The sequence below is a fragment of the Apteryx rowi genome, unplaced genomic scaffold, assembly GCF_003343035.1.
Source record: "Apteryx rowi isolate R43461 unplaced genomic scaffold, aptRow1 scaffold_466, whole genome shotgun sequence".
In the NCBI taxonomy this organism is placed as follows: Eukaryota; Metazoa; Chordata; class Aves; order Apterygiformes; family Apterygidae; genus Apteryx; species Apteryx rowi.
In genome coordinates, this window is record NW_020450723.1 from 288,966 (window position 1) to 360,571 (window position 71,606).

A 71,606-nucleotide genomic window follows, 5' to 3' on the forward strand; every position below is an offset into this window, starting at 1 on the left:
TCTATATAGTTTCCTTATGAGAACAGTTTGACTAGAGCTGCTTAATTAACTGCTATTTCTGTTCAGTGGCTAACTTGAAAAATGGCAATCAAATATCTTTGATTCACAGGTCAGGGTTCTATGATCATTAATACCAGATCTGTGAAATACCAGGTTGCCCAATATTACAAATTATGTCCAGATTGAAAGCAGACACACAATCACATTTCTAGTGAATAAGCTAGACATAGCAGACAATACAAAATTTATGTGGGTATTGGCTGGCTTTATACAGTTGCAAGAGAACAGACAATACCAATGCAGCATGAAGACTGTCTTTACGATGTTAACCCATTAAAAGTTTTTAAATAAATGGGAACTGGTGAAGTAAGCTTCTATCCTTTTATATCACATTGGCATTATGTGTTATGTGAATTAAACGTTCTTCATCTCCAGCACCAGAAAAAAACAGGTTAATTTTATGGTCAAATGCATCAAGAAAGGGGAAAGCTTCACCTGTCACTGAAGGTGGATGAATGCTCTGAAAAAAGCTAACACATTAAGATACTTCTTCTGTATAATGCAAAATGGGGTATAGCCTTAGAATTGTCCCATTTCATATGCTAACTTTGATTTATATTGCCTAAGGAACTCTGGCTGGTTTTCAGTCTTACTGCTTCTTTGCTTTATGTAGGAGCTTCTCTGCATTTATATATTCTGTCTAATCAACTCCATTGGTCAGCAGATTTTCTTCTCTCACCTCACTTTTCATGCGTCTCCTTTTCAGCAAGTTGAGGATCCAGTCATAGCAGATTTAAAATGCTGAAGCCATCACAGTCAACTGAATGTGATATTAAGAACAAAGATCTTCCTTATATCTTTTTAATATCTTAGTGCAGGAGAATGCCTACAACCATCAGTTTCAAAAACTAAACAATTTTTTCCTCCAGTATTTGACAATGTATGGTTCAGTCTTGTCCTGTTGACATTAGTGTGATTTTCAACCCTGAAATAGAGAGGGTCAATACCATCTTCCTCCATGAAGATCAGACCAGTACCACAACTCCTTAACTCCTTTGTCAGAGAATGGTTTATCTGCCAGGATGCTGTCATCTGTAACAAAAAGAAATTGTGGAAAGAAACTGAGTGATTGGCATAGTGAAAACGGTAGTGGCTAGTAAACACATTCCATGGCAAATAAATTTTCTATATTTTCTATTAGCAATAGTGAGAGGGTTTAAACTAGACCTATGGACTATGGATCTAAGAATGTATTGTCAGTTCATTTAATGCTTTGCCAGTGTAATAGTCCAAACTATTTGTCCACTCACAGTAATATCCACTCATAGTCCATCTATGAAAAACTTCAACTGTACAGTTGAAACTGTTATACTAAAAAATAAAAATAAAATAAAATAAAATACTTTCTGAGTATCTACCTCTTTTCTTATACAGAAAGTTAGAGTCTGGGACCTCTGTGTCATCCTGTGTCAGCACTATCCTGCACCATGTTTTATTTCAGTCATAGATAATTCTCTCTATTAAGCTATTTTTTCAGGAAGCTTGTTTAGAATAATTACACGAGAGACACAAAATACCGTTGCACCAAAGTGCAAGGCATACTTTACATAATAATAGGAACTATGATTTTCATTTTATTGATGCTTGTGGAGCTACTTTCTGTAACTGAATTTAGTCAGGACTTCAGTTCTTGCTCTCTTCTCTTTGTGGAACACTGTAAAAAGATGTCCATTTATGAGCTTATTTTGTCAATGCTAATAGATTCTCTATCAAGGATGGTTTTGTGACATTAAAAATTAGTGCTTTTTCACGGCTTATCATGAAGTTGTAAAAGTGACTCAGTTAAAAGAAAAATGATTATTAGAGGAAATCACAGGTAAAAGAAATAATAGATGCTTGGTTTTCATTTCCTTACTAAGATCATTAACCGTAAGCTCCAATCCCACCTGCAACAAGATGACTTCTTACATCTTCATGTTGCTACCTGCAAAAGGGCTTGCAGAGCCACTGAACAGTGCTTAAGCCCAGACTGCTCCAGGATGTCTCCCAGGGCCCTTCTCCTCAGTCTGCCCTGCTGTTGCCGGCCAGTTCTGTCCCTGCCCAGCACTGCTGGTCCAGCCCTGCCGGGACTTCAGCACGGTGGTGCATCAGGAGCTCTGCCTCCGCTGGCTGTCCGCCCCTTCCTGCCGAGCTGCTGTGAGCGCAGGCGTAGTTACTACCCTACCCAAACACGAGCATTAAGTCACTGCATCACTGCAAATTTCTTATAGGAAATTTCCCAAAGAAAGTTTCACTGGGAGTTATGAGCCGAGCCCTCCGCACAGTTCCATAGCCCAAGTCCAGACTGATTTAGGTGGAATGACTATCTAATGTTCTGCCTTGTATTTTCTCTCACGAATATAATCTCATCAGTTAAAGGCAAGTCAGTCTGGCAGTATAAACAGCTAGTTTCCCACACAGATGTTTAAATATATCTAGGTCACACATATGAGCACATATGTACGTTAGTCTCTGTCAAGATTTGGCACCCAGGTAGGTAACGCACTCCACATACAAGAATATCCACACTTTAAAGCCTCTTTGTTCCAGCATTGCCAAATGTTGTCAGGTCACATTACAAGGAAACTAATTTGTTCTGGGGATGTGGAGTAATAAGATCAGAAATGATATTGAATATAGATTTGAAATAGTTTCCTGATTTTTAGTGTTTCCTTTTAAAGCAATGAGATCTACTCCTTCATATTGCTTGCTCTCATCAAAAAGCAAATGATCGGTATACTAATGTTTCAGGTGAGAACAACTATTTAATGAGGCATTTCTATTAAAAGCAACATACTATCTGCCATTTTACAGTAGTCATCTTGGGGTTTTCTTAGTAACATGCCATAGTTTAAAAATATACAATATTGATGCTTGTGGCTGCGTTAAATATATATTAGACGACCTTTTCAAGTTCTGAGAGTTATTTGTAACTTTGATTTTACAATTAATTTTTGCATTTTCCTCTTCCTTTTTTGTTTTCTAGGAAGCTAAAATTATAAAGAAAGTGAAAAAAGGGAGTAAATAGTGAAATTAGAATTGTTTTAGAATTTTTTAGGGGCATATGCATAAACAAGTGAGAAGTCAGACTAATCTGGAGAGGAGAAGCTGAAATTATGCCAGTGGTCACTGTTTGAAATAGCCCCAGAAACAGCATACATTAAAATGATTACCTTTAACACCTTTAGGCTGGGGACTAGTTTTTACCTGACTTTAGTCATCTGAAGGTCAAATTATCTAGGCTTTCGCTATAGTCGAGGGAGAGAAATTTGTACCTCTAGAAGGTGATTCAGCCCATCCTAACATAGGTAAATAGACAATAAAATTATCTGAAACTAAGAAGTAAAATGAAGGATGATTAAGCTACTCATTTTCTCATGCATTTCCCAAAGTTTTCTAATCTATAAAAAATAAACCTCACTGTTCACTTTTTTTTCATATTTCACCTAGTAGTGGAGAGATGTTGTGGGAATCAGACCCCCATCAGGGGCTATATAATATGCTAATGATCACTTCTAACAAGCACCACCTGGCAGGATGCCTGTCAAGATACTGAATTCTCTCTTCAGTTCTGCTTCAGGCAAAAGATAATGAGCTGAGGATTCAGAAAGAACTGTGAGCAACAGGCTCAAAATATCAGCTAGAAAGGAGTGGTATGGATTACTATTTTATCTTTTATAACTCTGTAATTTGTAGTCTTTGCTTTATTCTTAAATTTCATATTAAGTATCCAGCTCTCTGGACACCAAGTGTGTTCTCTAAGTGGAGCTGACTTGTCCAGCAGAAGCTCTGTTCTTGCAAGAATGAAAAGGCAGACAGGCAGACATACTTTGCCAGTATCTTGTGCCTAATACAACATGCAGAAGACTTCTAGAGCTCAGATGTGTATTCGTATTTTGTGTTGTGCTGCACTTACTATGCTGGGGAATCTGGACACGGGCAGATAACCAAAAACCATCTTTGGCAAGCTGTCTGAGGGATATTTGAAGGATTATGATTGAGCAATCACATCAGTTTCCTGTCAGTCTTATACATAATTTGAATTTTGTAGCTTCACTCTATTTCTTTAACACAAGTTCTCAAGGCCATCCTGCATCATCGTATTGAGCGTGCCTCCTAACTTTGTGCTAGTTTTCTGTGCCCAAGTATTTAATTAAGTTGATGAAGAAAAATAGTCCCAAAACCCAGCTGCTCCCTGAAGCTCTTCAGTTCCTCCTTTAGTATATCCCGTAGCTATCTTCACTATAGTTAGCTCTTTGCTCATCACACAATTCTTCTTCTAATCATCTTCTCCATTTTAACTAACTTTCCTTAGGTATTGCCTTAAATGCTTTACTGAAGCCCAAGAAGATGTGATCTACAACATTTTCATTGTCTATTAAAACATTTGATTAATTAAAGAAAGATATTAAGTTCACTTATCATATTATTTTGGTAAGCTCATGACATATTTATCTTATACTTTGTTAACTTCCCTGTCTAATTATTCTTACCTTCAAATTCATTTAAAGCCTTACATACTAGTACGGTTAGATTAATGGGCTTTTTTTTGCCTGGACAATTGATCTACCATATGTAAATATGGATGTTTTGTATACTATATTCTAGTAATTCTATGCCACTCCAGTTTGGTAAACTTCTTCCAAACATTTCTTCCTGATTTATTCAGAATTTTCAGTTCATACATTTCGCTCAGAATTATGTTTCATCTTAAAGATGGTGCTTTCCACTCGATGCCCACATCCTCTTACTCATCTGGTATTTGGTCATACATTCGATGCCAGTGTTTCTTCTGAAAAGTGAGATGACAAATTTTGCTTTCAGGCCATACCTAGACTATCTTAAATCTCTACCACTCTTTACACATAACATATTCATTTATTCTTCCTCTCTTTTTTTTTCCCCTCTCTCAACCTGACTGACAAGTCTTTTGCTATTTAATTTTCTTTTCAAGATCTGATTTGGTTTGACAGCTTTCACTTTACCCCTACATATCCTAACCTCCAAATTAGAGCCTGCTTTGAATGCCTGCCTTTTTTCACTTAACTTTAGGTATCTAAATGAAAAGCTGAGATGTACGGTTATTCTGTGCTTCCCATATAGTCAGTGAAGAGTGACAGGCACTGCTGGAAGGTGATTCAGCCCACTAATATCTGAACTTCTGCCTGAAGATATCTGTATCTCTCCATTGACTACAATAAAGATGACTGTTCCCCTAAACTAGACAAATCTATGAAGTGTCTGCATTTATGAGATATATCTTAGATTTAGCCTCTTTCTATCCCTCATATGTATCCCTTCTGCTTTTTCCTAAATCAAATTATTAATATTCTGATATACTGAAGTCCTTTTCTGAGAGATTTTTATTTTTGTTTGGACATCCAGTTTGTTTTCACACTTGATCCACAGAAAGTTTAAATCTCCTGTCATTCTAGTAGCTGAACTTTTTACTCCAGCTGATTTTACTGATCTGTTCCCTGATTTTGCCTATTGCAAGTTAAGACCATTATTTACACCCCTAACTCTGGACACTCAGTCCAATTAAGTATTTTGTAGTCAGGTCTTCTTTAATGTCCTTGGTACTTACCAAAACCAGAGATAAAATACCAGTACTTCATATTGGGTCAAAGACTATTGGTAAACAGTGTTGACTATAATATCAAGGTTCATCTGGACCCTGCAGTTGTAAATATTGTTAGGAAGTTAGGATGAGATCCATGTCATGAAGTACAGATGTTTAAACCTCTGTTAATCACCTTTAGTCTTCTGTTACAGTTAAAACAAAGAAATAAACTCTCTGATTTAAAAACTCAATTCACCTGATCTATTTAAGTGTAGTTTAGGATAAGATGAATTATATTCTGGGTATGCATGAGTGTCAAAAGGAGCTCATCCAAAATTAAGAGAGATTAATTTCTTTCCTAAAGTCTCTTATAATGACAACTTGTATAGTTTTTATTTCTCTAAAATCATTACAAATGATATCTTCATAATCTACTTAGGGATCTCGATCAGTTTCTTAACTAAGCATATTTTGATCCAGATAGATTGCTTTTTCTTTGAAGTGACTTGTTTCTTTTTATTCTGTCACATCATAATGTTCAAGGCTAATTTACCTTCCTTTTCTTCCTTCTGCCCACAGAACACACACTTTAGTACTTATGTTCCAGTCATACTTGTAGTTCTGCCATGTTATTGCTGTCCCTCCCTTTGGACTCCTGTTCTCAGATACTATCTAATATATTTAAAAACTTTTTTTACAGTCAAAAATTAAAGATAAGCCTGAATTACAAAATTTAGTTCTTAAAATTCAGAAATATGCTGCAACAGAAAAAAAATGAATAAGGATTGGTGAGAAAGTATAAAATAAGTGACATAAAATAACAAAAAGGAAGAAGGTAAATACATTTGCTTGTAAGCAGTTGTTTTGAATAAGTGAATATCCAATGAACATATGTTTTCAAATTACATTTGGTCATAAAAAACTGATGATGCAGAAAGATTCAGGAAGCCTCTGTGGTCAATAATGCTCTCAGACAAATAATATGAAAGTGTGGGAAAAGACAGAGAGAATCCAAATCCTTGCTTGACGTTGAGAACAGGGAAGGAAGGAAAGAAAGGCAGATCTCCAGAGAGGGATTACTGTAGTCCAATTCTTTTAATTTTCTATCTCTTTCCCATATAGCTTTTGCTATTGCTATTGCTGTTGCAATGCAATGAGACAGCCCAGACAGATCAGTTTTGTACAGGCAATAACTCCAGATTTAAGGATAGGTAAATGGTAGCTTTTCCTGTCCCACCACCCTAAGCTGAAATGGGGTCTTGGTCCACAGCCAGGTGTGGGTGGAGGCCTGGGGCGAAGCTGATCAGGGCCACCAAAGCCTGTTGGTGCTCTCAGGACCCTGACAGAAGGGTGCAGGGCACAGGTCCAGCCAAAAGTTGCCCCCAGTTGGCAGCGTGAATGAAAAGGCTCTGTTGTGGGGCAGGGAGGGACAGAGAGCTTGGCCACATCAGGACATGAGGCCCACCATGCAGTTCAGGACCAGAGAACAGTTCTGGGTCCTCTTATTTACTAGAATAGATGTCACCAGGAGCTTGTAACCACTCTTTCATTATGGATGCATAGAATTTATTTACCTGGCAGTTAATACAGATTTCTGCCAGTAAGGTCTGGGCTGCAACAACTGCATTGTTTTCGGTACCAACCTCATCAGACGTCAGACTCTGGGGAGCTGTAATTGGATCTATTTGTTCAAGAAAATTCCTTGGAATAACTGCTGGCCTTGGATACTGCTCAAGAAGGATAAATGCTTAGCTCTTCATTAAAGCACATGTGATTTTTAGAATATTCCACCATTCTAATTGTGTTTCCTCATTCCCGTAGACCTGTGTCTTCTGGGCATTTGTTCAATCTGGTGCGGAAAGTAGGTACGTGACAGTTTCAGGGAAATGCAAATACTTGCCAGTAGTCTTTGCTCAAGAACTTAGCCTTAAGCAGATACTAATAATTGAATCACTGTGCTAAATAACCATAAACACCTTAGTCATGTGCCATTATAATGCTCTTAAGAAAGAAGTAGCTTCAAGAAATCTGGTATGGATTACTGAATCAAACTCATTTTCCAACAGTGCATTTTAGATTAAATAATTGTTTCCTGAAATGCCTGCTGGGAAGAATTCAGACAGTGGCGCACATTGGTTAATTCCACAGTTGTAATTTGGTAGCAGTTATTACACTGGAGATTTTTTTTTTTTTTTTCTGGTGACCTCTCTAGGGAAATTAACCAAGGATGTTTCTTTTTTTGCCAAAGTGACAAGATGCTATAGGATGATGAAAATCCTACTGCACTTTCTGCATTTTTCTTTGTTTAACAATACAGATGATATTTTTGCCTTTTCTTCTCACTGTCCATCTTGTACCAATAGCAGACCACTTCTATCTTTAATTGATTAGATTGAGTCCCCTAGAAACTGCTTGTGAGCAGAATCTATTCTTGTCTATATTTGCCATTCTCCATGCTAATGATTAAGTACTTAACCCGTCAGAGAGCTGTTCTTGGCACTATCTCTTTTATTAAAAGGAAAACACAGAATTATTTGTACAGCTGCACCAAAATGTTGTCTCTTGTGGAAGGATTCATCTCACTTCACTTTAGCTTTTAAAATTTGATATAAAACACTCTCTATAGCCAATGGAGAAACAGAGGAAACTCTCCAAGCATTGGCTCAGCCCAACCTAAGGGAGTTACCTAAGACAGCTTGGATGAACTGCCTTCCCAAGGTGCCTCTTACACTCCTGTGACAGCGATCAGAGTCTACACTATTAACAGACTGGATGCCTGACTTTATACAGGCAAAGGTAGTTTAAGTGAATCCCATCCTTAATGTGCTGGCTTTTTAGTGCTAACGAAGGGCATAGCTGCAACTTCTTTATCTGGTTCTTCAAAGCAGTTTGTCTGTGGGTACAAAGACCTCCCTTCATACCCTTCCCCATTTAGGTCTGCTTGTGCAGTGGAGGAATCTCCCCCTCTCATCCCTTCACCTATGCTTTATCTCTTCTCCAAGGTCAACTGTGCATCCAGCTACTTGAAATCTTATTAATATTTTTAAAGAAAGAATTAGGGATAGACAGGATCCAGGACAACATATATGAGCAGCTATTGTAGTTGTTCAGATCTTCCTATTCCTAGTCTGCCTTTGTGCGTACGGAGTGTGTTAAAGTTTTCCCCATTAGCTGTGAGACCTTTATAGGTTAAATCATTAGTATCATCTTAAACTTTTGTCTCCCCCTACTCTGATGGATGTGATTATTAAAGTCTAAAACATACAAGGTAGCTTTTTTAAAGCAAGCAGCTTCCATATTTTTGGTTTAGTTGTGTTCTAGTCATGTATTTTTTGTGATTATTCATCTGTGTTTATTTTCAGGTCTAATATTTTGATAGTCAGATGCTGCATCGGTAAAAGAATGCATTACATAATTCTCCAGTGACTTTCTTTGAATTAGTCTGAACTTCAGACGAATAGTCCAAAGAAAAGCATATTTAACCTTCTCACAAAATAAAGACCTGAAGGTAAGAAAAGTAGTGTGAAAAGGCAAAAGCATCAAGAGTTAATGAATAGAGAGGAAGAAAACCTCTTGGTAAGAATACAAAAACTGCCATACTGAATAAGAGCAAGAACTAGTCAGCCCGATGCTCCATCTCCAGACTGTGTGCAGTAGCTGACTCTGCTAGAGATTAGTATAAGAAGTAGTGTATATGTAATGTGAATCTTCTGGTACTACACACCCCCACCGCCTGCAAGTTCCGATTTAGGCACAATGTGGGAGAGAAGCTGCATCTGGGCCATCATGTTTAATAGCAGACAAGGAATTTTTCTCTGTGGATCTGTCTAACCCTTTTTACCCTACTTGTGGCACATTTTTTTAAGTTATGTTTATTTATTATACATTGTGTTACACTTGCATGCTTTTCCCCTGTTTTCGTCCAAAAGCTTACGAATTTTTTGATTATTTGTTCCAGAATTTCTCCAGCAATGGAAATTAGCGCCAGTTTTGAGGAAAGGAAACTTTATTTGCAGGCAGCATGTGAGCACATTATGACATTTATTCAGTGACATGATGCTAATTTCCTCTTTGTATTTTATGCTTTCTTAATAATTAACAATCTGTACGCCTGTGTTTACATTTACTGCATAGCTCTGTGTATGAAGTCCATTCGTGGGTAAACATCATGGATGGGTGTGTATACCCATATATGTGTGTCACCACTTTCTTCTTCTAAAGGCTGGGGCTGTCCGTTTCTGTGCACTTAGCTGAATGTTACCTATTCTTTTATGTACTGTGTTTTAAGAAAAAATGTTAATAAGATTTTTCCAGTTAAAATGTGTTTTACAAGCCATACTTACTTAAAAGGACTTAATGCCTTATTTCTAATACTGTTAGAAAAGAAAAAGAAAAAATGCATGTAAAACCAGATATCAAGACTTGCCAAATTCAGGAGAAAAAAATAACCTCAACTGTTTTCAATGCTCTTGGCTCTCAATAACCTCTGATCTTCAAATGGTCTCAAAATCTGCTATAAATATGTTTTTCCCCCCCTTTTTTGTCAGCTTTGGGCAGGAAATTGTTTTCTAAATCCATGAAGTAATAGATGGTGTAAAAGACTGGAATGACCAAAATACAATGTGGGGAAATCTGAACATATTTGACTAGTATTTTTTCTAAAGGAAAAAGAAACTTTGTTGTGGAGGAAAGAAAAATAAGGAGATGCCTGGCATAATACATTTGCTCTGAATAGGCATTAAAAAAAAAAGAAAGTTTGGCAAAGAATGAAAAATTCTCTAATAACAGTTTAGCAGTGTTGTATGATTACTCTTTACACATATTCAGTGACTAATACATATTACATGATATTTCTCAAATGGCTAGCAACTTCCTTCATTATCTATCCAGCTGTGATTGCTATTAAAATTGAATCATGGTTGAGCCCTTATTGCATCAATAAAACTTCAGGGAATTTTTTCCCTCTTCCACTGGTGAGATTCCTATAAAAGTCAAAGGGAATTCAGACCTGATTCTCGCTCATTTTGTATTAAATGATCAGTCTATGATTTCCATTAAACTATTCTAAATTTTACCCCACAATAACATGTAAATATGTTCTCAGATATTCATCAAATGAGAAGAGAAATCCTTTCACTGCAAGACTCAGTAATTAACAATACAAAATACCTGTTTTGAAATAAACTCTGAACAAACAATGAAAATAATTGCTAGATGTTGTATTAGAAATTGTTCTCAGATGTCTTGGGATGAATGTGTCTTAGAATGTATCTCTGATTTTTTTCCTCATCTCTACATTTGTTTTTTCTGGTATAAAAAGGAAGACAGATCTGTTTCTTACAGGATTTTGGTATGTGATATGAATGAGATTTTTCAGATGGAAAATAAAAAGAAATCAAGCTTTTTAACGATCTTGTTCTTATTTTACTGCATGTCTCTGATTAACAGTAATACTTGGAAAACTAATAAATAATTTACCTTATTTTATTCTTCTTCCATACAGTGTGAATATAATAATACTGCTCTCTTCTATGTTGTATTTTTATTGCTTCACAGATATTATATGTATTCTCAAGTAAAATGAAAAGAGAATGTAAGGCATAGATGTTAGAGAAATGAACCAATGATCCATTTGACACAGCATCCTGGCTCTAATCTGGATACTACAAAGATATAAATTCCCCATACTGTAACTAATTTGAGAATATCAGTGTCTGAAAGGATGTTCCAGTCTCACCTGAGGCAATTGTACTTCTGTACTTTGCAGTGCAAATCCAAAGATCAATGACTAGTTCAAGAAACACCAACGATCTGAACAAATGATACAAAATACATAAAAAACAGATTGCAACCTGTTCCCTTTGGACTTATATATTCTTTAATACAAATCAAACTGAGTCTGATGATTACTATTTTTTACTGTTTTAAGTATCCATTTGTTAAATGCCATAAAAAGTGAGGTTCACTATTAAATCAATTAAAATTAGAAAAAACTTTTAGGCTTACTAAGTTTTATTCAGGTATGAAATAGAGGCAAATGTCTTCAGAATCAAATATAAGATGAGATCCTTTAATTAGAGTTTATTTACAAGTGTATCAATTAAACATCTCTGTAAGAAAAGATAGGTTGTATTTGCGGAGCTGAGAAGCTATTATTAAGAGACAGGGAAGGCCAACAAAAATTTCCCCAAGGAAATAAAAATTTCCCTAGTTATGTCTAGGGGAAAGGGAAAAACAATTTAGACCTATGGATAGCAGAGAAATTAGTGATGGCGAGGGAGATTATATGCCATAAAGCCAATACTGCTGTTGACACTGTGTTTTTTGGTATTCAGCACTGACATATGATTTAGTTTCCATCTTATCTTTAAACGTGTTTTGTAAGTCTTCCTCGGTGATTGATTGAGACTCTGAGAGAAAGAGCTGGGGAGCGGCTATTTAGTTTGCCCTACAAGAGAGCACATGGTGCACTGGACAAAGTGTCTTCCAGTGCGAGAAGTGCATGTATGATCTGGAGATTATAACAGTTTTGTTATGAGGTGTTTACTGTAGGGAGAGTGGAGACGTGTCAACAAGCTTTGTGTGTCTTGTAAATGCACAGTCTAGGGAAAAATCAGTCATTATGAGTTCATTATGCTGCCTAAAACTTCATTAACACAACTACCTACAACTTCATTTCTAGAGCTCCGTGACTATCCATAGCACTTCCTCCTGTCTGCTGTCACCTGAGCTACTTCTCATAACTCTGGGAACAGTTTACTGGGTCTTTAAGAAGTGAGGCATCATCCTAACGGATTTTGGAGAGAAAAGACTGTGATCAGATCTTACAAAACTATAGTGGAGCAAAATCCTGATGAGCCCTGCTTGTACATTTTTAATTAGCTGGAGACCACTGTATGTCAGTGAAGCAGTGGATGAGCCCTTCCAGCTAAGTTATGTGTGTCAGATTACTTGAGAACACTGTCAGCATGAAAATGTAATTTCATTTAACATCTGAAAACTAATTCCTGCCCTTGTTTATGATTGCACCCACAATGTTGTCTCAAGCTCAATTATCAGTAGTCCTATCTGAAGAAACTTACTCCAAACTGCTCACTCTGCCATACAACAGAGCTGATGCCTCCCCAACCTGCTTCAGTCAAATTACCTGAATTTGATTAAACAATTAAAATTATAGGGGTTTAATAGCCCAACTTATTTTGACCGAAATAATGTGAATTCATATGAATATGTCAGCTCTGAGAAGGCAGTAACCTCTGTGCAGACAGCTAGTGGTGAGCTGGAAGAAGCTACTGTCAGAAAGCACTCTATTAACAAGACTTTTACATTTCTTTGCTTAGGCCTGAATATGATTCTTGAGAAAATTGGGGGTGGGGTCTACATTAACTACAAGAATCATATTTTTAAAGTAATTTTTATGTAAAGTATGGAGATTGCAAATTTAATAACTTTAGTATTTATTAAAAGTCAGCCTTTGGTTTAGTCAGGAAGCATTCCTGGAACTGTGTTTCACAGCAGTGTAATAAGTGTTAACCTTGATGCTTGATTATTTAAGCTGGTATTCAAAATAAACATTTTCCTTGGTATCCAGGTTTAATAAAAATGTGAAAAGTTGATCATTTTCTTTTAGCTTAGCATTGCCACAGTTGCACAAAGACAGAACCTTCACTGTAGTGAGCATCTACAAAAAAGGGGTTTTGGAAAATGGAACAGCTTTATCTTTTTTTTTTAGGGGAATTTAAACTAAATTACATTTTAGTACTTTTAGACATACAATGAATATTTAAAAATTCTGGCTATCTTGCTTACCTGTGGCAAATATCCTGTGGGCTGTGGCTTACTGTTTAAGTACATCCCTAGAACAGCTTAATTGCCAATGTTACTATAAAGCTGATGAGCTAGACCCTTGGCTGCTCCAGAGCAGTGAAATGAGCTTATGCACTTCCTGTAGTAGCATCTAGAGGTTTCCCTCTTCATCACTTTGTGCAAAGACGTCCTTCTACTGTGTGAGCTCTTTGTGGGTGCAGGTTTGCTTGGAGCAGACAGGACTCTATGGCAGCCATTAGCATTTCTGTCCAGGTGAGTGACTTCAAAGATATTACCTGCTTGTGATTCTAGTACTATATGAAAGAAAAGAAGCCTTTTGATTCAGAAGTATGGGCCATTTAAAAAATAAATATTTGTCAGTGATGGACACACCAGAAATTTTGAACCAAATCATAGTATCTTCCACTGTCTTGTTTGTTTTCCTACCACCTCCAACTTCCTCTTTGGCCAGGGACTGGCTCAGAAGTCAGAGCCAACACAGGAGGCAGGTTTGGTAAAGACAAGATGTAGGCAGGAGCAGCTGTCACACACATACCAATAATTCCCAAGCCTAAAATGTCTTCAATGCATCTAGTGGCCTCACATAAGTTATTACATATGTTATTACGGAGGGAGAGTTAGAGTACTATACATTCTATAACAGAAATCCTTCAAAGTAAAAAAATCATTGTTTGCACAAATGATGCTGGCCTCCAGCTAAGGAGATGAGAAAGGCAGGTTAAACTCATATTTAGTGGCCATGATCTATTGACAGCTACTTAAGGGTCACTGTAGATTACTATATGAAGTAGTGATGGCAATCAGACAAAAAGGGGGTTGAGGAAACATGAAGATTTCAAATAATTCTAACTTTATCTATATGCAATACTCTCCTCAAAAAAAAAAAAAAAAGGAGCCCTACCACCACAGCCACATAGAACTGTGCTAATCACTGTCAAGTTCATTATTCAATATCTGAAATGACTGTTCTAATCTCTGCACCTAAGTAAATAAATATGGTGTATCCATTACAAGTCATCTGTATACAGGAAGGCTTTCTGCTTAAGAAACATTGATTCAGAGACCATATGGATGATTCATACCTTAAAAAATAGTGGATATTGTACAGGATACCAATATTACAATATGCAACATGAATTGAAGACCAAGATGGCCAGTAGCCGCTTGCCTAAATTTTCAAATGATTGCTGTTATATATAATAGTAGAATGACAGACAGTTTTCTAGAGAACTTCCCTGCTTTCCCTACTCATGACCAAAAGAATCGGAGAGCTCAGGATTCCAAAGGAGGCATCTGGATCTTCATGTAGGGTGTATACCATCTTGGCTGGTTGAACGTCTAAGTCAGGGCTTCTTTGGCAAATTATCAGTGGTAGGCTTTTCCTATTCCACACCAAAAGGAATTCCAGAAAAGTTTGGAGCGCCTTTAAATTATTAAATTCCTCATCTCTTCTTAATACTCTGTCAATGGCATTGCAATCAAATTCATATAACATTAACTGTATAATACTATGGTTTATAGAACTGTCTAGCTAAACGACCCTGATGTTTAAGCAGCCATTAAGAGATGAGATGATCAGTTGCACAGGGAAAAGCATTTTCCGTGGACATATTTTCTGTTCTACAGAACCAAGAAATTACAGTACATGTTCTTGAGACTAAACTACTATCACCTGAGCAATCAGACCAGAGATCTGAAAACTTCTTGATGCCTTTTGTAATGGAATAGGAATCACACAGTTTTAGGTCTCTGCCCATAAATGTAGCAGGGAGCAGCTCAGCATTTTACTGACCCTTCTCCTTCAGTAAGAAAGGTGGGCTTATGCCCATGTTTCACATTTTCATATTTTGGGACAGTGACATAGACTGAAGCTAGCAGGGGCCAGGAAGGTAAAGAGGAAATAGTGAATTAATTGTGTCTCACAACCGTAATGCTTCCTGCCTCACCCATTGCCCAGGGCTATGACTAACTTCACAGTGTAGCCCCAAAATATTGCTACTGATGAAATAAGAAGTCTTCTGCAAGGGGCAAAAATTTCAAAGTCTGTATTTGAGTTTAATTCCTGCAGACCTTGAAATTCTGGGGCACTGGATTCTGACCTACCTTTTGTTCAGTGATGGATGATATAACATCAATGAACCGCAGAGCTCTTTGAGACCATGCCTTTGCAAAAAAACCCCTATGAAGTCAGACACTGTTGCCAGGAAATGACATGCAGCTTAAGAAACTTGTTTATATGCATCAGCTAAATATGAGTACGGAAATGATTTCAGCTTTGTTATTGTTGATAATACTCAAGGAGAGGACATCAAAAAATATTTTGAATTCCTGTTTAATTAAAATCAGCCCCTGATGCTTTCTTTACGTGCCATCTTCCAGTTTACAACAGAACCTGGACTAAATGCCCAGATGAAGTAGAAAATTTACTCATGTAAGAACAGCATCTGTATATTACAGGACTAGGATGATGAGATTCCATTGATTAATGAAACTATATGGATATACAGGCAAAATATACAGGCATGTGGAATTCAGGTCAATACCTACCTGAGACTCCATTTCAATACTCTCAAAATACTATCATCTTGCAGTGACGGATGGAAAGTGTTTCATTTTCAGTAAATATTCTTTGGTTTACTTGAGTCTCTGAATAGCAGATATATTTAATGGACCTGCTTTTCTTTCCTTGTGGATAAAGAGAGGTAAAAATACTGTTTTTTTCCTAAACCTATTTTTCCCAAAACTATTTAAAAAAATAAAAGGACACATATCCAATAGATAAGTTAGAAAATCCAGAAAGTGCAGCGCAGTGCTCCAATATTATTCAGAATATGTTCAGTTTCTGTAAAGCTAGTTCACTGAATCTCATTCATAACACAAGCAATTATCACTTGGGAATATTCAGATGAGCATGTGAGGCTCTCCTGAATTTTCTGCTTGCCTGACCACCTCTTTGCATGCACAGTTAACTAACATAGACTCTGGCCTGTATGGTGATACAAAGGGCTTGTGTCTTTTGCTGTGCAGTTATTGTTCCTCTCGCACCGGAACCTGCTCTCTTGAACTTATCATACCATCACATTTAAATGGAAAAACATAGCAGCTTCTTTCATGTCTGGTATGTCCAAGACCTTGCTGCTCCATCTGGCTTCTTTGGCACGGCAAGTCAGACAGTAGAGAATTTAGAAACATTATGGGGGTGGAGGAGGTGGGAGAGAAGACATTCACAGATCCTTCTATAAATTATGGAGGTGAAATCATAGTGTGTATGTGTTTAGTCAGTTCAAGTTTCCTTTGACTTAATTTGCAGTTGTTAGTACAGTTAATTACAGTTGTTTATATATCTATATTGAGTATTCTTCTCTTTCTTCTTTCCACAAGTCAAAACTGATAAACAAAACTGGCTTGACATTTCCAGATGGAATTTCAACCATATAAAAATAAGAAATGGCAAAATTCCCAGCTAGAATTTTGACAAATCTGCTAAAAAGCTTGAAGCTTGGGCCGGACCTCATAGCATAATATGAATTATACTGCCAGAGGACAAACAGTTCTGTGGTGAGGGAGTATTAGCCTGGATGTTAGGAGAGTTTCAGAAAAATGCTCTGTTCTACCATAGGGGTCTTCCTGGGAAAGTACCTCCTGTTGTCCCTCAGTACGGTGATTAAGGCACTCGCCCATGATACGGGACATACGAGTCTGAATGCCTACAAGCTGAAAGAAGTGAGCAGTATTCCTAAATCTGTTCTAGCCTCTTTGCTACTGTATAAGCTGGTAAGAGTCACCACTGCGGTTTGTGAGGACTCAGTCCAATGGGAGGGAAGCAGGCATTTCAGAGAACTGTCTAGGGGATCGGCCTCTCAGGGAAGATGCGAAGCTCAGTGTCTAGGTCGGGGTTGCCTGTGGGGCCGAGGCACAAAACAGGCACCGACTTGCTCAGCTTTACCACAAATGAAGTGCCTCTGGTCATCTCTGAAGCAGAACTCATGAACCCCTAGACTTATAGATAAAGCACAGTGTAGGTATATGCAGAAGTGCTGTGTCAGATCACTTCTTCTGTTCAACTCAAGCCGTTTAAATCAGGGCTGTGTCTGTTGCTGACAAATCTCCACTGTGTCCATGGAGGACACAGTTTGCAAGCACATTAAACCTTACTTTCAAGTGATAAACCAGTTCCTGTTCACATCCTATAATCTCCAAGACCAGGACTGAGAACCCATTAGTTTGGGCCCTAAAAGTTGCTAATGTCCTCTGGGTCAGCACAAGGAGGCAAGTCCTCTCTTGGATGTACATGCAATGAGAAAGCAAGGACTCGCATATCTCAGAGTCATGCAGGCTCCCTCAGCTGTGAATTTTCCCCACTTGTGCTGCCAAACACATTGGCAAGACAGCATCCAGCGCTCACCCGCCCCAGTACTCACCTACCACTCCATAAATGTCATCTGCTGCTTGAGCACAGAGGTGACACAGCCTCTGGGAGGGGAAGCCAACAGCTACAAATGAGCTGTGGCATCCTATCAGCAGCTGTGCTAAAGGCAGTGAGAAATATTTCCTAAATATTAAAAAGGGCTTATTCAAAAGTTTGCCATTTGTTTTACCTACACTTCTCCCCTCTGACTGCATAGCCCCAGATACTCAGGATGCAGGAAGCAGTCTGTTGACAACATATTTAGTTGAAAGCAAAGAGGATAGCTGCCATATGATAACAGCTGCTATTGTGTGCAGAGTTATACAACCATAGTATTTTAAATGTCTTTGCCTCATGTCTGCATTTCTTTGTGTAAATGCAGACACCATTATAAGCAATGAGTTCAATTTGGAATGCAATGACCAGCTGGGACAATCTTTTACCTTGCTGCTGCCAAAAGGAGAGATCCCAGCCTCACATTTGGCTGCCTCCCTGCATCCTTCTTACCCTCTGTACTGTCCCACCACTCCTTTGTGCTGGCTTCAGTGTTCCTCTGACCCTTGGGGAGCCAGTGCAGCTTGCTAACCTAGCAAAAAACTATTTGGGGGTGGGGGAGGTTGGGTTATTTTTCTGTGCTAGTTTCCTATAGCTTCAGCTATCTGAATAAGTTGCCAGAGGGGGCACTTGATATTGGAACAGCACAGGGAAACAGCAGTGTATGCCAGTGCTGGCCAGGATGGGAGAGAGGGACCAGGAGGAGCAGGAGCACCCCTTCAAAGCAGCGAATTGTTGGCAAAGTCACTCATCCCACCTCAGCCTTAAACACCAAATGTCTGTGCCACATAACACCACGGTTCAGGGCCCTGGGCTTTGACCTAGGTCATGCATGCAATGTGACCCATTCCGGTCTGGCAGCTCAGCTCCCGTTTCCGCTGGAAGGAGGCCATGCCCTTTTCCCCAGGCCACCTCTCAGACTGCAGAGCTCAGCTACTGTGGTGCTAAGGTTGTTTTTTAAAGTCTCCAATAAATTTGCTCTCACTGGAGAAGTGGTTTCTTTTTCTTCTTTTTTTCTCATGTTCAAAAGCAAGTGAATTATTTTTAGCTCATATTTCTCCTTTCAAATTTTCATTTGGGCACTAAGTCAACACAGGATGATTCTGCTTCAAAAGGCAGAAGTCTCAGGAATTATGGACAAGAAAAAGGGAACTGAATGACAGCGGTTCTGCAACCTCTGCATTCAGTGCAATACACTAAGTTCAGAAAAGGACTTAGGAACTGAAAGTAGGACTTGTGGCAAGTTTGGGAACTTGGAATCTGAAACCTAAAGCTCCTGTCATCTTTTGTCTAAGTTTGGAGATGTGTATTTCTAGCCAAGGGGAATAAAAATTTCTGAAACACCCCCACCTCAGGGTGCCCCTTGTTCTCTAAGACAGTTTCTGCCTTTTCTTCTTTAGTTGCAGAAATATTCTTGGCTGACAGGCTAGGTTGACCATGACATATGATCTGGGGTGCTCTACTGAGACCTTAACATTTTGGTGTGTGGGTTGCCTGGGTTGAGTACAGGAGGACAACAGGATGCAGCCTTGAATCCATGATTGCCTGGGCCACCCAGCAGCACAGATGATGGTTGTGTAGTCATGGGTTTAACATGGTAACTGGAGACCAATCCTTCATATCTATCTGCACAGCAGTCCCTCTAGTCATATGGCAAGCTAGCGCTCGCATACGCTATGCACCGCACTTTTTCAGGACAGCCTGACCCCAGGCATCCCCCTGCCCAAGGGACCTTCATCAGACGCGAAGCCAGGCACTTTGAGGAGTGATCCACAGCTGATTTGCCCGCCCCGCTTTGGCCCTACATTGCCAGTGCAAGGCGTTGCCATCACCAGACCTGCCCCATTCAGTCCTCGGTACCTGGCCCTGTGTTAATGTGTAACAGCCTCAATGGCCCCAACCCTCTGTGCTGCGGAGCAGCACTGAAATAGCACTGTATAGCACTGGAAGAAGTTTTCTCTCCCTCCAGCTCTTTGCACATGTCCATGGAATTGTATCAGGATATTAGGACTTTTCAAGAAGAGAAACAAATGGGTCATTTGTATAACCATCTATATCACTAAAATTAACAGGGGGAAGATGGGCTAAAGAAAAGGATTCGTTCCAGATGTGCTAAGGTGCTGCTGAGGTGCCTCACTGAGAAAGATGAGGGAAGGTTTCCTGAGGTCTCTTATCATGTGGTACAAGGAATTACAGATTGATATACCTCACAGAGAACCAGGCCCCTTTAGCACCTCTCAAAAATCAGGTGATTTTTATCCAGGTGATCTATACAGATTTGGGTAAGTTTAAAGTACTGGTCCAGTTTAGGAATGAAGAAAAAAAAAAGGTACACTGTCCAGTAATATGGTTGCAAAATCAGGGGGTTTTCGGAAAAGGTAAGCTGTCACGTTACTCTGCTTCTAAAACAAAATCTGTTTTCTATGCTTCTGTGGGAAATCAGAGGATGTTATAATCTGAGTCATGCAACTGTTGATTTTGCCAAGCACAGGACTGGTATAAATAGAGAAACACTGGTGAGCCTTGGACAGAGGGAGAAGAGATTGAGAGGTCTTCTAGTAAGGACTGGCAGGACAGAGAGGCAAAGATGAAAATCAAGTCCCTTTCTTTCCTTGGGTTACTCTACGTAGCATGTTCTTGTGCTTTACCAGTGGTTCCAGAGAAGAAAAAAGAAGATATACAGTTTGCCCAGGTAAGGACTGTAAGCAGAACTTATGAATTAATTTATTGATAAAATGAATATAGTCATGCATTGGGAATAACTATAGAATATTTTATTAGTAAGTCTACATTTGAAAAGAAACATTTATGTACTAAACTGTTTCTTTTTCTTCCCCATCAGAAATACCTGGAAAACTTCTATGATTTTAAAGAAGAGAAAAGCGCTCTCTTTAAATCCAAGAACCTCAATCTCATGTCTGAAAAAATCCGAGAAATGCAGTCATTCTTTGGACTGGAGGTGACTGGGGAACTGAATTCTCAGACACTGGACATGATGAAGCAGCCCAGATGTGGAATACCAGACGTCCGTTCATACAGCACCTTCCCTCTGAACCCTAAGTGGAAGAAAGAAGATGTGACATATCGGTAATATGTTCTAAAATATGCTTCACTGTACACTGCTGGGAAGCTTTGTGATTGTCAGGCAGAAGTAATGCCAACAAGTTCTTTATTATTTATTCCTGTATATATCCTTGTAAGAGTCATATTCAGGGTCACAGGACCATAAAGGTGGGGAATATTCAAATCCTTTGCTTTAGGCTTCCAAATAATGATAAAAGGGACCAAAATAGGAGTCTACATTGCTTAGTTAAGAGTCTACTCAGTTACATAGTCAGTAGGGAGAAGGGATGCAATTGAGGTTGTCTAAGTTAGGGTGCTTGAAAGAAAACTATGAAAACTTCCTGTGTTATATCCCAGTAAGCGGATAATTAGAAATTGAACAACTCAAGACATATGAACAATAATAACCTGTGAGCAAAATATTTGACCTCAATACTGTGTGCCTTAGTCACATGTGATCTGGTTGCTTTCAATTCCTTTCTCCTTATTTCACAGGATTTTGAACTACACTCCAGACATGCTACAAGATGATGTTGAGGAAGCAATTGCAAAAGCCTTTCAACTCTGGAGCAGCGTGACCCCTTTGAGATTCACCAGACTCTACAGTGGTGAAGCAGATATAATGATCTCCTTTGCATCTGGATGTAAGGGGGTCCCCTTGCCTAGGAATGATAAATATTTATCGCTTTTACAGAATTGATGAAAAACATCACGTTTCTTTTCTTTTCTTAGTTCACAGTGACTTCTATTCCTTTGATGGTCCAGGAGGAACTCTGGCTCATGCCTATGCCCCCGGCAAAGGCATAGGAGGAGATGCCCACTTTGACGAAGATGAAAACTGGACCAAATTTACTACCTATAATGGTAGGTAGCCTTAAGCATTGCATTGCATGTCGTTTGTTAAACGGCATTTGTCTTGAAGACCTTTAACTACACTGGAAAGCTTCAGATGCTCTGGCAGTAATTCCAGGATTTACTGAGATGTAAAATGTCAGTGTAATTTAGCAAAATGATTCTGCCTATTCTTACCTGGGATGCAATCATGGCAGTTCCCAAACTTAATACATAGACTGAAATTGCAGGTCCAGTGAAGCAAACGAGATGAGCACAAAACAGTAATAGCGTGAGCAGGGCACTTTAAGGCAGGGAATTTTAGCCACCAGGTAATATCCTTAAAAGTTGTAATATTGAGATCACTTTTTTTTAATAAAATGATTTACAGTTGTGAAAATCTTTAACTTCTGCCAAGGGAAAAGTCTTGAATTTGCTGGCAAGTAATAAAAGTGAGTCTTTCTGGTGTCCAGCTATGTCCGGGGTTGATATCAGAGCCCACATGTTACTGGGCTCTGTAAAGTAGTTAACAGATGAAATTCATGTCATTTACGTTTCCCAGGATCTGACCAGATGATTAAAATGTTCCCATCCAACCTTCCATCTTCATGAACATTAAGGAAAGTTTGATACTTTGTGGACAGGAAAACTTCTGGAGCATGAGAAAACACTGTCTTCAGATTGGTCTCCCTGTGAGAGATAAACATTTATAACCAGAAACTTACTTCTTTTCCAGGACGCAAGCAGATGACCTCTTACCTTGGACATAGTTAAATTCTGCTGTTTTATTAACACCCTGAATGTTGTATCATGCCCAAGAGGATGGCATCTGCATCCTATTGTTATGCAAGAAAATTTATTTACTGTTTGTTCTCTGTGTTGGATTTTTTTTTAGGATACAACTTGTTTCTTGTTGCTGCTCATGAGTTAGGCCACTCATTGGGTCTTGGTCATTCTAATGTCTTTGGTGCCTTGATGTATCCTGTATATATGGCCAGGGATACAAGAAACTACAGACTTCCTCAAGATGACATTGATGGCATTCAGTCCCTCTATGGTAAGCAAGAAGCATCGTTTGGGGGAATGGATAAGCATTTTGTAGTCAGCTTTACTCTACAGCTAGAAAGTGATAACCTTTCTATTGTAGCTAGGGTATCTGCTTTAATTTCCTGATGTTATTTTGGGCAAATTTCATTTTCTCTGTGGCTAAGAATCTGCACCTGCAAAGTGGAATCTGGGGGCTGTATCTATGCCAGTAAATCGGAAGGTCCAAGGACCACTCTCTAGTCCTACCGGAAGAACAGCCCATGCCCATAGTATTAACCTCTCTTACCTTCCAAAAAAGGATGGTCCCACGCAAAACTGCCTTTTGGGAATGTTGTTTGGTCTGTATTAACTTCTGAGCACATACAAACTGAAAGAGCAATAAGTTGTAAAGGCAAAACCACGCCAGAGACTTTTTTAACAGTTAACAACACAGACAATTGAGTCAAATTGCCCAGGAACTTTCCCTGTTTAATTTACTGGTTGAGTTGCAACCTTGAAGAACCTATACACTTGACTTGGTATGGTTTATCTCCAAGCTCTGCAACATGAAATTCTAATTCACCTTCCAGTTCCACATTTATCTGTTTCCCAAAGGACCCCCTAGGAAATCTCCAGCCAAAGCATTTCCCTCACAAGAACCAACTGAAATGACACCTACAGAAGCACCAACAGAAACGTCACCCCACAAAGAACCAACAGAAATGACACCCTCCAAACCCCCTACAAGAGCAGACGACTGTGACCCTCATTTGACTTTTGATGCTATCACCACTCTCCGTGGGGAAATACTGTTCTTTAAAGACAGGTAAGTAATTTCATGTCTTGTAACAGCTCTTTGTAAGACTCAAAATGGCAAAGCATAAAGTTCAGTTCAAGGAATTTATTTTCCCTTTGATACAACTGAAGATATTTCTTTCTGAAAATGTTAAGGCAACTTTGCAAAATTTTACTAGCCCGTTGGGGCTGGGTGAGTAATGTGGTTTACTAACAGGTGAGTAAAATGTTTAAGCCATCATCCATCAGCACCCTGGTCTGTCAGAATTGTGCAAGGCTGAATAATCACAGAGTCATTCTTCAACCTGCTTCACATGAAGCACTATCCTGGTCAGACTGGGTCTACACAAGGGTCAGGGGGCTGCAGAAAGTGCCACTACTGGCAGCGTCATCCTTACCCAGGAGTCAGCTCTGGACCTATGGCCCAGCACTGTCTTTGGAGAACCCCTGCTATTAGGGATGTCTGCTTCTTGGACATGTTCTGATATTGAACTCTCTAACAGGTTGTTAGTTATGCATTTCCACCCTGAAGAAATAGATTAAGATGTCAGACCCAGTATTTGGCTTCTTGGGTTAGTAATCGTGTTCTGATTGAACAAACTTCCTTTCATGAAGAAGTGATTCTAATTCCCCTTCTATAACACGTCAGAAAACTATTGCTGTTCACAGTATTGTTAGGAAAGGGGAGGAGGGAGCACTTCCTCCTTACATGATTCTCACGAATGTTTAATGCACATTTGTAACCAAACTGAAATTAAGAATGAAGCTGTGCCTACCTGCATGGGACGTGGTGAAGACCTGGCTTCAATTGTCAGCACCACTGCAGGCATCAGGTGTCACCTTGGCAGCTCGTGCTGCCTCCTGTACAGAGCCGTGCGGGTGGAGAGAGACCTGACGACCCCTGCACAACCAGCACTAAAGGGCAAACGTCTAAGAGGGAGGAGGACAAAAGGGTGCACTGCATCCCAAAAGCTCTGCCTTGGGGGGAGGACTAGCTCCAGTGCCTGGGCAGCAGGAGTTAAAGTACATTTCTGCGTCACTGACCCAGTGAAATATCAACAATGAAATACTGCTGTTTTCATTTCGATCAGCTATGTCTGGCGCAAAAGTCCTTACTTCACAGGCATCGAGCATGACACCATCTCCTCATTCTGGCCGTCGCTGGCAGCTGGCTTTGATGCTGCTTATGAGATTGACAAGAAGGATCAAGTAATCTTTTTTAAAGGTATTTCTCTTACATTTCCATCAGTCCTTTTTATGCATGGATAAACTTACAGTAGTACTGATAACTTACATACACTTGTGTATGTTATGTAATGATAATAGATGTAATATAATAAAAATGGTAATAATATAAGGGATTCTTAATATTTAAATCCATTTTCATTTTCAAAATGCTGCTTTAATGTCTTTAACTAACGTTGTTTCAAAACAGCCCTATACGACAGCCCTGTATTACTCTTGGTTTTGTCACTGAGAGGGAAGATCATAGCTGAGACAAAAGTGACTGCCTACATTAAATAATTTAAAAGTGTTCTTAAAGGTGCCAAACCCACCTCGAAAATAGGTAATGAGTTTATAAAATGGAAAATCCAACAGCTCTGAAATATTCAAAATTGTATGTGTCCTAGAGGAAAATGTTTTCAGCAGGAAACCTGTGCTATTTGGTGACATTTGCTACATAGAAAACTCTGAGGCTTTATTTGAGAGGAGCTCAGCCTCTTTGGAAATCCCTACTAAGATTTTCTGTTTTTCTTGATAGACGACCAGTACTGGGCTGTCAACGGCTACAATATACAGCCAGGTTTTCCCAAGCCTATCCAGAACCTGGGCTTCTCCAAAAGTGTCAGGAAAATTGATGCAGCTGTTCATGATCAAACTACCAAGAAAACCTACTTCTTTGTAGGCCACAGATACTGGAGGTAAGACTAATTCCTCTTTTGTATGGCAGAAAATCAAGATAGCTTTTTAAAAGCTAATTAATGCTAGAATTTATGCAATATGCTTGTGGTCTCTTATTGACAGCTTTCTTAGACAATATGATGCTGAAAGTTGGAGACAATTACTCCTATCTTTTCACAGAACAAAGTTTGTAAAACTTGAGATAAAGACAACATCCATTTACTGTTAGAAACCTGTGACTAAGAGATACAAGCAAATAAGCCTTGTTTATCCACTAGAAAGCAGTATTACATAAAATTAGTACAGTAAAATAATGTAATATGAGTAGGCATTGCTTTCTTGTTACTCATTCATTCAGTGGCTACTAACAGGCCAGAAGTGCTCTTTGAAATATATAAATGACAAATCTATCAAGAAAACTGTGGAAGCAGATTGGAATATTTATTTTTTAAGAAACAGTTCAACCAAACAGTAACATTATCCTAATAATTAACCAGTAATAATTTTTCTGTAACAGTGTTATTATACTAGAAGTTCACATTCCACTCATGGAATCACTTCATAGATTGAATACTGTCAAATTAAAATAATCAGTTTGAATAATTATTTAATTTTATTGCTCACTATGAGCAACACCTATTCTTGTTATCGGTGTTGGGGAATAGAAGTCAACTATTTAGTCAGATGTTCTGAAAACAACCTTGTGTAGCCCAATAAAGATGTGAGTATTCACACAGTCAGGATTTACACAGTTCAGCAAGTTCACAGATGCTCATGGTTAGTGGATTTTCAGCCAAAAGTAGGCCTGTTCAGTAGAAACTCCACCTGGTCTCTGTATTGAACATCACAGTTTGTTTCATGTTTTCATTCAATTTCTTCATTTAGTTTCAATGAAAACACTCAATCAATGGAAAGGGGATATCCAAGAAAAATAGCAGCTGACTTCCATGGAATTGACCACACAGTAGATGCTGCCCTTCAGAAAAATGGTAAACAAATTAAAATGCAATTACAAATAAAACAAAGGACCACCAATAAAAGCAAAACAAATAGCATACATTTCAATATATATACATACTTATATATGTAAAAAATGTTTATTCTGATTTTTTTTAATTACCAAATAAAATAGCAAGTGTATGTCAACATTTCTACAAAAGAAGCAAATATTCATTTGATGTTATTTTTATCTTTCCCGTTTCTAGGACATTTCTATTTTTTCCATGGATCAAAGCAGTATGAGGTTGATGTCAAGACCAAGAAGCTTATCCGTACAATGCAGAGCAACAGTTGGTTTGACTGCTAGAAATATTAAGTGACAGTGTAGGGTTGAATTTATATTAGAAATGTTTTTTCATGTTCCTTGGTTATAAACAATATCATTCATCTTTGACTGTGTGTCTCAATCTGAAATGAGTTGTGGCCTTTGATAAATCTAATTTAAAATCATAAACATGTAAAACAATGTACAGTTTTAATTTATTTTCCAACTATTTATTAAGCAAATTATGTTTGAGTAATAAAAGTATTTTGCTTGAGTATGACAGTGTTTGTGTCTTCTGGGTCAGTTCGTTGGGGACAAGGAATTTGATATGGCTGCACTCAAGTCTCAGTGGTGTTAGGACTCCACCTCAGGTTTTCACAGGGCTCAGTGTCTGAAAGGGAGGAGTTAAAGATAAGCAGAAGCAGTTGGACAGTTTCAAGAGGCCAGAAGAAATGATCGGGGAGTCAGGAAGGGGCAGGAGCTCCCTTGAATAGGGCAGGGAGGAGGAGGAAGGCAGACAAGTCTCAGGGAGGACATTCCCAGGCGATGGCATGTGAAGTCATCACACCCTGCGATGCTTCCTACAGGGCAGGTATGGGGCAGGTGCGGGCTGCCCTGGGGTGGACCCTGCATGGGCAAGGGCAGTATAGCAAAGGGCTGCAGGGGCAGGTTTGGTGAGCAGGTGCAGCGGGAAGAGTCAGGGCCCTGGCAGGAGAACGAGCAACCAAGGAGAAGTGGTTGGTGCCCCGGCTGGGAAGGGGCTTTGCAGAGGGAGGGTGGGAAGCAGAGGAGGTGTGGGCACAGGGTCCCAGGAGTCAAGTGATTACCGCAGCTGAGCTGTTACCGGGTGGTGTGCTTTGGTGGACTGCAGGAATGAGGTCAGAGCTGATGGTCCAGTTCGTAATGCAGTTATTTCCTTCACAAGGACAACTTCCAATAGCAAACAAGCCAAAAGCTAAAGAATAAAAAGGGATTTTCATGTAATCCCTCAAGATGACTCTTCCAGAGAAAGAGTGGGCCGCAGTGGTAAGACAAATACATGCGCTTCTGCCATCCACATTTATGTTGCAATGAGAACTGTTATCAGAGTCTCTGGGGTTACTTAGTGTGTCTGAGCTTGTGGATACCCTTCACAAATGCTATGCAACTAATGTTCATAAACACATATTGTATTCCCTTCACAGTATATATACATTCAAAACAATAAAAAGCCAGACTGTAGCTTTACTCACTTTTCCTCAGAGTCAGCAGAGAGAGTCATAATCCTTCACTAGTCTAAACTAGCGAGTTGCTGGACTTTTAAATCAGTCAGCCAATGAAATCAAAACACAGCAGGGAGCTGTGTGGTCTTCCCTTTTCTAGGCTTCTCCTGCCTCCTCGGCTTCTGGAGGGACTCTGAGGTGAAGAGTGATCAGATCTTCCTTCCTGATTGCCTCAAACTGCAGTGAAAGTGAAGAGAGGGAAGGCCTTATTCCTGCACATCCTTAGGAAGGACTGTGAAAATCCTGTTTTCTAAGAAAAGGCACTAATTAGAAATACTCTGCACTGGAATAGATATATTCCAGAGACCAGCCTTGTGAGGCATGGAAGTCTCTCAATTCACCTTCTCGGAGGAGCTGAAAAGTTTAGGGCAGCCCAAAATCATCTGAGAGTCAGTGCCAGGTTTCTGAAGATATCCTAAATTGCAGCTAGATGCTCAGAGCAGCATTCAAGTGAAGGATTTCCCTGCTCCTGAGTTCACCCGATCTAAGGTTCATGCCCAGTGCCTGAGGCTGCATTTATGCCAATGAGTGTGCAGCCTTGCTTGCTCCCACTGTCTGCACACCAACCGGCTGGACATGAGGCAGCACAGGCTGGGAAGCCGCGCAGCTGGGCTCATGTGTGCTCTGCCCCCCAAGCAACCCCCCGTCAAGGAAAAGGAAGCATTAACCCAGCTCTGTGCTTCTGGGCTGGAGGTGGTGCACTGTGAGTCAGCCGGGAGCATGGGTGGAGGAAACACAACCTGCCTGCACTTGTTTGAGCAGTTGTACTCTAGCTTACGCACCAGGCTGTTTATAAGGCGGTGAGAAGATCTAGGTATCTAAGGACAAGATTCAGGGGACTAGCATGGTACCCGAGGAATAGCCCTGATGATAGAAGCTCAGGAGCTTTGAGCTATATTTTCCCAGAATACACAAAGTACTGTGGATCCTCACAGAGTGACATCTCAGTGATTAAAGCACCCCTTGGTCTGTGGGAAAGCTTGGCTGAAGTCCTTCCTCTTCTTGAAGGGACTTGATCTTGTCTACTAGAAAAATGCCCTCATGACCTGATTGTAAGAGGAACTCTACTCCTCTTCATTGTTCCTCTTTCTCTAGCAGAATTGGCAAAGACAGCGAGAGAGGATGAGAACGAATGATGAAGACAGTCTTTCAGGTACCGCAGTACAGACCCCATTAGGCAGAGCTGAGATTTGCTCCTGGTCTTCCGCACGGTGTGTAAGTAAGCTGATCCCTCAGACATCTGGTCAAAGCACATACTGATTTCTCTTCCACTGTGCGTCAGGGCCAGAAGAAGCCATCTGTCTCCCAGAGTACCCGCACCCTCCAGGCCCACTGTTACAAGAGACAAGACTGGACACAGGCAGACGAGGTGCCTCTGTACCTGTTTTATGAAGCTCCCTTCTCTGCCACATTCTGCTCTGGTGAAAACCCAACCCCTGTGCATGCTTTGTGTGATGTGAGATACACTCTGAGCACTGCTACGAGGGGGCCTAAAACCAACCACGGTGAGAAATTATGCTGTGAATCTCAGCAAAGCTTAAATGTTAGGGAGGCCCTGAGCAGCTCAGCATCCCCACAGAGGCAGCTGAGCACCACGCTGAAGTCATGAACCAAAAAGTGGGTGAACTCACCTGGCTGGAGTTCAGGCAGGGCAAAGAGGCAAGCTACAAATCGTGCTGGCTCAGTATCTGCCAGTGTCTTTCACAAGTACAGAAGAAATTTCAGTCCAGGACTGTAGATGCCTGCAGGGCTGGGCAGGGTATTTGTGAGTGCTACTTGTACCTAAATAATGGGGTTAATTCCTTTTGATTTTAGAAGTGCCTACACACCTTTGAGATCCTGATTAGATACCTGCTTGCTTCTCAAGGCTGCCTTCTACCTTCAGAAATCAGGCCTTTAGGCCCTAAGTAATTGGCTGAAGCTTGAAAGTGGTGAAAGAGGAACCAAAAAGAACATTTTGTCAATGGTGAAACAGAATATTGACAATGCTTACAATGACTCACCATTTCCAGTCTCTCAATATTTCTCTTACATAAGGCTGACAGTGGCTTTTAATTACTACCTCAAGGAAACAGCTAAATAAAATCACAATTGCCTCCCCCCCCCGCCCCCCCGCCTCCAGTATTGTTAGCTGTAAGTTAGCTTAAAGCACTAGTATCTGAAAAATGAGTGATATGTATTAGGCTGTGGAGGAACATCCAGAAAGTTTCCTGTTGCTTGAGTCTAACCTGAACCCTAAGTGGAAGATAATATGGATTTTACCTGGACAGAGGGATTAATGGGATGTGTTTACCATGGATTTTCCATCTGTATTTCTGCTTTATTAATGTCTTAGATTTTGGCAACTGAAGAGTACTTCTGGTTTGAGAAAAGCAAGGAAATTCCTGGCAAATAGAATAATAATGCATAATTCAGACTGGCTTGGAAACAGGAGTGCTGGAGCTGCCTCTCTGCACTTAGTGGGCAAGAGAAGATTTCTTGTCGTTATGGTTTTCTTATAACTCGTCAATGTTTGCTGTAACGAAAGGTCTATTGGATACCAGCAGGGAAAATTTGCCCATGGATATAATTTCAAGCACTCATCCTCTAAAAATATCAAATTTCCAAGCAGTCTGAGACTGGGCATGCAAAAATAGAGACACACAAAATCACCAGTTACATTTGAAATTCTTGCATAACTCTTCTCCTAGACCCAATCTCCTGCATATCGAAATTCACACAGAAAATTCTTAATGATTTCACTGACAGCTTATTGATAGTGTATTACCCTGACAGTGTATTAGCTGTGAGAGCTTGCAGCAGTACAAACTAATACAAAAATGTCACATGATAAAAGCATCTGAGCAGAGTCTGTCACTTCAGTCACATGTACCAGACACTTTTGAATGCTGTAACAAATCCATGGGCTCCAGACCAGGATGTCATTTAGTTCAATCACAGATATTCACTCTACAACTGCAAGACTGGTTTAGTCCAACAGCTAGCAATGGCTCTCATATGTTGCTTTTTGGGAAGGAGAAACAGTGTTATAGGGAAGTCTTTGGAGACGTCATGACAAAGATATTTTCATAGAAGTGTATTTTGTCTTCCTGGACTGATTTTCAGAGGATGGCTGGTAGCCAAGGAGATTTGGTAATACACGTCTAATACATGTCCTCTTTGCCTGGTATTTAAGATCTTTCTGCACAGTTTTTACATATAAAGCAAGCCTCTACTTGCAGGGACACAGCACTGTTAACAGCACAGAGAAAATGAAGAGAAATTAAGCTGCCAGGAAGCCCTGAATATGCAGCACTGGAGAGAAATGGTGACCCACAGGCAATATGACCAGGACAAGAGGGGGCCTGTCAGTGAACCAGCATCACTGTGTTGGATAAGGACGATTGTTATATAAAAGCCAGAAGTAGGTCACATACTCCTCATCGTCAGCAATATGACACATACGAGGCTAGGTTTATGCAGTTTGGCCTCGGGGTTTGCAGCAGAGTCAGGCAGGAGGTGCCAAAAGCTCTGAGTTATGCACCACTCAGCAGCAGCAGCAGTGGCTGAGGCTGCAGTTTTGCAGGCAGAGGTTCCCATGGATGAGCTTTGTTGGGGGTCCTCAACTGCTGCCAGGACCCAGCCTGGCCAGGACCCAGTGGGGGATACGGCAGTGCAGCAGGGTGGTTCCTAGTTCCATGTAACTAAGCCCTTTTCCTTTTCAGAATAAAGCAGCTTAATTACATCCTGTCCAGGCCCTAAGACATATTCTTTCACCTTCCTTTTTTCTTCACTGCTTTTTTTAAGTTTTTTTTTTTTTTAAGGAAGTTTGCATTAGTTTTTAAGTGTAGGAATTGTCCCCCAGGAATAAACTTTGCCAAAAAAGAAGCATGTTTTAACACTTATGCCCATGTAGGATGATGAGCATAGCAATTTTCATACTCGCTTCTCTAAGCCAATAAGCGATTGCCATTAAATGTTGCACTGCTTCGAGATAAAGTCTCCTCAAAGGACAATGTCAAAGGAGATCTCTCTGGCTAGGGAATTTTCTAGTTCATATTCTAGGTTATTGAAAGATTCTTGAGGGTGATGGTAAATAGTATCAAGAACATTGAGAAAAAGGACAACAAAGTAGCAAAAGAATTTATTTGAGAAAGCTGCTAACAGAGAACTGCAAGAGTTTCATAAATACCCTCCTGGGTGGTTTTAATGGCCTCTAAAGGCCACTCCATTAGAGATAATGATGAGTGAGGAAAATTTACCAAGTCCTACAGGTTGGAAAGTTACTTCTTTCCTCTAGAACCATACAGACATTGTACACATGAAGACATTGTACACTTGGTGAGAAATTGAATTTTGTCTGGGAAGAGAACAAAGTTCTGGAAAGCTATAGTGGGGTGTCAAGTGCAAGAAGCTATTTCTACAGAGCAGTATTGCTGGGAGAAAGCAAAAGGGTGTTAAGCTGCGCAGGAGAACATTCCACGCAATTTTTAGATTCATCTCACCTTATTTGAGGCCCCTAACAGAACTGTCCAGAGTGAGGAGAGTCGTTACAAAAAGTTCCCTGTATGAGCTCCCTAACGAGGAGAAGAGCACTTCCCAACAGTGGCTCAGCCACCCCAGATCTGAGGCATTTTCTGCAGGTACCTAACTCCTTCCACAACCAGAGAGGGGGCTTCTCTCCCTAACATAAATGCCTCAATTAGGTATCTACTCTCAGATGAAGAATTCAGCCCAGGCTTTCCATCTCCAAGCCCCCACCAGCCACCCTCTCACTTCTACTTGCACGGCTCTGACCACACTTCATCTGCCTAGATGTCAGGAGTCCCCCATTTCTCATTGCTGATGGTGTGCTCTCCAGATCCTTTTGGCACCAAGAAAATGTTCTTGGGAGGGAAACAATTCAGCAAATGTCTCAAGCACATAGCATATTTCTAACTTCTCATTTCATCACTCTATTCTGCTTCCAGCTCTGTGGAAGGGCTTTTATTTCCTCTGCACTTGCAACATCCCACTTGCTGCGAGGGTCCTCTAAATCCTGTGTCTTATCGAGCAGTCCCATGCAGAAGTCTTAGGTACAGTAGAGTGTCTCTGACAGCAGTAGACATCGGTGTTCAGGACTCCCAGGACATTTGACAGCAGTCACCTTTACTTTGTCTGCTTTTGCAGCAGTGTGTGGAGGGTATTATGGAGTATGGAGCAAAAGTGGGCTCAGTGCCAGGATAGACCTGATGTTAAGTCTCAGCAGTTCTTATCGCCAACAGCAGGCATGGAGAACAGAGGGGAAAACCATCAGAGACTGAGGCAGCATACCTCAGTGCTTTCTAAAATCTTATATTCAGTATGCAGGAGGGTAACTGAAATACAAAGTAATCAGACAATCTTCTGAGAATGGTGGAAACTACTGAATAAAAGTGCCATACAAGTACCTTAGCCTCATTTTTTTACTAAGTTTAGCTTGACTATACTGAGAAAAGCATTTTCATTTCCTTGTGGGACTTCCACATTTTCCTGCAGACAAAAGTTAGTTTCATCCAGGTGAGAACTGTATCAAAGATAAACTGTATAAACAAAGCACTACTTCAGCAAAGAGGGATTTATAACATTGACCTCTTATTTTTGAAGGACTCTACCGAAGGGAGAGGTGATGGTACTATAATAATTTCTGAAAAGGCCTCCTACTGTACAGACAACTACAAAAAGCTAGAAAAAAAGAAAAAATTATAAAACAGTCTACAGTTCTATAACCTTTTGGGAATTTTTTTTCTTTCTTTTGGGTGCTTCAACAATGCATTTGAAATCAACAGGAGCTTTGAATGCAAAACATTAGAGACATACATTAGGTTTTTGGAAAGTAAGACCACTTTTTAATAACTAAAAAGTTAATGAGCTTATTAAAAAGAACTACAGACCTATTTTCTTCTCATTAATCATATTCCTATGTTGCAAAACTGGCACAAGGGTGGAACAGGATGAAAGATAGCATTAATCTTTTTGTGGTAAAATCATTGTTTTGCATATATTCTGCTGCTAACTAGAGGCTGTGAGAATCAGTGAGTCAGGGTTTGGAAAGCATTATAAAGCAAACAAGTACTATATAAAGGCAAAGCAGGTGTGCTGCAGACTATGAAAAAGACGTTTCTAAAGGCAAGGGAAAATGAAAATGGAGAGCCTCCCATTTCTCCTGTTACTGTGCACAGCACTTTCTTGCGCTTTTCCTGCAGATCCAAGACAGAAGAAAGAAGAAGGTATGCAGCTTATCCAGGTGAGGAAGGTAGATCCATAAGGATGAGGTCTTAGCAACTATTAAGTATCCATTTCAGTCTCTGGAATGATGCTAGCATACAGTAGCTGAGGAGCTAGTTCTGCAAATTCCAGTAGAATGAATAATGYGATCCAATGTTTCTCAAGCAAAGGGGCTCCATTCTGAACTGTAACAGCAAAGGCTTCTTTAATTCTTGTTTTACCTCTAATTTTTTTGTAGAGAACAATTAAAACTGAATCATTCAGGAGCTGATTCTACAAATAGTTAAACACCTGAATCAGTCTACGTTTGATTAATTTGGGTGGAAATGTAGTTATTTATGTGACTTATAATATTATCAGGCATAGCTCTTCACAAGATCAGGATTTTGTTTTGTCTGAATCATTACTCTCAAAAATGTGGTAAAATCAGGTACTACTGCTGAAATTTTGTATTCATTCATGTATTTCAAACACGTCATGCACTGCCTGCTCTGAAGGACTATGTGTAATCTTGGAGCACATAGCAAGTGGAAGATACATTACCAGAAAATAAGCAATTTATTGAACAAATGCTAATTCTGAATATATTCTGAGTAAACTGCAAAAGTAGTTATAGCATAATACAAAAACACCATCATTAAGAGAAAAATATTCATACATGGCTTTAACAGAGCTCTATTACATACGTTCCCAAGGGTCAGAAAGAACAAGTAGCAAAGGTACAGGTTTGAAGTGATATTAGTATAATTTTTAAGAGCTCCAGAAGTAAACACATTTAACAGTTCTAAAATGATTTCTTTTTATTTTTGTTAGAAGTACCTGGAAAATTACTACAGCTTTAAGAAAGATGGGGAAGCTCCTTTCATTTGGAAAACTAATAGTCCAATAACCAAAAAAATTAAAGAAATGCAGCAATTTTTGGGGCTAGAGGTGACTGGAAAATTGAATTCTAACACTCTGGACCTGATACAGAAACCACGCTGTGGATTCCCTGACATAGCTGGGTTCTCCACCTTTGCAGGAGAGCCAAAATGGGCAAAACAAGTTCTGACATATAGGTAATTATAGTGGAATTCTTAAAATAAAGACAGTGTTTTGCACAGTATAAGTGTCAAGAACATAACATTTTCTCTATCTTATATTTTAAAGGATATTAAACTATACTCCAGACCTACATCCAGCAGATGTGGATGCAGCCATCAAGAAAGCATTTAACGTTTGGAGCAGTGTAACTCCATTGAAGTTCGTCAAGGAAGACAGAAATCATGCAGATATAATGATCTCCTTTGCAGCCAGAGGTAAAAACTCCATGAAGCAGTCAACCTGAAACAGTAACAATTTATTCTTTTCTATAGCGTGTGCAAAGTTCAGTGTCAGATTGAACAATCACACAGAAGACGACAATTCTTCCTCAAAACAAAACGGTTATGGTCTGGAAGATCTTTGCAGGAGGACATAGAGGGAGATGGAGAGAAGGAAAGAGAAAATGATGTAATGCGCTGCCTGTAGCTCACTGGAACTATGCCTAGTATATAATGTCCAATATATGCATGAAACACAATAGACATAGGGCTTGTGCAATATGCTCAGGCTTAGAGCATTACAAAGCGGGTAGCTCTAATTGCACCCCTGGGATTAGTCATGTGCTTTATGTGAGCTAAATAAGCTCTAGACAGACCCAAGGCTTATATTTTTGGCCTAGCCCTCAGGGTGGATTTACCAGCAGCCTCCCCTCTTTCATTAATAGCATCCCACAGGCATGCACGCTACTAGTCATCTCTGCTCCCTCCCCAGATACACATCTCCACTCATCCAGGCTGTGCAGCCTGTGCAGGCACGGCGTGTAACCAGTGTTCTTGCATCCTTTTCGGAGATTACATCCAAGGGCTCTCCAGTGAAGAGCTTACAGTCTTACGGGGGTCTTGCTTCTGCCGTCAGCTCTTAATTTACCAGTCAGGCTCAGGTAACCACCTGAGGGCTGTTGACCCAGAGCTTAGGAAAATTTAACTTTAGGAGCAAAAAAGGGAATATACTTCTAGCAAAACTATATCTGCTCCTCCTCCCTCACAACAGCAGTGGGTAAACATCCAACCACTGCTTGGGGAAACCAAGATTTCATCAGTTCAAATTTTCCCAAGTTTTCCTAGTGAAAAATAGGGCTTTTGGCAAGTCTTTTTGGAGGAGGAACTTGAAAGTTTACAAAATCAGCAGAACAGAAAGTTCTGTGCATGGCTGAGGTCTGTTACCCTCAGTCACCCTCAGTCAGTTGTGTGGTACTCGCTCCTCAGGTCACAATGATTTCTTCCCCTTTGATGGCCCAGGAGGGTCCATCGCTCATGCCTATGCACCTGGCAAGGACTTTGGTGGAGATGCTCACTTTGATGAGGACGAAACCTGGACCAAAAGCACAGAGGGTAAGAAATTAAATTCTCCAAACCCTACCTAAGGCAGGACATACAGGAAATCAAGGACTCAAAGTTTGTCTCCTATCTCCCTTATGAAGTGCTGAAAAGTGGGACTGATTTGAAGGAATATTGGGCAATTGGTTTCTCTAGTTACAAAAAACCTCTGAGCCTTATGCTTTTGAAACTTGCCATGGATTTCAGTGTTTTCATTATATTTCTTCTCGGCCAGAATTTCATCTCCAACTGAGTTTACCAAAAACAGCTTCAGTTGCTTAGGAAAGTGGTTCTAAAAGCCTCTGATCTGCTTTATGGCCTTAATGTTTTCAGGAGATATGAAAACACACAGCTCTTGTTTTATGCATTTTATTTGCTGTTTTCAGGCACCAATTTGTTCTATGTCGCTCTCCATGAGTTTGGCCATTCACTGGGACTTTTCCATTCCAAAGACCCTGAAGCTCTGATGTACCCAATATATAGGAAATTTGACCCCTCAGTGTTCCCACTGCATCAGGATGATATTAACGGCATTCAGCACCTCTATGGTAATTCACAGTTATTAATCAATCAGTGCTTATAATTTCAAACACTTTGAAATACATTTCAGTGACATTTTTGTGCAATGGATATACCTGAATGGGATGTCATTTTAATATCTTCTGTTAACTGCTTTAGGACATTCTCCTAACACCTACAATGACCAAAGAGAATCTGCTGAGATAAAAGAACCAGCTGAGCCCAAAGAACCTGCACTGCCAGACACCTGCAGTCCTGATTTAACTTTTGATGCTGTTACCACTTTCCGTGGAGAAATAATATTCTTTAAAGACAAGTAAGTCATCTCTCTGGAAGTAAAATAACAGGGGTTCATTTTTAAGTTATGCTCAAAAATCTGGAAAAATAACTTTGCCCAGAATATTGCCAAGCTAGGATTTCTTATGTGGTCAAAAAGGGGTTCAGATGAGAGGTATAGCTACACTTTGAGGTAAAGGGCAGATTTGAGAACCCAAATTTCATTATTTCTGTGTTTCTATCCACTTTTGTTGTTAGCCCATTAGCAACTTGGATGATATTATCCAACTTTAGACTTAAATTAGGTAATATTCCCTAGCACCCTCACGCTGATGGAGACAGATATTTCTCCAGATGGCAGTTCAGAGCAGGGACCTAGCTTCAGTGCTCTGAACATCCCCCTAAGGGAGGCTAGCCTTTCTCCTTGAAATACAGTGTGGTACCAGGGTGCTGGCTGGGCAGTGCACTCCAGCATTGCCACCCAAGTGCTGTGCATCCTTGGGAAGGGTCTCAGCCGGCACTGGGAGAGCTGGGCTCAAGCGCTGGCCCATCAGGACACCTGCAGTAACCTCAATGCTCCCTATGCCCATGACAAAGGCCCTGGGCTGTGGTAAGGTGTTCAAGTTCTCTCTCTTTAGTGTTAACTGCAGGTAAATCTGAACCTGAACACATCCAAATGTGTCTGTACACAGAGGGAATAACAGGGAAGTCCACACTCGACAGTAGGCTCAGGTCTATGCTATACTGACAAATCCTATCTTGGGTCTCTCCCCAGGCCCAGGTGTCACTCTGCTAATCACTGCAAGTTATTCTCTTTAATCTCAGTGGCAGCAAGGTGCCTAAATGTCTTAGGATATTTATGGCTTAAGATCAGGACTTTGGTACAGAGACTTTTTATCTGTAGAAAAATTAGCCTGCTGTTTTCCACTTTTTAAGCCACAGGTACTACCCTAGTACAGACAACGGATGGCAATATAACAGCAGCCCAGCTGTCACAATTGAAACAAGTGCAGTATTCTGACTTATTAATGTTGTGTTAACCTGATACATTAGTTTAGCAGCTACTGGTAAAGTCTGATTCTTTCACTATGATAATCTCTAATGGTGGAATTTATGCTGAAGTGCTTAAATTGGTGATTCTTGACTGGGGTCAACCATGTCTCCTTAGCAGTCGTTGACTAAAACAACTAGCCAAAGAATTATCTCCAAGGATTAGAAACCTTTCCCACACCAAAAATCATCACTTCTAGGGAAGCAGGCAGGACAGGAAATTAGGATAAGGAGTGGGAGGCAAAAGGAAGAGGGCGATGGAGAAATGAAGAGATAAGTATAAGAAGTAAGATCACATTTGAAACAGGACATGATATAAATAGGATGGGGTAAAGATAGCTCATTTGAAAACACGGGCGGTTTTTATTTTAGGTTGTGAGCAAGTCCCAGCATCTGGGAGAATTCAGCTTCTGAAAAAGGCACCACCAGCCTGGGGACACTTGTCAGCTTTGTTGCTGTCCTTGCTGAGGGTTTACCAGTCCTGGCACAATATCCACTTGAAGACCCTCTGTAATGTCAATTTAACAGTAATAAAAGGAAAGGATGATTTACTCAGTGTTGCCCAAGGCATAAACTGTCCCCCTCCACAGACATGACAGCCCAAGGGCTTGAGGAGAAGGTGCAAAAGAGCTGATTTCTCCTCCTTTTTGTGTGATAGGGCTGTGCTTCCCCTGCTCCGGACCCTCCCCAAACTCATCTTTAAAGGCAGAATTTCAACCTCAGGGATTCCAGAGTCCACAAAACCAGTAAGATGCTATTTTGCAGAAGATGGCATTATTCATGCCAGCCTTTCTCCAAGCTGGTGTTGGCAACCCTGAGGCAGGGAACCATTCTCAAAATTTCATCCTGTACCAGCCTTTACAGGTGAGCCAGTTCTCTCTAGGCTCCTTTTCTGTGCAAAGGAAAAATAATAGCTGTTTTGACAGCACAGTTCATCTGACCTATTTCAGATGTCTGCATCAAGATGAGATGAATCCCATCATGGAAAGGACATTTTTCCATTGACATTTCTGTTAGAGTGACTAACACAGGGAAGATGGCTACGTTCAGTCAGAAAAATCCCCCCTGCCCCTGCTGCCATGATGTCATTTCATGCATTAGTGTGTATAAACATGTGATTTCATACAAAACCTGTACTGTATTTATATCAGGCATTTTTGGCGCAAGCATCCTTCAGTCAGAGCAGTTGACTTTAACTTAATTTCTTCATTCTGGCCACGGCTGCCATCTGGTGTTGATGCTGCATATGAAGTTCCTGAAAAAGATGAAACTGTCCTTTTTAAAGGTAAAATGTTGTCTTTTTATTTTCCTCTGTTGCCTTTCCATGTAGTCTTGAGGGATTGTGTCTGGTTTGAAAACCACTTAAGCTCTTTCTGCGAGATTCCACAAGCTTTAATTTAGTCCAACAAATCAGTGTTTTTCAATCACAGAGTTAACAAAAATCTTGTCCAAGATAAGAAGCATGTGTCTTATTTTTTTTAATGTCAATAAGGAAAAGAATTCCCTGCCAAAATAAATGTCATTATTTTTCTGTTTTCTGGAGAGTTATGTATAAAAATTAAAAATGATAACACACATTTGTTCTTAGCTTGTGGAAAACTAAGGTGAATTGGGATGAAAGAGTGAAGTTTTAGTTTTTGTATAATGCAGTGCACAGTACCATTCCTGCATATTTTGGACTACTACTTTCATGGAAAGAATTGCATCATTCTCAGCAGAAGGTTCTGATAACATTTCCATCAACATTTTTTGATAGGGAATGAATTCTGGGTTGTGAGAGGAGATACCATACTTCCTGGATACCCTCAAAAAATCTATGTCTTGGGCTTTTCAAAGGATGTTACCAAAATCGATGCTGCTTTCTATAATGGAAACAAGGGGAAAATATATTACTTCATAGCGGACAAGTTTTGGAGGTAATATTTCCTGTGCTACTTTCTTAAATTGAAGCAAACATGATCACATGGTGTGATTATGTCATGATTTAGGATGAATTAGTTAGTTACACAATTTTGGTCATCTCTTTCACCATCACAACTGTCTATGGGAAAATATTTGAAAGGGAGCTGAAACAGTGCTTTAGATTTCTTTTCAATTGCTTTAATTATATTTAACAGTCCTCTCAATTTTTTTTATTTGACTGCCTTGGAAAAAAGCCATCTTACAGCTCCACACATGACAAGAAATCAGTCAGAGCCATAAAGACACACTATTTTTATCAAAACCATTTCTGTGGGGTAAAAAGGAGTATCCCATTCTATCTCCACTTACCAACAGGTAGTTCCATGAAATTGCAGCCAAATGCCATGTATTGCAAAGAATTATCCCATGTGCATGGTTATGATTTTCTCTTTTCCATTCAATCACTACTGCTCAGGTTTTTTTCACAGGTCTTGTATTTCTGAAAACTGAAGGAGGTGCTGCTATAAGAGAAGTGGCAATTAAACGCAACTTTTAGAGCTGAATGCTACAACTTCTATCTTTTCTGTCTCTGTGAGAATTCCCAAGCGATCAATCATACATACAGTGATCATTCTGAAGTAACTAGTCAGCCACATATTTACAATTTAAGCAGAAGAATAGATTTTCAATCTTCAGTTCAAATTGCCACAGTTTGAAGAACTTCACCTGAGTCATTTGTTTAATCATTAAATCTCTTGCTGAGCAAAGGTATTAGAATGAAGATGTTATAGCCTTGTTATTACAGCACTGACAGATAAGCTGTACTTCATTCAAAATGTAACAGACTGCTATAAGTAACTTAAATAAAATAACTAAAAATAACTTTTAACTTAAGTAAAATTCAGATTTTTCCTGATAAACATTTCCTACAAAGAGGGAACATGACAGCGATCTTATAAATATCTTATAATTTTACAAATCTAACTTCTGTTTGAGATAAGATTATCTATCTCTTCTTCATGTACAGTCTCAGAAAAATAATGATGAGATTTATAATGTTGGTTCAAATATTAGGTATCCTTTGACCATGTCTTGAGTTGACGTATACAGAAACAATTCTTCCAGTGTAGCTAATAGTGTCATAATGATTTCTGACTCCGCAAAGTCTGGGTCAAGGCTACCCAAAAGCTACTGAAAGACTTCAGTGAGCTTAGTTCCATATTAGTTGGTTCAGGGTAATGTGCTGGGCTGAATTAAACATGATTTGTTTAGATTTTTAATTGATGCCAGGTTGTTTCTCATTTTTCTCAGTTATAATAAAAGAAGTCAGTCCATGGACAGGAAGCCCAGACAGATAAGAGATGCATTTCCAGGAATTAATGGGAAGATCGACGCAGTTTTTCAACATAAAAGTGAGTGAGAGCTCTCAAATAAATCTGTGCTAAATGCTTGGAGTCACAAGGCTGAGAGAGCTTGGACATAAAGATGCACTTCTGCATGCTACTCACAGCCCTGAGAGTGACCCCAAGGCCCTGAAGTAGTCATGTAATGCTTCCATGCTTCACCTTACCCATTTGAAAAATAGGGATATTTCTGGTGACAGGCTGAAGTTGAATTCACAGTTAGAAAGATTAGTTCTACAGGACAGGCTGCAATATCCATATTCATGTTGACCTGCATCCCACACCATGAAGAGCACCGCTCAAGACAGCAAGGTCTCAACAACATAAGGTCTACTTGCTGTGAGTAAGGCTATCACAGCCTGGCCCTATGGTATAAAACAGTACTGCTTGGAGAGTAATAATTGGCACTCATTTTTCCTGTGCAAGGGAGGATGTTATTTAGATAGGGAAATTCTGGGACAGCCTCAGGGTACATTCACACTGTCAAATGGCATAGCTTCCCAGTTCACTCCTGGGTCCTCATCTCCTGATCATCAAAAAACTTAAATATTAATTGCTTCCCAGTGAATCTATCAACTTTCTCCAAAACAAGTCTTACAGACAGTGAGGGGATCCGCAATTGCAGCCATGACTCTCAGAGGGCAGGGTGGATGAGAGCACGCCGGGGCTGTGTGTCTCCTTCCCTGCCCTGTGTCCTGCAGCATCACGGCGTACTTGTGCCCACAACCACCCCACCGCACTCTGTGCCACGCTCCGGGGCATGCAACACATGCTCTCACCTGTATGGAAGAAAAGCAGCCCTCCAGAGGGTTTCAACACAGCCTTTTAATAACAGCAAACATTTTAAACTGCAAAACACAGATTAAATCACCTCATGAGATTCATGAGGGTCACCTCACAGAATTCATTAACAGTATTATGCAGCACGTACATGGCTGGTTTGCTAAGGCACTAGCCCAGAGCAGTGTGTCCCCAAGCTACTGTGCACCATGTTGCACAGGTCACACCTGGGAGTAGATGCTGTTAGCAGTGTAAACGTAGCCAAAGTCTTTTTGAACCCTCACCAGCTTTTGTTAAAGCATATTAATCTTTATACCTGCAATATCATAATTCATGTGGCTTTTTTTTCCTTAGATTTCTTCTATTTCTTCCATGGAAGAAAGCAGTTTGAGTTTGACCCTGGTAAGAAGAGAGTTACACGCCTCCTAAAGACGAACTTCTGGTTTCCTTGTTAAGAAAATGAAATCTGTGCTGGTGTAGGAGAGAATGCAGTGTTATTGTACTAGAGAGGGTTTTTCTTTTATAAATATATGTAATATTTAAATACTTCAGTCATCAGACCTCAGTCCCTGCACAATCTGCATTTCTGTAACAACAGAAGAATAGTATTTAACATACGGCTCTGTATATATGTACATAAGTAACATCAGCATTATTACATACTTGTCAAATTGCTAACTTGACAAAGAACAACACAGTTTTTACTTCTGATACAAAATTGCTTCTTGTTTCATTTTTTCCATGGTCTTCTTTTCACTCTTTGTGTCATACATCACCCTACCCTAAGCCCTACCAGCCAGGAGCTGACTAGGAATAGCATTTCTGTTCCTAAGGCTAGGATTGCTTTCAGCCAATTTTATAAAATTAAAAGCTAAGCAACCAGGCTAGTAAAGCTTCTTTTCATATTTATGGAAAGACAAACAGAAACTCCAGAAAGCAATTTCTCCCAACCTAAGATAGGTGCTTGGGTATGGAAGTGCTCCTTTCTCATTATTGATTGTAGAGGCAGCCTATGTGAGCAGTTTATATCTGATTTTAGATTACTACTAAAGTTAGATGTGATGAATCCTACCCTGAGACATTTATTGGCTTTTGTTAGGTTATGCGATTAAAGGCTCCTCCCCACACACATGAAGGGGCGCAGAGGCACAGAGGCAGTGGGGGACCCCAGTAACCTCATCTGAGCCACTGGTGCCCCGAGCCATCCCCTCCCCGTTTCCATGTCTATATTGCACAAGCGGACTTCAGTCCTGAGCAGGGGAGGAACAGGATCAGGCCATCTGTGCTTTTCCCATTGGTGTCAGTGCTGCGCGTTTCCTTACTACATTGATCTCTGTGGCCGGTCATGTGTGCATAGCGTGTGTTTGCACGCACATGTGTGTGTGTCCACTTGCGTATGCGTACTGGGAGTATGTGCTCAGCCTTGCCAACATCTGGACCTTGGGGGGCAGAGTCGCAGCAGCCTCGCATCTACCAGGCTGCCAGTTCAGCAGTGTTCTCCCAGCCACTGCAGTCAGGCATTGCTGGTAACATACCACAGGTGGGATGTATGAAGATATCTAGGCTCCTAAGCATATAGATAGACAGCTAGCAGGATCTAAGGTTTTAAAGATTGTTTTTTGTATTATGAATATGAAAAATCTTCTCAAATCTGCATACTGACACAGTACCCCTTTTCTCCCTTGTTAGACAGCTTCCCTAAAAAAAAAACAGCACCTGAGTCAGAGAAAAGAAGATGCTTCCCTTCAATTCCTCTGCTCCAAGAATACAATAAGTTATTTCAATGTATTTTATGGAACTTCTTTTCTGATCTAGTTTTAAAAACCCCTAGTAGCAGGGCTACTCAAATAGAAGACTCCAGTGGATATCTAGGCTATGGGCAAATTTTATCTGAAATTTATAGCTTTCTCAGTCTTGCAAGACACTGGTATTTACTACCACTCTCTTCTTCCTGCAGGGAACAGTGCAAATACTGCTGCCATTTCCTGACACGGAGGGAGGGGGCAAACGGGGCTTTGCTGGCCAGGCAGAGCTGGAACCAAAATGCTTCTTCCAGCTGTGTGGATCTTAGCTACAGCACCTCCAAAAAAAGGACTAAGTAGCTCTGATTGGTGTCTGATATGGTTAGGGAAGCAGGTTCAGGTCTCCTAACTTGATCATTCTATTGAATTTAGTAGGAAAGAGTTCAGTGTTACTTTGTTCCTTGTTACTCACCTTACTCTGTTCTTGTTTCCTTGGTTTCTGTTTTTCCTTCACAGTTCTGATGATAGCTTTCTAAGTGGTCACATAACAGCAAGACGTTTTAGTGTCTTAGTCAGTTCACTGTCTCAGCTACAACAGTAAAAGATGAAAAGATGCATGACTAGTTTGGCTCATGCTTCATAGTTCTTTATTTCTTAAAGGGGCTTTCTAACTATCTCTGAGGTTCTGGTGTTTTTTTTAGTTATTCCTACTGTAGAACTTCCTCTACAGTATCTGTACCCTCCATAACACTGCTATTGTGGTTAACTGGATTAGATAATTTTATTTATATCTATTTATAACATATACATTTACATATTTAAGTATGTAAATATATTTATAGTAGATTTGTTATGTATTTATTTATATTTATTTTTATTATAATCTCTTCTGGTTTGCATCATCTCCTGTTTCAGAAATTTTTTGAAATATTCTCTTTCAAATGGGGTTATCCTTCTGAGAGTGAAGTGGGTTTGTCATAGCTCTTTCATGACTGTTGTTGGTATGGCTATATTTTTATTACCATAATACCTACGAGCTGTGGCAGTGAACTGAAAACTGTGTAATGATTTGTACTCCCAGAACAAGAAGATCCCAGAGGCTTTACCACCTAAGTAACAGAGAAGTGCTGGCAGAAAAGAACAAAACTTAAGTGAGGCCATTTAACTGTTATTTTCTGAAAGTTCCTAGTAAAAATTTTCAAAATGGGCTTAAGGAGGTGAGGAACTAACAACCCTTCCCTCAGCGACAGCACCTGTGGATTTGTGGATTCACAATGACTCACAGCCACCCAGAACTGCCAAGATGGCAGAGACCTTCTCTGAGGTGCCCTTGGTATTCCAGAGAAAACAGATAAAAAGGTGTCAAAGTGCACTTTTGTTTCTAGATGGTTCCCTGATGGCCTCTGAATTGCCACCTGGCTGGTCTCCAGCCACCCTGCTTGTGTTCGCTGCCGGCCAGCAAGCCAACTGAGTGTGTTTCACAAGCAGTGGCTCTCTCTGGATTGTTTTGGAGTTACTGTGCACATATCCAGCTGGAGATATGTGAATCTATAGTGATTTCAATACATCTCAAATGTGCCAAAGCCCCTGGGCATACACAGACTTATTGTGCGAATCAGTGCAGGGGCATTGACCTTGTCTTGCTGGTTGTTTTGGGGCAAGTTCTGCATCTATGCAACTCCTATGCCAACCGCCAGGCTTAGCGACTTGAACAGGCTGAGGTCGGCTCTGCCAGGCCACCCCACGCCTGGCTCCCAACAGGGAAATTCAGCTGGGGCGCAGCAGGCCACGTCCCTGGTGTTGGCAGCAGCTCCTGCAAGGACAGCAAATCCAGTTTGATTTCTTTGTGTACTCAGGAAACAGGTACTTGGCATGGAGATTGGCACTCCTTCCCTTCTTCTTAGAGCTCTACTGATTTTAGTGATGATGTCATGTCTGAGACGGTGCAAGTCACTAGGTGTAACTCAGGGACTGCCCCAGTCTATGACCTGTCAGGTTGCATTGTTTTTCTACAATAGAATGATTACAACTGATTCAGCAGATGCCATACCGAGCCCTATCGCAGTGGCCTTCTGGCATGGCCCAGCACAGCCTCCTGATTCGTAACTGAGAGACTGATCAGACTCTTGGAGCCCAATCAACAGTGTTTCTTTAAAGGAAATGTTGAACATTAGCTATTGGCACACCAGGAGCTTGTGAGAACTGTGAAACACCTGACTTGAGGTGCACCTTCAGCTTTTTCATCTCAGCTTCAAAATGTGCATGGCTCATTAGGAGAGAACTCCTAATAAGTTTTCTAACTTTCCAGAAATATCTGGCAACCAGTTGAATATTGCTACACAATGATATGATTTACATCTTTGATGTTTCAGTCTTCTCAGTAAAAACTGACTTCCTCCAAGGAAAAGAGCTTGCTTCAGCGTAACATTTTTTTTTGCGGAAAGATTTGGATTTTGTTGCTTCAAAATATGTTGGAAATACATGAAGGGATTAGGATATGCTTAATAGCACAGAACAGTCATAAAAGTACTTCCTGTTAGAATGACGACTGTACTTTCTAGTGCCGCCTGCACGTATGGAGAAAGCTCAACTGCAATCATCAATGTGACAAGCTGTAAACAGTTAGTAAACAATTATGAATTGCCATTTTTATTTTTTGTAATATTAAAAATATGGAACTACCAATTCAAGTTCCCCTTTCTACAGTACTTCTGTAATGAGAGACTTTTATTGAGGAAATCCCATTATGACTCACCCTGGAAATTTATTTTTTCATTATTTAGTCAGGACTGTGCTGGAAGTTTCACCTTAGGGAGAGAAGTCATTTTAAAATATTATCAAATATAACTGGGGGAAGAGGGAGAGAGCCCGAACAGTCAAATACAACCCCAAGTAAATGAGGCCCAGAGTAAATCAAAGTCAAAAATAATTCTTGCCGGCTGGAAAACTATTCTGAGGAACTATTTCTATCTCTCTCCTCTGATACCTTGCCTAAATGTCCTTTTCAGTCAATGCTGGAAACAGGAAATATCACAGATGGACCTTTGGCAGTTCTTATGTTCCTATGGAAACTTAATGAAAGAGGAATGATGAGTAGAGTACCTAGAAAAGGAATATTTCAGGTCTCTTGCCTCAGCACAAACAGCTGGGATGCAGGTTTGTTGAGTAAGATGTTTGTGTATAAAGTAGGATTATTGCTAATACAGGGAGACACGCATGAATACTCTCTGGGGGCAGAATGGATGAATCCCGAAAAACTCCGGCCTTTATTAACAACAACAGCAAATCCCTGTTCAAGCTCCCAATTTAGGTGTAGCAGTACCTAACAGCTGGACCTGGCAGGGTGATTCAGAGCAACCTGAGCAAGGTGCCCACACTCAGAGTCCAGGCGAGAGCTGCCTCTGGAGAGCAATTCCAGGCAGGGAAGTGCAGGGCTCACCTCTCTCCACTGACCGTACAGAGAGTCTGGGCGCACTTTGGACAGAGTTAAAGTGTTAGAAGCTGCCAAACCTGGTAGCCTGACAGAGGCAAGGCTGCCACAGCTCTCTGCCCTCAGGTCCAAGCAGGAGCGAGTCTGAGCCTGTATTCCCAGTAGGCACAAACACACGCACACAACACATATATACATATATACATGGCCAGCCACGCAGATTAACACAGACAGAAACACTCATGCAAATGCAGATGATGCAACTGGCTTCATCCTGTACCCCCCTCTGGCAGCTCAGGATGAAGGTCTGTTAGTGGGAAATATGTGCAGTGTGGATCCCTCCAGCAGCTCGCCTTAGACATGCAGTCCACCCAGCAGCTAATGCTGGACCCCCAATGTTGCCTTGCCTCCTGCACAGCCAGACATGCAAATGGATCTCTCTGTTGACACCCAGACCCCCATGGTCTCCCCAGGAGCTGGCTTGGACCCCCTGGCCCCTCCAGTAGCCAACTTGCAGACCCTTTGGTCTTTCCAGTATCTGGCCCAGACTTTCAACTGCTTCGATACCTGGATCCCCAGCCATTTAACCTACTCACTGGCTAATCCAGCTTGATATTCCTGATCCCATGCTGCCATACGTACCTACATGACATGCGTGCACTCTAGTTTCTCCAGCTGCTGCCACTACCCTCACTCAGCTTCTCTGACCCATGGCCCTGCTCCCGCTGCTGCGCTTGGACCTCCACACACACATGCCCATGGAGCAGAGCACTGCTCATCTGGGAAAGTGGTGGGAAGTGGAGATTGGTGAGAAGAGAGGCCAGACTGCACTGAGCAGGGCAGGGCAGGGCCGGATGAGCCGACTGACCAGCAACCTGCTTGCATACAACCAGCTGCTGTTATTCCAAACCACCTTGATCCCTCCCTTTTGCCACCTTTGGTCCTTCTTCCAAATACCACACAATAAATCTTGTGCAACCCCCCAGTGCCCTTCCCCAGCACCCCTCATGCATCCCACTCCTCGGCCGTGCCCCACGGTCAGTTGGTGCCAGGGGAGGCTCTTCCACCAGCTCATTCTGCCAGCGTTGCCCCGGCCCTGGGGTTGGCAGCTCCCCTGGGACAGCCCTGGGAAGGGATGGCTTGGACAGGGTTACTGGGTTCCCCTCCAGCCACTGTGCCTCTGCACCCCTTTGCGTGTTTGGGGAGTAGCCTTTAATTGCATAACCTACCCCAGTGGTCCCACAAGCAAAGTCAGGAACTGTGTGGACACCAGCTGGCGCTCAGCAAAAATTCTCACATATTGCAGGGAGCATCTGTTGCATTCTGGCATATTCATGTTTCCTTTTATTGAGTTTTAAACACCAAGGCTTTTTCTGAAGGTGAGTGCTTGGAAAGGAGAGGGTGGCAATGTGCCAGCTGCCATGCAGAACTCCCCCTCCCCATTAGAGGAAGATGTGCAGAAAGGCACGCAGTAGGAAGCCCATGAAAGGGGAACACGGCTTTGCAGCCCAAAACTGTGGAAATTCCAAAGAAAGAAGGAAGCGATTGGTTCTGCTTCCATTTCTTGATGCTCAGGAAAGGTCACTTAATGACCTTTCCAATACATAAACAGCTCCGCCAGCTAGTGCTAGAATCCAGGACTCTCTACTCAAAGAGTGTAGTCAAAGTTACATGGAAAATAACACTCTGTCCCTTCCCAACCCTTGCCTTACTCAATATCCTCCTGGTCATATTTAAAATTTGGCAGAAGACCCTACGCACGAAGCTGTATAGCAGCAGAATCTTACTGTGCAATCTGTGACACGTGATCTGTTAGCAATCCTGCGTCAGCCAGTGGATGCTTCTAATAAATCTGGTTCTGATATTTGTCTGCATGTGTTTAACTGTGCCTATTATACCTTCAGAAAATAAAAGAAAAGGATAAAGAAATAAGAAATGAGCTGCTAAAAAAGAAATGGAGGCATTRTAGCAGGACCTATATAAATTAGCTTATAGAATCAAATGAGGGAGAAATATTTACAGGGAAAATGCTAGTTTAGAAACAGAACTCGTGGACAATGACTCGTGAGACTGAATCTCTTTACATCTAGGAAAGCTGTATACTTTGAAGAATTATCTTACCAGCTATTTCAAATACCAGTACTATATAGTTTCTTCTGTTTTTGAAATGTCCTGTATTCTCTTTATTCAATCACTCCAAAAAAACATTGTCACTCTGCACTTTGGAAGGCACAAAGAGATTCACTTTTCCCAGGAGTGGCGTGTGCTTTGCTGAACCTCAATGAAAGTTGGAAGGGATGGGGTGCTATGCTGCAGTGAGGGTCGAGTCATATACTAAGTACGTTATTTTTTCCATGATTTGGGGGAATATAAGTGAAATACTTCCCAGCCCAATTAAGAAAGTTTTCACCCTGCACTGAGCCTCTTCAGAGCAAAACCTGCTCAGATACCAGAAATAAATGATAATGGTTCATATTTGCCTTTCCTCTTCTAACAGTAACATTAACAGTATTCCTTTAAGACATTGAATCACAAAAAAATTATATTGGGAAAGACCTCTAAAGGTTTTCCACTGAGGCTGGTTACGTAAGGCAAGAACAGCAATACCAAAAGCATTCCAAAAGATGTCTAGCCTGTACTTGACAGCTTCCAAAGTTAGAAAATATGCAACCACCTCAAGATGTCTACTCTGGGGCTTAGCTATCCTTGTAGTTAAAAGTGTTTTCCTGAATTTAGGGGTTTACATTGTAGTGGCCTGTATGTGTTCTGGGTATTTAAATTCTGGCATTGTCAACATAGATCTGTGTGACATAGTCAATGGAGTCTAGAGAGTGATTCATCTCATCTTAAAATCGATACTGTATGTCAGCTGAATAGCTCTCCATTGTCCGAATCCATTGTCCAAAATGGGAGTTTAGACACCTAAGTCACATGTAGACACCTACATGTACAAACACTTAAAGGTGGATACCTAAGGCATTCTTCATTTGCCCATATCTGTCTGAGACATCCACATGGGGCTGGCTGTGATGACACAGAACCTATGGAGACTTTACATCCTTCCAGGATAGCTGGAGGCCAGGTGGGATTCCCTAGGGCATCTCAAATAGCACAGATGTTCAGGCATCTGAAGCCCAAACCTAGTGTCTAAACTTAATCACCTTTGTTTAAGACTATATTAGAGTCTTGGAAGCGTTACTGCTTCCCTTTTAGGAACAACCTTTCATTTATTCAACAACATTTACCATGCCTCCCCTCAGTCTTCCCTAGATGAGACATTGATCACAGAGTCACAGAACAATTCTTTCAGTCTGTCTTTTCTAGACTTGCAAACATTCCTGATGTGCTTCATGGACTCTTTCTAGCTGATCATATCAAACACAGCATTGTAGCTGAGGCGTTCTCAGTGCTGACAAGAGTGTAAGCATGTCTTACATATGGAAACCCAGTTTATGCATCTCAGTTTCATGACTGATATTTTTAATAACAGTAGAAAAATATTGAATCATTTTAGCTCTCAGTTTTGCTAACATCACAAGACTATTTTGGACAGAACTGCTAGCTAACAGGCAACTGCTCTCCTGGAGTTATGATGTTGATTATTCTTAGCTAAGATCAGATCTTTGCACTGTCTTTACTGAGTTATAGATTATTTCCTATTTTTTCCTCCAGTTCTCCATGTACCATAAATATTCTGAATTTATGACTCAAAAAAATTATGAAATGTAGCACCACCTCTTATCTGAAAAGCATTTCCTTATTTACTAAACACATTACAGAACAGCCCCAAACAGAAGTCTCAGGCAAAATAAGGACACTAACAGTAGTTAAATACATTGCGTCACTCTTCATGATGAAATTGTTATGCATCATTTTTACTAATCAGAGGATATTATAAAACATGAGTCAGACTGTCACTGATTTGTGCTACCTATATAAACAGAGCTGAGAAACATGTTCAACAGCTGAAGATTTCGCAGTGTAACTGAGGCAGAGAACCTACGATTAGAATGAAGTCCCTTTTGCTTCTCCTGTTGCTATATGTGGCAGTCTCCTCTGCTTTTCCTGTAGCTCCAGAAGCAGAAGATGAAGGAAAAACCATAGCACTTGTGGAGGTAAATATTTTTCAATTAAGTTTTAAATGAAACAGGAGGTAGTCTGAGAGATAACTATAATTGCAATTCTTTTCATAGACTGTGACTTGATATTAAGGATGTATTATTTTGCAGAGGTTTCAAGAGAAAGCTCTTCTTGTTAATCTGGCCTTGTGACAATTATTCACCTAAAAGTCATTGAAAAATTCTCTTCCGATGTTGTGATTTGTGATTATTTCTGCCAGACATTATATAGTAAAACAATAACAATAATGCAGAAGCATGATTTCTATTAACAAGGCTCCTCTGACTGTACAGAAATAGTCAAAAGTAGGAACAAATTTACATTTATGAATGTGCTTTGAGACTTGTGACATGACTAGTGTCAGTAACATAGGGGAGGAAGCTCATTTGATTGAGTTAGACATACATTTCAGTATTTTGCTGAATCAGACCTTTCAAGGAACACTGAAAGAAAAAAGAAATCTATGAGAAATAACACACTTGTATAGATGCAACACTTTATCTGTTGGCATCAAAACTGTTGAAAATTAATAGGAAGATTTGGATTCATAAAATCATATTTAGCTGCTAAAATGTATAGTTTTATTTGCCAAATGTTGACCCTCTAGTAGCATCCACTGGCTTCACTGGGAGTCCTGGCTCTCTGGAGTCTCACTACCAGTCTTTATTCCCTTTGCAAGTTTTGCCAGTGAAATAACAGGGCACCAAAAATAAATGTGGAATTAATTACTAATAGTAAATATTAGATTCTAAGGACATTTTCTCCATGTACTCCATCAGTAAAACAAAAAATCCAGGTAAGTATAATGAAAACTGTAAGTCATATCCGACTCTCTGTATAAATTTCTGGAGAAAATAGACAGTTCTAGCTCTAGCTTCTGGCAAACACAGGGCATGTCAATATAGGAACAATTCTGGACAGTTTATAAAAAATTAAGTGTGACTGAACACAATACTGATGCACTACAATGCTCTTCTTTTTTTAAATTCTGCTTCAGACTTATCTACAGAATTTCTACAACCTTCAAAAAGATGACCAGCCTCACGTAAGGCTAAAGAGTGTAAACCCTCTTCCTGAAAAGCTCAAGGAAATGCAGGCATTCTTTGGACTAAAAGTGACTGGAAAACCTGATCTTGACACTTTGGAGATGATGAAAAAACCCAGATGCGGTGTCCCTGATATAAGGAGATATGTGTTTACAGAAGGGAACCCAAAGTGGAAGAGAAATAATCTCACATACAGGTAACATTCCCTAATTTGGTGCAAAAAGATACAAACCTCATTTTCCAATTGTATGGGCCTAAAATAAGGTACTTTCTGCCATATTTGGACATCTAGAGTGATTACCTGATTTCTGGAAAGAGGCAGACATTCTAGAAGGCAGGATCTAAAACAAGGCCATTGATTTTTACTCATGAAAGATATATTTAAGGTTTCTGACTTTTGCCCAGATTTCAACTAAATTGCTGTATTCTTAGAACTATATAAAAACTTAACATATTGGTTTTGCTTTGAAGGATTCTGAATTATACCCCACTTATGGGACAAGCTGACGTAGATGAAGCAATTCAAAAGGCTCTCAGTGTCTGGAGCAACGTGACACCACTCACCTTCGAAAAGATTGAGGACAAAGAAGCAGATATAATGATCTCTTTCGTTGTTAGAGGTAATACTGTTATCACTATCTACAATAAATAGACACCTGCAATGAGAGAAATAGTTTAGAATCCCAATCCATTTTTTCCTTTTTCATTTTAGACCACAAAGACAACTCTCCTTTTGATGGCCCCAATGGGCTGCTGGCTCATGCTTTTCAGCCTGGTGAAGCTATTGGTGGAGATGTGCACCTTGATAATGAGGAATACTGGACAAAAGATGGAAGAGGTAGGGACTTTGTAACTGTATCTATTTAGACAGTTTTACCTCCTACAATGTTTGCTCATGTAATACTTAGTTCATGAGACTGATTTCAGGCAAAAGATTGGTAAAAGCAGCAGATATTGTCCTTTTTAATTGCTTTATTCCCTTTTCTCCAAAGATTTCTTTGTAGGAATCTATTGTGATAAAAGGGATATTTAGATCATAGTGGTTTATAATGGCAAAGAAATCAGTACTTAAAAATACTTTTTCCTTCAAATGAAGCCTAAACTTGGGTACAGAGAGATCTGATTGAAAAGTTCTCAGGTCAAAATCTGTATCCTTCTTAATCTAGCCGTTCAAAGTTTGGTGCTAACTAGGATGTTTGTACATCACCAAAGCTGTCTTCTCAGTGTTTGTCATGAAAAACTGTTCTATTGTATCACTGAACGGCCACACACATCACTGGAACTATCCTTGATCCTAAGCAGCCTAAGTAATAGGAGGAGAAATAGGCTTTGGGTTTGAGACGCAAGGACGCTAGTTAAAGGGCACGGAGACCGTAATTAATGCCTGACATTCCCTGAGTACTCATATAACTTTTCTCTTACAATATCTTTTTCAGTTTTAATGTTAAGAGTATTACTTACTGTCTCTCTTCTACCTGTACACTGTTTTGGGAAGATGCATAAAAGTGTTTCCTATTTAGTCAACTGTGCTGAAGACTTACCTGTTTCATATGATTTTTATCCCACAGGATACAACTTGTTCATTGTTATTGCCCATGAGCTGGGCCATTCACTGGGGCTGTCTCATTCCACTGATCCTGGAGCACTGATGTATCCAACTTATGCTTACACTGACCCTAAAGAATTCCATCTTCCTCAGGACGACATTGATGGCATTCAAGCCATCTATGGTAAAAAAAATAAACGTTTCATTATTTTTGGTTAATATTTCTATTTTGGGGACTGGTAAACAATAATAAAGTTATATTTAAAATATGTTTATTCTACCAAAATGAAAAGTGTAAATGTTGTTGAATCATTGTTCAATAAAAAAAGAAGGAAAAGTCCATGAGGCTAACTTCAGCTGAAATCCAGTTCTGCAAAAATCTCATTCTGGAAGAGATGAAAGAGATGAATAGCTTTACACAACTGATTTTAGCAATGTTAAATGACTGACTTTAAATGACAAACCCTCATTTTAAAACCAAGTTGCCTATAATTCCCTGTAAGGAAGGGTCTTGGTGTCCTTACAGACCTTCTGAACACTGACTTTATTCTACATTTCTCTGTACTAAAAGGTAAAATATTCTTCATTGATCTTCCTATAGGACGGTCTAATGCTCCTGTACAGCCAACAGGACCCACAACTCCACAAGCCTGTGACCCTAATTTGACATTTGATGCTATTACTACACTGCGTGGAGAAATGATGTTCTTCAAGGGCAGGTAACAACAATAAGGATAGATACTATCTCTTAAAAGCATTCAGTTGTTAAAAAAATATATATAATGCCTGAGTGAAAGGTGTCCCTTTGGAACATAGTACAAAGTAAAGCACTAGAAAACCACCATGTATTTACACAAGGAATAGTTCTTAGACAAAATGTTCCTTGGCTTTCTCTAATCTTTTATTCCAAAGAGCCCTAACTGACCATACTGGTGAAGGAGATTAGGAACTGTAGGTTATTTTCTGACTATTCTGATATTTTGGCCATGGCCACAACAGATTTATCACCAAACTAGATTCTATTAATAGCAAAGCAGCAGCATTCATATATTCCTTAACAATGTGTTCATGTGACCCATAACATAATGTTTCTGCTAGACCCCAATAAAAGAGCAGGAATAGAACTGAAAACATCAGTAGGTAGAAAGATTTCTGTCAGGTGGCAGCTGAAGCCAACTCTCAGCCTTACTACCGTACAGAGAAATAGAAGGGCTCATATTTATCTTGCCTGATTTTTGTCATCTAATTGAGGTGCTAAAATTAAAAGTGCAGTTGCCCTTGACTTCCTTGACATTCGGCAGAGAGGGAAATTCATATCCAGAAGGTGTTTATGAGTTTAGACAGAATAAATCACCATGTAAAGATACCCATCTCCCTCCTGTCATACTCCAGAAGCTATAATTATTGTTTTACATTTATGATAGTGGTGAAACTATTTCAATATATAAATTTTATTTAAATCAGATATATCCTGCGCAAACATCCTCAGAGGACAGAGGCAGAGCTCAATTTTATCTCGCTGTTTTGGCCAAAGTTGCCATCAGGGATTCAAGCTGCTTATGAAAACATCGAAAAGGATGAAGTTTTACTTTTTAAAGGTAATAGGGTCTGAAAATCTCTACTTTTTTCTAATTTCGCCCTGCAAACTGTGCAATTACAGAAGTCAAAGCGGTTCTTTTGAGAAGATTGGTGTAAAAAAGGAGTTATCTGACTAGGTTCTTAAAAAGACATGCAAATAATTAAACCAGAGCATCACAGAGTCATAGTGGTAGAAGGGATCTCCAGAGGTCATAGACATGAAAATTTGCTCCTCTGTCTTGGTTAAGGAAAAACAAGGCATGAGAATAGCTTCCCGTCTTTAGATCTAGCTCTTTCTGAATAACAACATTTGACAACAGAAGGAGTTTTGCTGAGTCTTAACACTGAATTCAATTGGCAAATGTAGCTGGCTGGACACTACTATTGCTGTTGTTACTATTAACATGGAAAGCATTGATAACTCCGATAACACATCTAAACATATATTGCAGCATGGAATAATAAGACTTTTACTAAAAAATGTATGCAGTCTAGATTAAAAAAGGAATGAGAGGAAATTATTAATAGACTTAAGCAAAAAAAAATGTATTTTGTGGAAAAAGATTTCAAAAAGTAATTTTTGAAATTACTTTTCAAAAGCCCAAGACAGACTACTGGAGATCTTTGGAAAACTAACATTATTAATAGAATTTTGTCACATTTTTGAAAAGTAGACTACAGATGAGGAATACTGACTGCTTTCCACAACAAATGAGAAAAGAACATAGGGCTGACAACACTTAGTGGAAAAGTGTACTGTGGGAGGAAAGTTGTGTGTTCACTGAAAAAACAATCAGTCCTTTTCTTTAAAGGTCTCATATATGTTTTTCATGTCTTAAATATCTTCTCTACATGTATATTACAGTCTATGATATATTAGAGTATACGAAGAGGATCAATGCATCTATAATTACCAAGGAATTTTGGTTAGACATATGCACTCATTAATAGTTCAATTTCATGCACATCTATCCAGCTTTCAAAGTATTATATGGCTCTAAAAATGAATAACATATTACAGGACTTTAATATGCTCCCAGCATCCCATTCAAAAACATCAGTGCATTAACAGTTGAACTCTCAGTCCTCCCCAAGTTGTTACCTGGATACAATTTATTTTTTCGAATAAAATCTGGGGAAAATACTATCCATACACCCTGTGAGTCTAATGTTTTATTCATAAAAGCAAAGGGCACTTCCACTGACTTCTAAGGGGTAGAACCATTCTCTAATGTAATAAACTGAAAGAAATAATACTTAAATCTAAAAAACTTTGCTTTCAACCCATCTAAAATACAATTAAATGTTGTTTATTAATAACAAAAACAATTAAATGTAATATGGTTATATTTTTCAGAGGATAAATATTGGGTTCTCAGAGGTTATGACATTGCACCTGGCTATCCTAGATCAATCTATCGTTTGGGATTCCCAAAGACTATTAAAAGAGTTAATGCAGCTTACAGTGATGAAACTACAGGAAAAACATACTTCTTTATAGCTGACAGATACTGGAGGTAAGATTTAATGTTCAGCTACCATAAAGTGTATTTTCTCCCAGAGGACTGGTGTATTATTATAAAATGAAAATGCAATAATGTTTAAATCAGGCAGACCCCAGAACTTTAAAAAAGATTCTGTGGAAGTTTAAACATTATTTTGTTAGGAAGTATTTGTTAGGAAATACCAACTTTTCTATGGGATTTTCTGACATTCATTAGATTAATATAGTGGGAATGTAATTACTTGCTAGTGGTGAACCATCTGTCTAGTAAAAGAACTGTTTTCTACTAAACCACTCGCTCGTTCTCCACAACAATGCAGCTTTTCTGTGTAATGTTATGATAGTGTACACTTTTCACTCACACCTCAAATAAAATAAACTGCTAATAAATAGTGTTGTAATTGAATTTCCCTATGAACAGTTAAGTTATATATAATCTGTGATCGTACAGCTGGTAGTATTTATAATTTATGAAAAGTTCATGATAAATTCCAGACAGTAATTTTGTTTAATAAGTACATGGTTGACACTAATACATATATGTTTCAGGGTTGTGCTACAGTCTTTCTATTCCCATGCCTTGTGCTTTGCTTTTATACTGAACTGAATATTCCATAGCTAGTAATAGAAAATCATTTTACATGCATTTCATGGCCAAGGCTCTAGATAGGCCAGAAATGTATGAATATATTTCTGATCTAAGCTCCCAAGACTCTTGAGAGCTTTGTTACAAACTCCACTGAAGGCACGATTTTCAAATCTCATGACATTTATAACAGGTGAAGATTAATAAATAATAGGAAAAATCAAAAAGCTAGTTTAGCTTACCTTTAATAGACTTTTCAGTAAGAGTAGAGTTTCATATGTCTGAATTTGCTTTGGACTTCTAAAATATTACCTGATTCCCTAGAAATTTTAATGATATTTCTTGTGTTAAGATATGATGAAAACAAAAGATCCATGGATCATGGTTATCCCAGGAAAATAGTTTCAGACTTTGGAAAAATTGGCAGAGTTGATGCTGCCTTCCAGAAAGATGGTGAGTAAAACATATCTTTAATCTGGTTTTACTTGAATATTTGGGCTTCTGTAGATAGAAGCATTTATTTTCAAAAAAAGCTTCTATTAATTGAGATGGAAATTAAAAAACAGCAAGCATGCACAGACTGTTTATGTTGATTTTTTTTTTCAAAGTACTGAAAAGAAGCCACTTATGAAATATAATTAGTTTTAATTTTATTTGTAGGATATGTCTACTTCTTCCATGGAACAACACAGTTCCAGTTTGATCCTCGTGTCAAAAGGATTGTCAGAAAAATGAAGAGCAACAGTTGGTTTGATTGCTAATTGCAATGGCATTTCATATGCACATTATACATTTTTATGTGACAGATTTTTCAGCATTTCATGACTATCAGGTCACAGTGGTTTTCTGACCAGACTTTGTGGAATTATGATCTTAACATTTTTAATAGAAAATTTTAATATAAATGCGGTTATATAATTTATTATATTTTCATTTGCTAGATTAAAGTTTCTTAATAAATTATATTTGCCATATTATTGTGTCTATGCTTTCTGATTTGCACTAATACTCAAGAGTCAAGTCTAGCTTCCAAACACTAAAAAATGTATTCTGGTATGAAATATCAAATCCTTTTCTCAAGTCAGGGAAAGGAGTAGCCAGCTGGCTCTGAGCTCCATTACCCCACATAAGCCCTGGTGAAAAGTCTATGTGTAATTAGGACAGTTGGGGCTTATTATCATCAGCCCACAAATCATACTTCTGCTTTCTGCCCTCCTTTGCCCCACTTCCATTCTTAGCCTTTCCTCCAGGACATAGATCACAGCAACACAGATGCTTTTCTCCTGCCTGGGGATTTGAACTGGGTTTAAGACTGAAAAAATGTAAGAAAGATTGGAAAGGACATCTGAGATCACTGAAACCAGTCCCCTGCTATCACAGGTAGTCACATTATATAATGGGTGGATAAACCTCCCTGCTCAAAGCTCTTTCAGGTCCTTACTCCTTTAGCAGTTTCTAAGTTCCTCCTGATTTCAGGGGGATAAAGGATGGAGAAGTTTGCTAAAAAAATTCTTCCCTGAGAATATTTCCCATTCAAAAAACTCATGAAAAAGTCAGCTTTATATCCAGACTACCTGCATTTTTTCAAATATCCTCAATTAAAATGATGTTTGAACAGTTACCCACTTTCACTTTAGTTTTTTGTAGCTCTGCTGGTAATGTGACAATCACAGAATGTATCCTGTCAAATAGATCATCTCTAGCATGCCACATACTTCAGAGAAAGGTATCAGGATCCTGTAACAGAAGTAATTGGATTTTGAGAAAAGAACGTGTAACAGTATAGAAATATTGAATTCTTTTCATTAGTTAGCTGTCTATATTAGGAGCTTATCAAATTTCATGTTATGGAAATAAAGAACAGACTTGGTAATTCTTACATTTATCAATTTCAGGAAAAAAATCTAGTCAAAATACAGTTCAGTTCAAAAATAAGAAATTGCATTATTGAAAATAAAGGTGAATATATGATATTCTTTATAAAATCCTAAAAAAGTAAAATATTAAATTACAATAAATCAAAGCCTTTAATGAAGAAATTCATTTATGTGTATACTGTTCTCATGAAGTGATTTAGGTACCAATTTCTTAATATGAAGTCTTAGTAACAGTGCTAATTAATCATATTTTCTTGTGTAAGCCAGTGATACTGAACTACCAATGACAATTAAACCAAAAATTATTTTAAAAGTATATAAATTAAATTGGTTATGTTGTTATAGCAGAGATGGTCTACAGACATAGCAACACAATATTTATAGGGAAAGATAATATCTCTTATTAGACCTATTATAAATTAAAAAATAAACAAACTTTGGGGCAGACATCTTCAGATGAGGAACAGAAGCAGCAGACCCCAATGCAACTCAAGAGCTGCTCCTCAGAGCTAAAGTGGAACTACTAATCTCTCTCTAGAGGAAAAAAGTAGCTGGTACTTTTGGAGTAGAGGGAATGTTGAATGGGACATAGTAAGGAAGTGACTATCATTTGGAGTAAAGAGAGAAAAAAAGGGTAATTTATAACCTGTGGAACATGAAGAGGTTAAAGAGAGGAGGAAGTTTATAGTGGAACATTTTTAGTCTGTGATTTTTGGTATCCTGTAAAGTATCCTGGATTTCCCTCAAGCATGAAGACTGAGGGCTCAAAATAAAATGATTTCTTTGTGAGAAACACTCCTCCATGCTTGTCTGAGTGCTTTTGTAGGTTATCTTTATGAGCGCAGTGATTACTCAGCTTCACCTACACATTTATGACAAGGGCAGGTCTGGTGCCTGGACCTCTATATTGCATTCCTGGAAGCAAAAGCTCTGCTTCCAAGAATTTTGTTCTTGCAGAGTCATCTAATGTGGTTGAGGTTACCAGCCTCAGTCCATGCAATCACCTGCAATTGTTTTACACCCTTTTAATAACTTTATGGTCCTATTTGCTAATTATTGTACTGTAGTTACTGTACCACATCCTGATGTGTGGTAACTGTTTACATGCGTAGTCCTAGCCCACATCACTGTTAACTGAAACAGATTCACCCAGGGTGGGATCCAAATGCCTAAATATGTGCATCTAGTGTATTTGAGATGCTTTAGGGTATCCAAGACACCCACGCAGGTATGAAACATGACTTCTGGCAGATCAGCGCTCCCCGAGCTCCAGAGCCCACAGTGCTGCTAGACACCTATTTTTAGGTGACTGAATCCTGCCTTCACAGACTGCAGTCTTTGCCAAAGGTTTGAAAGGGATCAAATAAATTATCATCTGAACCATTTGCCATTGTCCCACGTTTTCTCATTCAAGCTGAGTGATGATTTGGCTTTGTTGAATCTGTGGTGGGATTCAGCTTTAAGTATCTCCTCAATTTAGCTGCCTGAACAGGTATCTAATGCCATTAAGATGTCTTAGGGTCTTGCACTTGGCCTCCAACTGCCAGTCTAAGAGGCACAGGTCGCCTCTACATCCTGGGTCACATTCACCAGTCCTCCATCAATGTCTCAGGTTCACTAGATTGTCTCAAAAAACACGGCACATAGGTGTTTAGGCAGCTAAATTGCAGCCTAAGTGTTTTTGTGTGAGCGCAGGCATAGGTTGTCGTCATAGTCAGTGGAGCTGGTCAAGACACTTGGACTCCTGAGAGCTATGCAGCTCATCCTAAATTTAACTCCTACGTGTGGTCAGATTAAACAACCTCTTGATGCCATTTGACCATATTGATTAGATTTCAGTTGGCTATTATGCAAGCCTAGACAGTTATCTCATATGTAGACATCCACACTATGGACTGCTGAATCCCTCCTGACATCATCACCATGATGCAGCAGTGTTGCTGATTTCTGTGCCTCTTTGTGGAGTGTTACTTGGTACTACCGATGTGGTGAGGACAGGCAGTGACCTTTCCAAGAAATGGCTCTCATTACCACAGTCTGGATAAAACCAATCCTAGGACCAGAAGAAGAAGTCATGAGGCAGATGAGAATCCACCAACTCTAACCAATGTTAAAGAGAAGAATTAGGGAACCATAACCAACAGCTGCTTTACAACTTCTTCTTTTCCCAGACTTTTCTTTGTGAGAAAATGTGCACTTTGGCATCTCTCCCAGGAGCAGCTGGAACTGGCTGCTGTGTTGTGCAGATGGCCAAGCACAGAACCTTAAAGTAAGAACACAGGCTTCGAATGATGTAGCCTCTGCCACCTAGCACCCAAGTGTTTTCTGAACAAATATGAAGGTCAGCTTCTCTACATTCAATAAAGACAGAGGGAGGTTAATTCTTCCTTTTCTAAGATAGCTGGTTGAATGACTCTCCAGAGATACCTATTTCTGTTATCTATAGAAGAATTCTTAAACAGTAAGTATTTAAAGTTATATGAAACTAATCTTAACCTAGCCGCTCTCATTGGCTCTGTCCTTCCAGTACTACACAGCAGACAGCTGTGGGGAATGGATGACCAGCCACAGTGGAAAAAAGATAACCACTTCTCCTGGTTCATATCAAATCTGCTCATGGTGCTGCCTTGATTTTTACAAAATTAAATTCAAATCAGACATAAATATCTTTTCCAAAAATTTGTTCTAGTGCCATCAGAAATTATGCTTGGTATAAAAGCCACTGAGCAGGGGGTTGTGTTCGTGACCTATGTCATGTATACAGTCAGACAATAGCACCCTGGTAATTCCATCTAACTTTAAAACCTTTGAGATAAACAAATTTTTCAGTTTAATAATGGAAGGCAGAGTTCAAAAAAGACTCCCCCTACTTATGGATAAATGCACCTCATTTCCAGTATCAATTCAGTCACACTCACCATGTGAGAAAAATCATTGTCGCAGTTTGTACATCAATAACAAAACTGAATGGGATCCAAGTCTCATGGATCTCTCAAGTGTTACCACAATGCAATAATAATAATGACAAAGGGTTTTTTTTGTTGTTATTGTAGCTGATAAATGGCATGAAGTTTAATAAACAAGGCTATGTTGTGAAATTTGGGCAATGAAATTCGTCATTAATACCTCTGGCTGGAGAAAAGTTGGCCGCAAAGTGACGACAAAAAAAATAACACGGAATCAAGGATTTCCTGAAAAAGCTACAGCCACATGAGGATGTTTGTTACAAGTTTTTCAAATGATGAGCACACCCCATCAGAGCTCCTCTGAGGTGCCAAACACCTTCATTTCCCATTGCTACCAATGGAAGAGGAAGGTGCTCAGCCAGCAGCAGGATGAAATCCCATAATTTGTCACAGCTTGTGTGACTCTTGAAACTTCCTCTCTCATGAATTACTTAAGAGAGGAAATAATCATATCCCCTGTGGTTAATGTGGTTAAACTGAAGAAAGATTTGTTGATGAAATGGCAGATAGATTAAATAGATAGATGGATAGACAGACAGATAGGTAAATAAATAAAGGCAGACAGAGATATAAGATTACTCACATACTTTAGGTTGGGCACAAGCTTAACCTTGCTAAAACTTCAGTGAAGCAGCACCTTCATACTTCTTTTAATATGCATGGGATAAAATCTTTTTTACTTATGCAGACCTTGGATTTCACCATTATGATTAAAGGAAACATACAGCCTTTCCAAAGAGTTGAAGCAGAGAGGTGAGGATGATTTGAGCTTCTTATTCATTTTTCAAAACATCCATTCTGATTTTATGGATCAATTCAAATAGAAAACTTTCTGCTTGCACATGGCAATAAATTCTCCCAAAGTTTTAATTTTTTTTGGATGGGATTCATATCTGGTGCATGACTTCCATTTTCCAGACTGAGACTGTTAACAACCACATCTTTAAGAGTCTGTACATTTGGAGGCTCAGTTTCACACACCTGGGTTGGGACAGTCTAAAAGGTTCTGCTTTGTCCACCATTTCATCTGGTGTGAAATTGCTCAAGTTCCTAAAATTCAGTGTGAAGTCTCTAAAACTGGGTGCCAGTTTTGAAATGGTATCCAAGCAGCTTAGGAGCATTCAAATACTAACTGACTTCAGATGTTTGTAAATCAGATGGGTTTAGTTAAGTTTTATTTTGTCAGCCAGCATAGCATTATGAATGTCTGGAGGTAATCAGAGCATGATAAACTGTGAGTCAGTCCACAGCTGACTTTACGAAACACCCTATAATCGTACAAATTGGGATGTGTGAGACCATGCATATGGAGCAGAAAGCAGGACTGCTCTTGTACTAGGGCAGAAAAGAGTGTAAGAATGAAGAATCTCTCACTTTTGCTCTTAATCTATGTGGCTGTTTCTATTGCTCTTCCTATGCACCCAGAGAAAGACAACGAAGAAGAAGATATAAAGCTCCTACAGGTAACTATATTGTCCATTCCTGAGATCTTTTGAGCTCTTTCTTATTAGATATAATCTGCATGTTCTAACCTACACAGAAGTTTGCTGTCTGAGGTGATGCTATTACACACAACTCTGATGCCCAGACTTTACTAAAGTATGTTAAATCTGTACATACTGGAAATCTCAAGTAAATAAGAATCAGGGACAAAGTTGTCTGTTTCTGTTTAGCTAAGACCATGAGGAAAACATCTGTTTTGGCTCCAAGTAATCACAGGCAGATGATTATGCTAGCACAGTACATGAACAATATCAGTCCTGAGGTATTTATGTAAGAAACAGAACAAAATGTGAAATGTATTTGTTTAAATTTTTCACTAGGACTATTTAAATAAATTTTATGAAGTTGAGCCAGATCCGAATCAACTTGGATGGAAAAGAAATGCTGAATCAACAACTGAAAAACTCCGGAAAATGCAAGATTTTTTTGGTTTGAAAGTGACTGGAAAACTAGACACTGAGACATTGGAAATGATGAAGAAACCCAGGTGTGGAGTTCCTGATGTGGGTCTCTATGGTGTTACTTTGCCAGGATGGAAAAAAAACAAGCTGACATACAGGTAGTATTTCCATAATTACTTTTCTGTGTTTAAATTGTGGTTTTGTGGATATCTACATTTGTTGTATTTAAATAACTTATATAGCAATTGTTTCCAATTGGGATAACAAAAATGTTTTTCTCTCCCCTACTGTTAGTCATGCATATTCCCCAGAGAAATTTCTGAGAGTCAAGCTGAGTATTTTACCTTTCTTGAGTCAATTGTAATATTTTGTCTCTCGTGTATCACTCCTAATGAATCACAGAATCACAGAATCGCTGAGGTTGGAAGGGACCTCTGGAGATCATCTAGTCCAACCCCCTAGTCCAACTCCCTCAAGCAGGGTCACCTAGARCACATTGCACAGGATYGYRTCCAGGCRKGTTTTGAATAWCTCCARRGAAGGAGACTCCACAACCTCTCTGGGCARCCTGTTCCARTGCTCTGTCACCCTCACAGTGAAGAAGTTTTTCCTCATGTTCAGATGGAAGTGTCTGTGTTTCAGTTTGTGCCTGTTGCCTCGCGTCCTGTCTCTGGGCACCACTGAAAAGAGTCTGGTCCCATCCTCTCGACACCCTCCCTTCAGATACTTGTACACATTGATAAGATCTCCTCTCAGCCTTCTCTTCTCTAGGCTAAACAGGCCCAGCTCTCTCAGCCTTTCCTCATAAGAGAGATGCTCCAGTCCCCTAATCATCTTTGTAGCCCTTCGCTGGACTTGCGAATGAATATTCTGCGGGCAAAATAGAAACATCAACTGCACCTTGCATGAACCCTGTTATGGTCAAAATGTGTCAAGACTGACAGCTTAGCAGTCACAGAAATCTGAGGAGAGGATTTTCATCGTGCCCAAGAGAGCACCTGCTGGCTAGGAGCCATTTAGAGAAAAATTGATAATGTGTCCATAATTATTATTATGAAAAAAACATATTGGACAGTTATCACATTTCTCAAGCTCACACAGTCCAAGATGATTTGGGGGAACTATTGGATTGCAGATTAAATTTCTTCTTAAATACTTCAGTTCATCATCTTGATAATATGCAAGAAATTCTTTATGCAAACACTAAGTATTATTATTACTTGAACCTTTATAACTGTAGAATTGTGAACCACACACCAGATATGAGAAAAGAGGATGTGGATAAAGCAATCCAGAAGGCATTTAAAGTATGGAGCACTGTCACCCCACTGATTTTCACTCGCATTCATGAGGGGATAGCAGATATAATGATTGCTTTTGGGACCAAAGGTAACATATTGACTGCATACTGATGGTAAGATTAATTTAAATATTTTCCAATAATCATGACACAAACTCAGTGTTATTTCAACATTGTATTTAGTTCATGGACATTGTCCTCGTTATTTTGATGGCCCCCTTGGTGTGCTTGCTCATGCCTTTCCACCTGGCACTGGTTTTGGTGGTGATGTGCACTTTGACGAGGATGAAGACTGGACAACAGGCTCAGCTGGTAGGTAACAAAAGGTTTCTAGAGCATTTTGCAGATGCATAAATTTCTTTCTGATTTTATTTAGGTGAAAGAATACACTGAGATGAAGCACAACATTAACACTAAGAATAGCTTAAGGATTTTAGAGGGCATCCTCAAGCTAGGATATTTACAGCGATGATGATATAAAAACTGGCCTGATCCACTCTGGAAGATATTTATCACTCATAAATATATCAGTGGGAAAACCCTTTTCAAATATGAACATTACAGACAGGGGCAGCTCTTACCTTGGGGACAGTGGGGCCCATCCACACCAGAAATTCACAATCTTTGGTAAAATCTTTCTGACTCTTATTTTCTTTGTTTGCTAAGAGTGCATAGCGCCAAGCATGGCACTTCCACACACAGCAAAGGAAGTATACTGTGCCTGTGTAGTAGCCTTCAGCAGAGATCCTCAGTGGATAAAAAACATTAGAGCTGCCAGCAATTACAGAGTGGCCTCACTAATAATGTCAAGATAGGTCCAAATAGAGGTTTCTGTAGCTTTACCCTACGTTCATGCTAGAATTAGCTTGTATATGAAAGTGTTCTCAAAGCAATGTGAGCTTCCTGCTAGCAGCTGGGAGTCTGAACGTGCTGTTTGGGCCACCCATGGGCTGAGATGCAGCATGGAGAGCTGACTACAAATGCATGCCTTCAGGCCAGAAGACAGACAAATGTCAAGTGCTCAACCATCTGGCTGGGACCTATGCAGTCTCCTCAGCCCCCCAGGTGGGCCATACAGCATATACTTCCTCCAACAGATCTGTCAGTATGCAAGAAAATCACCCTGTTGTACTTTAGACCCTTTTCTTATCCGTGGTTTTTGGGAGGGGAAACAACAGAGGGGAACTGCAGCAGGAGAGTCTTGGTCACAAAGCAGGAAAGGCAGGGAGTTAAAAAACAGGAAGGTGTTGTAAGAGTGCTGTATGAGGAAGAGAGATGTGGGTTTAGTGTGCCAGAAAAAAATAAGGGATCAGGGGTGAACTTGTCATGCTGATAAAATATAATGTTTCCCCCACACTGGGGTTGAATGGGTCAACCCCCAATTTTAGTGTTGCTCTTCAGCACCATGACTCCATCAGCGAGGTATTACAGAATTCTTTGGAGAACTCAGAGGACTCATGAGAGGGAAGGAATGGAAATATATGTGGAAAACTTGATGCTTTGTTTTGTTTTTGAGAAATGGAGTTCTTGGCTTCAGTTGGCCCGTCTTGGGAAATCGGTATCCAGTTCTCTGCTGTGCAACAGACTTGAGATCTTGCCAAAGTCTGTTGATATCGCTGGCTCTTGTTATTGCTGTAGGACAGATGATCATTCTTCCCCAATCCAGAAAGGTGTGCTACCTTGATGAACTCAAGCAATTAAATATGCGTTGGAGGAAATCCCATTTTTACCTATTTGCAGTGCTACCATATGTTACTGGAGATAAGCATGCACAGGCACAATATTTAAAAAGATACTTTATTTGACAAGGCTTTAAAGAAACCATAAGTTTAAAAGTCCTATTAATAAAAAGGGAAACCATCCTGCTGATATTATTTTTTCTTTGTTTATTTGTGGTCTCATCTTTCTTTGGTTTGTATGGAGGAGTGTGACACACAGAATGACAGCTTGGTACCTCAAGCATCATGGAGCATGTTCTCTTCTCCTATTAGTCTGTTCTGACTCACATCCAATCTATTCTAGCTAAGCTGGGAAATGCTGCCAGGACATTCCTCAGCACCGCACCCACGCTCACCCCCAGCCATCTACTCACACCACAGACATACTTTCAGTTGTTAACAGAGATAACAGCAAGAAAGATGGCCAAGAGACACTCCCTTCCTGTGGGTGTCCTATATAAAATATATGTATATGCATACCCTAATGAATTTCAGTATATTGTATGAAAACCACCACTGCGTAATGGCCCTGGTGTGTTCACAGTATACTAGCCATTTTCAGACCAAAATTAGACTGATTTTTTCTCTATATACATTTTTTTTAAGGATTCAACTTGTTCCTTGTTGCTGCTCATGAGGTGGGCCATGCATTGGGTCTCTCCCATTCCAGCGACCAGAGGGCCTTGATGTTCCCCAACTATGCCTATGTCAACCCCAGTGAATTTCCCCTCTCTCCAGATGACATAAGTGGCATTCAGTCCATTTATGGTGAGTAGAATCTATTGTTTAAAAAAAGAACAGAACAAGAGAGAAGCAACCTCTTTCACAAAGTTAGACCATTAAAATCATTATATTCTCAAAATATCATAAGTGTATAAGTGAAAAACATAATGTTTCCATAAATTTTATATATTCTTTTTAAAAATGTCTTCCTTAGGATCTCCACCAAATGCCCCAGATAAGAGGCCAGCCACCCCTACATCACCTAAAACCTGCGGCTCCCAAATGTCTTTCGATGCTGTAACTACACTCCGACGTGAAGTCATGTTTCTGAAAGGCAGGTAAATATAATCCCTTTTGATATGACATTTGTCTTTGTGAGGTTTATCTGTTCGTGATTTCTACAAAGATTGAACACTGCAGTGGTTAGCATGATCAATGGAATTTATAGTGGGACCGGTGGATAAATTTCAAAAACAACTCTCCATGGAAACAAAACTGTTAGCAAATAGGAGTTTTATTAATGTTTTTCCATGCAAAATACGCTTCATTTTTTTTCCAGAAAACATCCCAGTCCCAACAAAGTTTTATTCCCGAATGTATAGGTGGTCACACCGAGTAGTGACATGAATAAATACTGCAGCCTTTTCCTAAGAAATCAATATGCTCTACAATGCATTTGGACCAATCTCTCCTCCAGTCACCTATGCAAGTTGGAAGTCAGCTGGGTATACAGGGAATAGCTTACAGTCAAATTCATCTGGGACCCTATAACTCTTTTATTCTTATAATATGATACAGGAACAATCTGAATTTTTCTGCTGCTTCTAGCTGAAGCTTCTAGCTATCATTAATCAGTCAATACCAATGAAAAGGGTGTTTCCAGAAAAAAGTCAGTACAGCTCACTGTAAGACAGAACATGATTTTTCTTCCCACTGAGGCTAGCGTTTCACTTTCTGACACATTGATCCAGGTAGTTCCACTGACAAGAGCGAGCTTGTAAGTCACAATGTTGTTCACATTCTTATAAATATATAGAAATATCTGTGGTTTATTATTTACTACAAAAATTGTTTCATATTTAAATCAGACACTTGTGGCGTCTGTATCCTGATACCTCAGAAGTTGAACTTGAATTAATTTCTGCCTTCTGGCCATCTCTTCCATCCGGTATTCAAGCTGCATATGAGAATATTAAAGACCAGATCCTATTTTTCAAAGGTGATGTATAAGGCTTTCTTTAAATTCTTCTTATCTTTAAATTTGAGGGGAAATGGGAGAGAAGAAGGGTAGCTATATGTGCATAAAATTAACTTTTCAAATAAAAAAATTATAGGACATTTCACTTAGTTTCTACAGTCTACACTGAGAAAGTGCATCTTTTTCATTTAGCTTGTCAAAATCACTGGTGAAACTTCACAAACTTTTTTTTTTTTTTTTTGAATAGGCAATAATTTCTGGGTTATCAGTGGATATCAGGTATTGCCTGGTTACCCAAAGAATATCAACACATTGGGCTTCCCTAAAGGTGTGAAGAAAATTGATGCAGCTGTTTGTAATAAAAATACTGGGAAGACATACTTTTTCACAGGTGATAAGTATTGGAGGTAAGAAAAAATGATGAGCATTTTCTTATGATTGACCCCAATGTAGCCTGCATGCAACTAAAATCATCCATGTCATAAAGGAAAAATTAGGACTTTAGGTAACTATAGGTAACTACACAAATATATTAATCCTACTTTTCAAAGAAAGTGTTTGTTTACCTGACTCCTGCACTAGGAGGAGAATATAGCTGTGACTTTTGAGAGTTTAATGGTGTGCTAAAACAGTCATTCAAAATACAGACTCATTTTAATACATTATACCTGGAAGCTGAAAAAGTTCCAGCATATATATAATTTTTATAAATAAAACAGACAAAAGCATCTATAGAAAATAATGAACTGAGAGCTAATCTTCTTTGGCAGAAGGCTGGTTTGGACAGCCTATGTGGGTTTTCTGGAATTTCTGAAAAGTTCTAGACAACTTATCTCTCCCAGAAAGGTGCAAATGAGTTTATTTCCCTTTCTTTCGCTGGTTAGTATTGGATTTGCAACACGCTTCTTCTAAATCCTGTTCACCCTCTGGTATGAGTGACTGTTAGTACCCAAATACCAGGCAAACAGAAACAAAAAAAAATCAGCTTTGGCAAGCTGATAGATTGCTTCTGTGTGCAAGGACAACTGCTGCGAAGACCTTCTGCAGGCAACCAGGAGCACAGTGTGGGTTAAAGATACTTTATGGTGATTAATTGTGGGGTTCCTCAGTGAGGCATACATTGTCAGCTGGATTTTCAGCTGTATGTGGTTTCCTGTCCTTTGTTTTTGATAGTTTTGGAAAGAGTACTTACAATATCTTGCCCTGCTATTTTACTGCCTTGGTCACAAGACAAAGGCATGCAAGAAAGCCACAGCATGCATTTCTTTATGTAACAACAGTGATTTTCTCAATCTCGAGTCCCTGTGAAAAGTATTTCTTGTATTCAAGAAGTAAAACAAAGGTTTGTTTGTTTCCTTTTTTTTCATGGGAGGGTTCCTCAAATCTTCAAGAAGGTTTAGGTCCCCTTTTCAGCCCACAAATTCAGCCCCATCCTGTAACAAATCTCCTGGCTCTGTCAGGAACTTGATTTGACTAGAAATAAGTCAGTTTCCTTTCTTCCTTCTAAATCCATCAGCCAGGAGATGACAATGTGTAACACTATATCAGAGTCTAAGAGGTGTTTAAGATTCACGCAATAAATTCATTTGCTCATTATACAGGGAATCTACCCAACCAGTTTCCATGGGCAACCTAACATTCATAGTACTGAAGTTACGGGAGGTAAATCTCAACCCTGCTATTAAAAATGTGTGTCTTACTTCAGTTGGCCTCACTTCAGACACTTCTTTGGAGCTGTGCCAGCCTCTATCAGCAAAGAACTAACCTCCTTACAGCAATCA

The 71,606-nt window shown here is 39.6% G+C and overlaps 4 protein-coding genes across 4 annotated transcripts in view; all 4 read left to right on the plus strand.

Moving 5' to 3' along the window:
• Positions 1–20,478: 20,478 nt before the first annotated feature.
• On the plus strand, positions 20,479–26,814 carry LOC112971953 (stromelysin-1-like). Its single transcript, XM_026077894.1, has 10 exons — positions 20,479–20,583; positions 20,734–20,978; positions 21,450–21,598; positions 21,687–21,818; positions 22,681–22,842; positions 23,427–23,637; positions 24,698–24,831; positions 25,369–25,528; positions 26,394–26,497; positions 26,714–26,814. Exons 1-10 carry the CDS (start codon positions 20,479–20,481, stop codon positions 26,812–26,814), a joined length of 1,503 nt encoding a protein of 500 aa, XP_025933679.1.
• Positions 26,815–34,170: 7,356 nt separating this feature from the next.
• On the plus strand, positions 34,171–43,043 carry LOC112971954 (stromelysin-1-like). The gene is made up of 10 exons (XM_026077896.1): positions 34,171–34,278; positions 35,073–35,317; positions 35,409–35,557; positions 36,548–36,673; positions 37,045–37,206; positions 37,337–37,493; positions 39,655–39,788; positions 40,260–40,419; positions 41,717–41,817; positions 42,943–43,043. The coding sequence occupies exons 1-10, from the start codon at positions 34,171–34,173 to the stop codon at positions 43,041–43,043; spliced, it is 1,443 nt and encodes a 480-aa protein (XP_025933681.1).
• Positions 43,044–51,822: 8,779 nt separating this feature from the next.
• LOC112971957 (interstitial collagenase-like) lies at positions 51,823–58,900 on the plus strand. Its single transcript, XM_026077900.1, has 10 exons — positions 51,823–51,875; positions 52,877–53,121; positions 53,397–53,545; positions 53,638–53,763; positions 54,494–54,655; positions 55,073–55,190; positions 55,936–56,077; positions 57,409–57,566; positions 58,492–58,592; positions 58,800–58,900. Exons 2-10 carry the CDS (start codon positions 52,970–52,972, stop codon positions 58,898–58,900), a joined length of 1,209 nt encoding a protein of 402 aa, XP_025933685.1. The 5' UTR covers positions 51,823–51,875; positions 52,877–52,969.
• A 5,431-nt stretch (positions 58,901–64,331) lies between these two features.
• LOC112971956 (matrix metalloproteinase-27-like) overlaps positions 64,332–71,606 on the plus strand; it is a 7,864-nt gene continuing 589 nt past the window's right edge. The window contains exons 1-8 of the mRNA XM_026077899.1: positions 64,332–64,445; positions 64,806–65,044; positions 66,127–66,275; positions 66,370–66,498; positions 68,511–68,672; positions 68,842–68,965; positions 69,716–69,846; positions 70,073–70,232. Coding sequence (XP_025933684.1) covers positions 64,341–64,445; positions 64,806–65,044; positions 66,127–66,275; positions 66,370–66,498; positions 68,511–68,672; positions 68,842–68,965; positions 69,716–69,846; positions 70,073–70,232 — 1,199 coding nt within the window. The 5' untranslated portion in view covers positions 64,332–64,340. The remainder of the gene's footprint in view (positions 64,446–64,805; positions 65,045–66,126; positions 66,276–66,369; positions 66,499–68,510; positions 68,673–68,841; positions 68,966–69,715; positions 69,847–70,072; positions 70,233–71,606) is intronic.

Bases quoted from the DNA above. Each gene is read 5' to 3' on its own strand.
- LOC112971953 (XM_026077894.1), top strand. From the start codon at position 20,479: ATGAAAATCAAGTCCCTTTCTTTCCTTGGGTTACTCTACGTAGCATGT. The intron at 21,599-21,686 runs GTAAGGGGGTCC...TTCTTTTCTTAG, and splicing joins GATCTCCTTTGCATCTGGAT to TTCACAGTGACTTCTATTCC. The intron at 24,832-25,368 runs GTATTTCTCTTA...TTTTCTTGATAG, and splicing joins TCAAGTAATCTTTTTTAAAG to ACGACCAGTACTGGGCTGTC.
- LOC112971954 (XM_026077896.1), top strand. From the start codon at position 34,171: ATGAAAATGGAGAGCCTCCCATTTCTCCTGTTACTGTGCACAGCACTT. The intron at 39,789-40,259 runs GTAAAATGTTGT...ATTTTTTGATAG, and splicing joins TGAAACTGTCCTTTTTAAAG to GGAATGAATTCTGGGTTGTG. The intron at 40,420-41,716 runs GTAATATTTCCT...CATTTTTCTCAG, and splicing joins ATAGCGGACAAGTTTTGGAG to TTATAATAAAAGAAGTCAGT.
- LOC112971957 (XM_026077900.1), top strand. From the start codon at position 52,970: ATGCAGGCATTCTTTGGACTAAAAGTGACTGGAAAACCTGATCTTGAC. The intron at 56,078-57,408 runs GTCTGAAAATCT...TATTTTTCAGAG, and splicing joins TACTTTTTAAAGGTAATAGG to GATAAATATTGGGTTCTCAG. The intron at 58,593-58,799 runs GTGAGTAAAACA...TTTTATTTGTAG, and splicing joins TGCTGCCTTCCAGAAAGATG to GATATGTCTACTTCTTCCAT.